Genomic DNA, 72089 nt, shown 5'->3' with positions numbered 1-72089 from the left:
GGTAGCTTCTCCCTCCCATTTACCAAATCCTAGTAGTTGTGTCCACTCTTGGGAAGGCCTAGAAGTGTTAGGCTTACCAAATCATCTTCTACAACGGTAACACCAACAATCCCAAGTTCATCACGACATTGTGTGAACCTACTGAGGTACTGTGGTATTATGTCACCCTTCTGCATCTTGATATTTTGAATTTTGTCCTTGAGTGACATCTTCCTTTGGTCACTTCTCTTTTGGAAATGATGTATCAATGCTTTCAGCATTGCATACAGAGTCTCTTTCCCATAGATATTAGAGATAATATGGTCCCATACTTCCTCCAATATGACCATCCTTGCCTTTTCTACACACTTCTTCCAATATGGTAAATTGTGAGCCTCAATGGTTGCCGGTTTTTAGATATCATTATTTTCGAGTTCCTTCAACCCATTATCTTTGAGCACTATCTCCAATTGGTCCTTCCAAGAAAATTAATTAGAGCTTTCCTCAAGGGCATACTTGAGTCTTAGCATATAGAAATCCATCCTTAAGAATCAATCTTGTAATTTCGATCCTCCTCTAATAGCAAGTTCAAAATATATTCTCTACTATGATTCCTTCTTTGATACCATGTATAATTTTAATGTATATTGAAAGTTGTTCATGTAATTTTCTAAAACATAATACTCAAATCTACTTTACTCAACTAGAGAAAACAATTCACGATTAAAATCACAAATAATTAGCAGGCATCAATATTCAACACACATACACAAAGATTTATCTAGTGGAAATCAAATCCTCAAAACCCCTTCCTATATGTATTGCATTAATTAAAGAATCTCGATGAATGCAATATGCTTGCTCAAGCTTGAGCACAACCTACAAATGTATCTTCTACCCTCACCTTCACTGATGCACACTAACCAATAATTATCCAATTTCTCATCCTCCCAAACTCCTATTTCCTTGTGTTGTTCCTTCAATAAATTTCCCCTACTAATTAGGAGATTCCTCAACGTAGATTGCACAATTCCTTTAGGCCAATCTCTTACTACATACACCACTTGTACAACTTCCCTTAAATTACCTCCGAGAGTACACTCCAATCTCATATGGGTAGCTCGAATTCAATGCATGCATAAGCTATTATGTGCTTATTTATTAGTTAGTTTTTTTTGGGTATTAAAATGTTATATATATATATATATATATATATATATATATATATATATATATATATATATAGATATAGATATATATTATTTAAGATTCACATTTTACACTTTAAAATTTCAATACTACCCCAATTATATTTAAAAGCAAAAAACAAATATCATAAAACTCTCCATATATATAAATAATTATTTTTGTTATATATAATTTATGTGATTAATATTTAAAATACATTATTTTTTTTTTTTTTTTTTCTAAGTAAGGCTAATTCTATTAAAAAGATACAAAAGTAAAATTACAATGAGGCCCCAGCCTCAGCCGTTATAAACATTGTTCATCAAGAGTATCTAAACTGCCCCATATTTGGGGAAACCAGTTTGCCATAGCAAAAGAAACCATACATCAGACCTTGACACAACACATAATAACACAAAAGAAGTTTTGATAGAACAACCCTTCGTCCAGACAAAAAAACTAACATAACAATTGACTTAACTAAACCAGTCAGCAGTTGAGACCTTAGCTGGCGTATGGGTGGTAGTGGATGCCACGTGAATTCATTTGAGCTCATCCGGGGCTGGAGTCTCCTCTTCTATACGACATGCATACTGATACCAATCTTCTTCCTCTTCCGCTATGCCACCTTGTGGCCCCCACGCAGGAAGAGTGCCACTCGTGCTGCTAGCCATAGCCATCAAACCAGACACTTCAAACAAGCTGCCACCTGGTGGCTGAGTGTCTTCAGAATGTCCACCCTCTGCCTGCTGACTGCCACCCCGAATTCCCCTTCCCTCTTCCTCTAGGGCTGGAGTCTCCTCTTCAATACGTCATGCATACTGATACTAGTCTTCTTCCTCTTCCGCCACGCCACCTTGTGGCCCCTGCGTAGGAAGGGTGCCACTCGTGCTTCCAGCCACAACCATCAAACCAGACGCTTCAACCGAGCTGCCACCTGGTGGCCGAGTGTCTTCAGAATGTCCACCCTCTGCATGTAGACCGCCACTCCGAATTTCCCTTCCCTCTTCCTCTAGGAGCGTCCTTGAGTCTTGGCCAATTCCTTGTTTGCTCTCCTCCTGGTGCTGCGCTTCAAAGCTTCTCAACGGACTGTCTTGGAGCTCACTTTCTTCAGAGAAGACAATGGTTATGTTGGCAGTGATGATAGGTCTGTTTAGGCTGCTACGAAACCTGAACTAGGTCGTGTGAGGAGCCGGAAGAGGGGGCAAAGGGAATGCAGCAGTATGAAGCCTGAAGTTGCTGTGACCAGCATTAGAAGCCTACACACAGCCCCGTCCACTGCAAGTGTTAGGATATCGCCTGTAAATCGAGCTATGAGGGGGAGGATTTTCATGGGGAAGAGAAGGGGAGGCAGGTTCGGGGCTCTGCGCTACCTGTGGGCGAGTGCTTCCACCGCGAGTACCACCCCTGCGACTCCTCATGCGATGGCGAACCATGTCAAAATGGTGGGACGAGAAATCAGCGGGAGAGAAGGCAGAGAAAAAAAGCAAAGGATGAACAGAGGACGTCTGGGCCGGATTCAGAGGGCAAAGCCTGGAATGGGAATAGTGATGCCCATTGCCAAGGTCGACACAACACAGCAGCTAGCAGCGACTCCCGGTAACAGTTCGACTGCAGGGATTTCTAGCTTGGGGCGGGCAGTGGGAAGGAGGGAAAACTGAGTGGTTGGGAGGCTCCATTTCTAGGCAAAAGATGTCCAGGTCTCGGCCTAAGCAACCATTAAATGCTGCTTGCAGGCGAGCCTGAATTCGTCTCAGATGGGCATGGGATGGTGCGCTGGCCACCATTTGGCCCGTCCGAACACCGCCTAACAGTCGAGTCCTCATTTATTACCTTGGTGGTCAACCGCATCCAAGTACATTATTTTTTATATTAATATTTGAATGTGAAATCAATTCCATATAAAAAAAATTAATAAATTACAGATTCCTAAAAAAATATCTTACTAATAAAATAAAAAATCTTACTTTATATAAAATTTATATTAAAAAATTTGAATTAATAATTTTATATATATGAAATTTAAATATTTTATTGATTATTTATATTCTACGAATTAAAATGTTAAGCATTTCTTAACAATATTTCGAAACAAAAAATATATATTTATAAGATATTTTTTGATATATAATTATTTATTATTAGAATTCTATATATTAAAATGTTAAAAAATGTTAATACATAACCCAATGAGTTAAAAAGTTCAAAACATATATCGATCAAACTCTATATAATTTTTTTTAGCTGGTTTTGGGCAGATTCGATGCCACATATATCCATCGAAATATTTTAGCTGGTTTTGGGTAGATTCGATGCCACATTTGCCTTATGGTCCAAAAGTTTGATTAACACGGAATGTTTATCATAACAACAGGTGTGATATTCTCAAAATTTTATATTTTCAATTGACTTCGTGAGTTTGACAAAAATATTTTGTAAATGTTTCAAATCGATTTTTTAATATGACATAAATTGAAAAAAAATGGTATTCTGTTTAAATTGATATTAAAAAAGAACTATTATATATTATATATGTTTAATTTTATATAGAGTTTGATTTAGAGTTGAGTTAAATTAGGATGATAAATATAATTTGGGAAATTTTTAATGAATTTATAAATTAGAAAATATAAAATTTAAAATGTTGAGATTTTTTGTTTTTTTGAGGTAGAGAAATTAAATCTAAAAGACAGATAGGAAAAGCGTTCTATTAGTATTTTAAGAGGCCATTTATTAATCATCAGCATCTATTTTATTTTACACCACATATAGATAGACTTTTTTTTTAGCTTATTCTATCTATTATTAAAACTATGAAATTGTACATATTTATTATAAATATATGTATCTGTCTCTAGTCATTTTTTTAGACTTTATACAACTATGAAATTGTACATATTTATTATGTATCTGTCTCTAGTCACTTCTAGTCTTTTTTTAGACTTTATATAGTACCTGGCATTAGTGGCCACTAGTTTTGAGATATTGTCCTATTGTAGCATCTACAACTAATTGTAACTTTCAATATTTTATATAATGAAAGTTACAAATTTTCCTTAGGGAAATATATATAACTTTTTCTATTAATATTTAAAATATTTTATGTCAACTCCTTTTTAAAAAATGATGAATTACAAATCTTCCTAAAAAGTTTCCAATTAAAATGCTTTTTACTTATTTATTTCTTTTATATATATATATATATATGATATTGAAATATTTTATTTATGATTCCTATTTTACACTTTAATATGTCAATACATAAAACAAATAGAAAACAAATATCCATAAAACTCTCCATATGTATATAAATAATTATTTTTGTTATATATAATTTTTGTGATTAATATTTAAAATATATTGTTTTTTATATCAATATTTAAATGTGAAATCAATTCCATATAAAATAATGAATGAATTACCAATTCCATATAATTTATATAAATTAGCAATGTAAATAGTATTAATTATACCAAAGTATAATGTAGAATTTGTTGGCAAATATAAAAAAGAGGTGTAAATAACATTGTGTAACAAGCCCCCTTACAATTATGAGCATGAGGCGGTGGTTAATAGATTACTTAACTCTGGTTGCATGGTTACAAGAATGGGGTAAGTGGGGTAAGTCTTTTATGTTTTTTTATGATTACAAGAATGGGCAAGTGTTTTCTATTTTTTTTTGTTTTCTCATGCAAAATTAAGTGCAAAGATTGGCATAGTCCTCTTTTGTTAAGTTGTATTATTATTATTATTATTATTATTATTATTATTATTATTATTATTATTATTATCAGTGTTCCACACTATAGCATCATTCCTTTTATGCATGGGCTCTTGTAAGGATTTATGTAATAACTTGAAATTGGGAAATTTTACCTCTGATTGCTAACACCTTACTCCTAAAAAGTTGGAGGTACAGTGATGTGATGAACTCTTAATTTTATAGTTTTATACATATGGAAATCACCACTCACTGAGCCAACTCTAAAGGTCTAAGTAATGAATTCAATTGGACACATACACAATACTTAGGTGTTGGTATAAACTCTTGGGAACTGCCATCTCGTTATTTGGTCTCCCTTTTATGCCTATATAAGACTGCAGGCTGTAATACAAGCTTAAACATATTCACATTCCATGTTAAATTAGGAAAATTACTCCATTTTTCTAGCCCAACCAATCCAATAAAAGCAATTTTCCCACTTGTAGACTTAGCTATTGGCTATCATATAAAGCAATATAGAATGAACGGAAATCTGTTTTGCCTTCAATACAACATATGCTACAAACCAGAATTATTGAGGGTGTTCAGCCGTATGGAGACACTTAAAGACAGGCATCTTCATGTTGAATGATGGAGGTGGAGGTGTGTGAGGCTTAGTTGGAGGTGGAGGTGTAGGTGTGTGGCAGACGTCGAGGTGGATCTGGAGTGGATGGATGTGGTATCCTTGCGTTACCGTGACTCAGTCTCTAGTGCACCTCCTCATGTCTTCAAAATACTGCTTTTGTAGACGCTATCAGACAATCCCAAAAACACACTATACTAAGCACTCGAATCTAGGTTCCTTCTAAACACTCTTCCATTGCGCGTAGTCCCAAAAATCAATTCAAAAGAATAACCCGCTTTTAACACAATAACTTTTTAATCAAGGTCTTCAAGCATTTCAAGTACTTACCTCTTGGCCCCTTGAAAAACCTATGCTCTGATTCACTATAAGTGGTGGACATATCGATTGCGAACTCGGTAATGAATCTTCCCATAATTTTATCGATCCAATAATTGATAGCCCACATGATTTTGTTTTTTGAAGCTTTTAAGCGCTTCACTAGTTCTCGGGTCCACACAATAGGGTCGTCAAGATTCCACTTACCGTCACTATCCACTAATTTAGACAACCACTCATGTAATTCGCATGGAAAAGAGAAGAAGAATATATCATGTTCATCTTTGAATAGATATCTATTCAACCACTCTTCCTTTGACATGCGCAAATTCCTATTTTCCTAGGCTAGAAACGCATGCAGTTTCTGATCTACCCACTTTTCAATCTTAGTGGGAAACCACTTATCACACATCACTCAAATAGATCATGGTCTGATAAACATAACTATTCGTTGGCTTAAGGGGTGCTCAACGAGCTTCGAAGTTAGTTGATCCAACCAACGAAACCCTAAACTGCTCGACTTTTCGGTAACAACCCGCGTAGCACAAGTTGCAATCTCACGCGAAGTAGTACTCAGGAATGACAGAACTAGGTTTCTGCATTGAGAGGTCAGTGTGATGGGATTTTGTGGTTCCTAGGGCTTATTTTGGTCTTGATGATCACTAACCCCTAAAATATAAATAATTGCAGTAACTCGGACAAACATAATCTAACCCTTCGCGAAGAGCTTTAAATGTTAATAACATCAACTAAATGAGATTATCTACTACTTTCGCGCATCAATTAAACATTCATTCATCTAAATTAAGATAAGAGAGAAAAAAGTATAGAGACTACATAACTAAATACACATGCACAAATACACAATTATAGCTTCAAAAACAATATTTATTGATATAATATTTCTCTTACACACTCTTCTTCCATGCGCATACACTCAAATGTAGGGGCCGACACAATCAGCGTGCAGACTTACCAAGGTCTCTGCACACTATGCAACTTGATCCTTCCTCTTTACCTAAGTATAGGAAAAAAACTTCCATGCCTTAGGTTACTTGCCCATGCAATGATCTTCTATTCAATTTTTATATCTAGGCTCACTATGACTCCTCTATATATAACCTTCTCTTTTCCAATACCATGCTCAGTGGACCAAGGATGGGTCACAAAACTCCCTATCTTCTAACAAACTAGGGCACTAAAACCTGTTTTGACTCCTATCACCTTCACGCTCTGCTCCCTCAAAACGTGGAGACTTTACAAGTATACAAAAATTAATTACAAAATTTTACCCCACGGGACCCTGTCCCAACACATAGGAAGGTATACACTCCTTAACAATTAAGAATATGAAAGGAATGATCCTAAAGATAGACCTCTCCAAAGCATATGATAGGATGAGTTGTTGTATTACCTTTGCTTTGTACAACATTCTCATCAATGCCTCTGCAACATTTTTTCCACTCAAAAGATGGCTTGAGGGAGGGATACACCTTATCGCCTCCGTTATTCCTGTTTGTTATGGATGGACTCAGTAGATTTATTTATGAAGAAAGGAATGTGGGGAGGTTCAAAGGTGTGAAAATTGTGGCAGATATCACCCTGACTCATTTACTCTTTATAGATGATGTCCTCATATTTATGAATGGGGCTATCAGTGATACCATTGTAGTCAACCTTAATCTCAAAATAGTCTGTAATGTTATAGGGATGGCGAGTAATCATGAAAAATCCACCTTATCTTCTACAGGATGCACATAGTATGAGCTAATCTACGCAAAATAGAGATTTCCATATATCCATTTGGTTTTTGAAGATGGTCTCAAGTATTTGGGATATCAATTGAAAGCTAGTAACTATACAATTTTGGATTGGATGTGGTTAGTAGCCAAGATTGAGAGCATAATTAATATATGGAATCGATGTTGGTTATCTAGGGTGGGTCAACTAGTTCTCATCAAATATGTGTTGGAGGAAATATACATATTTGTTGTATATTTCTTATGAGAAGGAGTAATGAAGGCATACTTTTTTCCTGGGTAAGTTGGGATCTCATTGACATTCCCAGAAAATGGGGAGGGTGGGGGATGATGAACCTTACCTATTTCCAAAGCACTTGGAGCCAAAATGGGATGGAAACTGATCAATTCAAATAATTTATGGTGAAAGGTGGTCACGAGGAAATCCATTAATCCACATCATATTGAGGACTCGATTAGAATTCCCAAATCTCTATGATTTGGCGAGCTATCTTAAATTCATTTGAATATATTAGAGCACATTTGGCATGGAGAGTAGGATATGGTTAGAAGGTTAATACTGGCGTGGATGCCTGATCGAGATGTGCTAATGTGCACATCCTTCCCTATGTATTATTCAATTCCTAGAGGTATTTGGTATAAGGACTTTAGATCAAATTGCAAACCCAAAAAAATCATCTATATTTGGTGAAAAATGGAAATATGCACAAGAACTTCAGATATGGGTCCAATGGCATCAAGATTGGGATATCTACACAAACACTCTCTTGGAGGCCAATGTATGAATACAAGAGCGGGAGGACAAATTAATTTGGGCTCTCTCTCCTCATGGAAGATATACTCCAAAAGATGGCTGCTCCTTCAATTTTGATGATCATGAACTTGTCGCTGGTGCTGTCGGCTTTGGAAATTAAAAGGCCTAACATAACAAAAAGTTTTATGTGGTGTTTGCTATGCAATAAATCTCTCACGGGAGACAATGTACAACTAAGATTTTTCTAGGGACCAACACGGTGCATATTATGCAAGAATAATGTAGAATCAATCAATCATTTTTTCCAACATAGTTCCCCAACAATCCAAATTTAAACTCACTTATATTAATTGGCGATCAATATTTGGTGGCTGCGTCTACCTCATTCTACCCAACACATAGAGGGACCTCTTTTTTTGCTTATTGTGTTGATTATTAAAATTATGAAGCTATATATATTTATTATATATGCATCTCCAGTCTCTTTTTTGACTTTATACATTGCTCGCATTAGTGGCCACCATTTTTTAAATATGCTCCTATTACACCATCTACAAATAGAAAACAAATATCAATAAAACTCTCCATATATATAAATAATTATTTTTGTTATATATAATTTGTGATTAATATTTAAAATATATTATTTTTTATATTAATATTTAAATGTGAAATCAATTCTATATAAATAAAAAATAAAAAAATGAATGAATTACTAATTCCTAAAAAAAACTTACTAATAACATAAGGATTCTTACCTCATATAAAATTTATATTAAATTTTTTAAATTAATAATTATATATATATATATATATATATATATATATATATATATATATATATATATATATATATATATATATATATATATATATATATATATCTATATATATATATATATATATATAATATTTAAATATTTTATTGTTTATTTATGTTCTACCAATAAAAATGTTAATATTCTTTTTAGTAATATTTGGAAATAAAAAGAAATGGACTTTAATATGCAATCCATAAACGGGATGACCTACGGGCGTTGCAACCAACCCTAGGGTTTCTGCGAAACCTGCAATCGGCAGGACTGTCGAACCTGGTACTTGCGGCAGAGTCTGGTGAACCAGTGACCAAGAAGAAGCGTCCATAAGGAACAGGACAAAATGATTCCCCCTCAGGGGGAGAGCCAGGGGCCTCCCCCGTATCCGGACAATCGATCACGGCATACGGCCGACAGGGAGAATGAAAATGAAACCAGCGGCGGCACCATGGATAACAGACAACAGAAAGGAAAGGACATTGACGCAGAGGAAAGGAATAAAGCAAGTTCCTCAACTTGCAAACCTGTAGCGACCCACAGACCACGGGTGGACTTCCCAAGTGAACGCATCAATGCTAGGATACAGTACATGAGAGATCACGCGCTGATCGGCAAATTCATAGGGATTTGGCCGACGGAGAGGGCACTGAGAAGTTGGATTAACACCAAATGGCATCCAAAGGGGCACATCTCTCTGCACTTAGGAGCCAAGGGCTTCTTCACCGCAGTTTTTAACTGCCTGGAAGACCGCAACAGGATATTGGATGGGGGTCCGTATTTTTTCAACTCCGCAGGTTTATATCTCAAAGGCTGGGTCGAAAGATTCAACCCAGACAAGGAGGATCTGAGCTATGCGCCAGTGTGGATAAGGCTTTATTCACTGCCGTGGGAATACTGGGAAGAAAAGTCTCTACAAGAAATCGGGAATGCTATTGGCGAGTTTGTAAAGATTGCAGAAGAAACAAAACTATGCAGATATACATCCTATGCTCGGATCTGTGTCTACATGGATCTCAAGCAAGCGTTGCCAGACACGGTAAGTTTCTTTCATGAAGACTCTGAATGGATTCAAGTTATAGACTATGAACATGTGCCCTTTAGATGCAGGAAATGCCATGATATAGGGCATCTCTATAGAGATTGTCCTCAAAATAAGAAACCCTCTTCCCAAGATAGTCCTGACAATCAAACATCAGATGGATTCACCAAGGTAATTAATAGAAGGAGAGGAAACAAGAAAGCAACAGGAAATCCCAAGATAAATCCTGCCAATAAGGAAATGCCCACAACAAGCAACAGTTTTGAAGCACTGAACAAGGACGATGAGCAAGATCCGGAAAAGGAAAGGGCGAAAGACAAAGAGGTCCATCAAGAACAACCAGGCGAGACATCAGGGCAAGCAGGACAGAAAACCCCAAGTCAAGCAAACTTGATTTCTCAAGCCAAAACCTTGCCATGGCAATCTCAAGGAATGGATGTTGAATACTCGCAGCCAAATGAAAAAGCCTCAAATGAGCCAGAGGATACCTCTCAAGCACCCCAAAACATGGAAGAAGATCCGGAACCCTTAGACATAGGGGAGCTGGACATTCTAGGTTTGGAACAAGCATGCAAGACAAGGAACTTTGAAAAAATACCAGAAACGCAAGTGGACAACCTAGTAGAAGTTCTGAACAGGGCACAGAAGAAATACTCTCTAGGAGTCCAAATAGGAAGTCCATGGGATGGAAAATTTATCACCAAGGACAATAAGAAGAGAGGCAGGAAAACAACTTTGGAGAGAACTATCAAGATAGGAGAGATACTAGTGGAGTCAGGGAGGTATGCCAAACTGACCAAGTACTTCAATGCAAACTCCCACCCTTCTCAATGAAGTTGATATCATGGAATATCAGAGGGCTCAACAGCCCAAGGAAAGGCAGAATATTAAAAAATATGCTGATGCAAGAAAAACCAAGTATTCTCTTTTTGCAGGAGACGAAATGCAGCTCAACAATTTTGGAAAAAATAGCAGCGAAAGCTTGGCCAGGAGGGCTAGTTACAGCTGTTGATGCTCAGGGAGCTTCGGGAGGACTAGCAATCCTTTGGGATGCCCGGATCATCCATCTCAATAATATACAAGCTAACAAAAGTTTCATCCAGGCCACATTCCATCTTTCAGGTACGAATACCCATGGACTGATAACCAATGTTTACTTCCCTCAGGATACCGCTCAAAAAAATCACATCCTGAATACACTGTCAGAACTCAATAAAGACAGGCCGTTCCCTCTGTGGATCTCTGGAGGCGACTACAACATGATAGCCAGCATGGAAGAAAAACAAGGAGGCAGAAGCAATACAAACAGTGATGGCAACCTTCTAAAAAACTTCATTAACAACAACTGGTTGATAGATATTCCTACAACCAACGGCCTCTTCACTTGGACAAACAAAAGAGAAGGTTCGCAGCAAATTGCATCGCGTCTTGACAGATTCCTTATCTCAGATAATGCAACTCACTTAGGAGGGGAATTCACAGCATCTATTCTCCCTATCTCTGGATCGGATCATTGGCCTATTGAGCTTCAATGGAACAGGCCAGGTAACAATCTCAAACGCCCCTTTCGTTTTGAAGAATTTTGGTTATCTCACCCAGACTTTGAAGAGCTAGTCAGATCAACCTGGCTCAACTTCAATCCGGCTGAAGGTACAAGAATGTCTAGATTCCAGCAAAAACTCAAGCATCTAAAAGGGGCTATCAAACAATGGAATCACAACACGTTTGGCAACATCTTTAAAGCCCAAGCCATGCTCAACGCAGAGATGAAGAAAATTCAGCAAACCATTATCACTGGTGGGCGTACGGAGGAACTTACCAAACAGGAACAAGCCATAGAATCAAAAATTTTAGAAAGAGACAAGCAGGAAGAAACATTATGGAGACAGAAATCAAGAATCCGATGGCTAAAAAGTGGAGAAAAGAATACAAATTTTTTTCATAAAACCACTGTGCAGCGCAGAATGATAAATTACATCACTCACATTAAAAATGAACAGGGGGAGAAGATTGAAACCCATGATGGCATTGAAGGGGAATTTCTCAATTACTTCAAGAAAGCCCACCAGGAGCCCAACATAAATCGAATGCCGGCTATCAACAAGCTTCTACAGAACATACCCAGAGTAATAACAGAGGAACATAATAGTCTTCTCATTAAGCCTATCAGTTTACAGGAAGTTGAAGAGGCAGTTCAACAAATGAAGGAGGGGAAAGCGCCAGGTCCGGATGGCTTTACATCAAATTTTTTTCATAAATTCTGGGACTTGATAAAAAATGAAGTCTGGCAAGTCGTGGAGGAATCCAGGGCTCTCAGATGGATGTATCCTGGCTTAAACGCTACCTTCATAGCCTTAGTTCCAAAGGGGGAAGATTCCAACACCCCTGACAAATACAGACCTATAGCTCTGTGTAATATGATCTACAAAATTACTTCAAAAGTCATAGCAACAAGACTAAAGCCGCTTCTCCCTCTCATTATCTCGCCTGAGCAGTCGGGCTATGTAGAAGGTCGTCAAATAACGGACGGGATCATTTTAACGCATGAGATAATCCACTCCCTAAAGCTAACCAAGAAGCCAGGTATGTTGCTTAAACTAGATCTATCTAAAGCCTTTGATAGTCTCAGTTGGATCTACATACAAAAAGTTCTAACTGCCTTTGGCTTTGCACACTCATGGGTAAGATGGATTTTTAATCTAATTTCTTCAGCTTTCTTCTCTGTGTTAATCAATGGTATTCCATCGGCCACTTACCGTCCCTCCAGAGGAATCAGGCAAGGAGACCCCTTATCTCCCTTTCTATTCGTAATAATGGCTGAGGGATTGGGTAGAAGTATTACTGCTGCTAGACACGATAGGCAACTAAAAGGGCTCTCTTTTAATAATTCCCCTGCCTACTCCCACCAGCAATTTGTAGATGATAACATGCTTTTTGGCCATCCTTCGGTGCAGGAAGCTCGCCTCCTCAAATCCATTCTATCTACTTTCTCTGATGCTTCTGGTGCCCTTATCAATCGAGTCAAATCCCAAATTTTTTTCTTTAATACTCCTGTTCCTACCCAGAGAGCCATAGGTCGAATTCTGGGTTTCACCTGTGCATCCCTTCCCTCCAAGTATCTCGGTGCCCCTCTAATGGCCTCAGCTCTTAAACATTCTTCCTGGAAGCAATTGTTGGAAAAACTAGAGTCTCGACTATTCCTCTGGACTAATCGGGCTCTGAATATGGCAAGCAGAATCGTTCTTATCAAGGCAGTCCTTCACTCCATGCCCCTCTATCTTTTCTCCATCCTGGCTGCCCCCAAATGGGTTCTCAAAGAAATCAAGAATCTCCAGCGCAACTTTCTGTGGGGAGGCTCTGGCCAAAATCGTAAATGGGCTTTAATTAAATGGGATAAAGTTTGTCTTCCTAAGAAAGCAGGAGGTATTGGTCTAAGAGACCCTGAGCACAGCAATAAAGCAATGGGTGCAAAAATCTGGTGGAGATGGCTTGCCCATCCTAATACTCCATGGGCCTCCCTTTGGACAGCTAAATATGCAAGCAACTGCCCCATGGAAGAAAGAATACGCATGACAGAGATAAGCACGGGATCGGCAATCTGGAATTCAGCCATACAACACAGAAATCTCATACAAGATCATAGTTTTTGGGAAATCAAAAATGGGAACACTGCTCGTTTCTGGGAGGACTCATGGCAGCAATTACCAAAAATCAGAGACATTCTCCAAGACCTTCCAACTGATGAGCGGGAGATAAATCAACTTGCCAAAGTTAATCAATTTTGGAATACAGCTACAGCTCAAGAACATCGGCAATGGAAAAGTGCAAATCAACTTCTCCCGAATAGTTCGGCTCAGACTCAACATCTTCTCAACACAGAATTACAAAAGAGGCAAATCATAGTCTCAGAAGAAACGGATATTTTAAGATGGGGCTATGAAGAGAAAGGAATTTTTACTACAAAGGAAGCATACAACATAATCATACAAGAGCAGATAAACAAAGACAACTTATGGGAAAAAGTTTGGCACAAGTCTAACTGGCCGAAAGTCTCCACATTCCTATGGCTTCTTTGTCATAACAGAATCCTTACGTGGGACAATCTAAGGAAAAGAAGCTTCTCGGGACCATCCATATGTCATATGTGCAGGCAAGAGGAGGAAACAACCCTTCATCTTATGCAAACTTGTCAAACTGGGAGGAAACTATGGGAGAAGGTTGCTTTCCGCTGTCAAAAAGAGGGAAGAGTGCAAGGAGACCTCAAAGCCACCATACGCAATTGGAGTCAAAAGCCATTTCAAAGCAATCTCCTCAACACATTGTGGCATCTTATACCTGGCTTACTGATGTGGAACATATGGAAAGAGCGTAACAGAAGAATATTCAAAGATCAAACTATGCCTCTAGAAAAAATCTGGAACAAATTCCATCAGAACATTATGGAGACTCTTTCAATCAAAGAATGGCATTCAGAAGATCTTCCCACACTTCCTCAGGAAAAAACAGTATGGGACAATTGGAAGCTTCAGATAAACCAAAAATCAATCAATAGCAAGAACCCCAACATACAAAGTCAGGAAGCAAGCACTTGGACTCCGCCGCCCTTAGACATGCTCCAGCTCAACTTTGATGGGGCATCTAAAGGAAATCCAGGGAAAGCAGGTTACGGAGGGGCTGTCAGAGACCATAAGGGTAATCCTCTATGCATCTTCATGGGCTCGATAGGTTGGGACACCAATAACTCAGCAGAATTGGAAGGATTATGGCGAGGTCTCAAACTAGCACATGAAAAGGAATTTTTTCCCCTCATCATAGAAGGAGACTCGCAGATCATAATCAGAATGATCACAAAGCTTCAACACGGTTCACCCATTCATAAGGTAAGCAACAGCTGGAGAATGGCCCAGAGGCTTGAGCTAATAAATCACTGGCTTTCTCAGCACCAAGCAATTACATTCAAACATACCAGAAGGGAAGGAAACAAGCTCGCTGATCTTCTAGCCAACTTCGGAGTGGACGCTAAGGAGAGCTACTTTGAGGGCACAATCGACAGCTTAGCTTCCAGGGATCAAATGGCTAAACTCCAGGAAATTGTCACTCAGGACAAGTCTCAGATAAAGAATACGCACCCGGATGCGGGTGTACACTCAAGCAATAAATGATGGAGCCTGCCATGCTACCACCAGGCCTGACGGATGGCAGGCAGACGATCTCCGGGGTTCGCGTCATTAGAGGTATGTTAAGGCTCAAAGCAGGTGGATTAAAACCTGTTCAGGCCCGCGGCAAGTTAGACTTCAAGGCGAGCATGGCAACTCTGTCCTCGACTCGGCCCATGATCATGGATCTGCGTAATTCCTCTGCGGCAGTTAATGACCCTGTCCTATATGACGCTCAGCCGTTTCAGTTTCCTGGCCAAATCTCTCCTGTCGATGTTTGTGTTCGGCTCTGGAATCCTCAGGCTTTCAGTTTCCTCTGGCTCAAGCGACTTCTCAGGTCTTTTGCTTCTGGTATAATGCCTCGCAGCAGGGGCATTCCGCGTCGAGGGGGTCGGTCTGGCATCAGAGCTTGCCCTACTCATTCTGACCTGCAGCAGGTTGCCCCAATTGCCTCTGTCCCTCCCTCATCCCCGCTCTCAGACCAGGAAAGGATTTTCCAGAATAGCTCCTACCAGTCCTCCCGCTTTATTTTCCAAAGCCGGCTCAACCGGCCGGTGGTGACTGTGAATTTTACAGTGTTTGTCTCAGAGGAGGAGCGCCACACGCCCAGCTCGACTCCTCCCGCTTCCTCAAGCGCTCAGGACGGCAGCATTCTACTTGGGGACATGAATGGCTTGGTGTATCATGCTGACTGTTTGTATGAGGAAGCCCCTGTCCAGGAAGGGCCTCTGCAGTCTAACCTCGCCAAGGATGATGACAAGATCTGCGAGCCTTCTCACAATGCACTGGGCTGCTTACACTTGGTCACTGATTCTCGTGGAGAGCCAATTCTGGATGATGATGGGTTTGTTACTTGGATAGCCTCTCCAAGCCAGGCGAAGGAAGATATGCAAGCGTCTCCCAGCCATGCGGACTAAACTCCACCGGGTGCACATGTTACGCTTTTTTGATCTTGTGTCTTGGATTTTGCAGCAATTTGCTCCTGTCTGTTTCAGTCTCATGTTCCAGGTTGTAATTTCAGTCAACACAGTTATCATACTCTGTCTTAGAGTCAGCTATGTTAAGTGCTTCTGTTTATTTGAGATTACTGATGTTGATGATAACTGTAGTCCGAGTCAATTTTGTCAGTATATCAGGGTAAATCAAAACTCTGAGGTCTGTTTTGTAAAACTGCTTGACAAGTTAAACAGTATAGTCCCTGAGTTTTTGTTTGAGGACTGGCCTCGGCCTCCTCTGAGGGTCTGACCTCACTGTACATACTTTTACACTTTTTAATAGAATTAGCTTTTACAGAGAAAAAAAAAATATTTGGAAATAAAAAATATATATTTATAAGATTTTTTTTATATATGATTATTTATTATGAATATTCTATATATTAAAATGTCAATACATAATCCAATAAGCTAGATAATAGAAAACATATATCCATCTAACTTTTTCCATAATTTTTTTATATAAATTTAAGAATATTACTATTATTTTAAGAATATGATTAGACTAATGCTACGAATACTTTATACTTTTAACTCCAGCAGCTAATTTTTTTTATATAAATTTAAGAATATGATTAGAGTAATGTTACTAACACTTTTTACTTTCAACTCCACCATATCCTGACGTATCTCTATTTATACTTTTGGGCTCCCCTGGTTCCTTCAGCTTCATTTCTGTTTTTCTGGAATCTCTCTTTCTGTTTTTCAATGGCTGCTTCCAAAGTCGTATTAGTGTTGGGAATTTGCATTTTTGCTCTCTTCCTGGGATCTCCTGTAACAGCCAATCGCTATGATCCCGCACGCAACAGCTACGCCATCAGGTAAAATCTATTTATTTCTATTATCATTTTTCCGTTTCAATTTTTTTTATCAACATTTGGATTGTGTAGATTTTTTTAAACTGATGCGTGTGTTAATTAGGGATGGACCTGTCTGCTAAAGATGGTTGCTACTGCTGCATACATCCCAGACTCCATGACTGTTTATGTTTCCAATAAGACGTCCAATAACTTTGAAGAGCTTTAATTATTACATGCATCGCTCATTTTGATGACTGATTTGTTAAATATTTTCATATTTATTTTTGTGTGTTTATAAGAAGCCTGGGCTACTTTGATGCCAAATTTGTTAAATATTTCAATGTTTGTTTTTGTGATCTGCATATTTCATTGTGATTATTATTTTAGAGGCATAAATTCTCATTATAGTCGTTATGGTTTTAGCTGAACAAATTCTCATTATAATTTATAATTTAAGGCACGTAGTCCATTTTTATGACCTTACTGCCCCGGGAGTATGTGATGTGCCCTGGGTGTTTACTATTTATCTTTCCATTAAAGCCACTTTGATGAATGATTTGTTAAATATTTCTATACTTATTTTTGTGTGTTTATAATAAGCCTCGGCCACTTTGATGCCTGGTTTGTTAAATGTTTAACAATGTTTGTTTGTGTGCTCTGCATATTTTATTGTCGTTAATGGTGTATTTATCATAGTTGGTGGTGAATCTCATGATGCTATTCAAATTTTACTTTTATTATTAATTTTTTGTTTGGGTTGGATATTTAAATTTTATTTTTATTATTAATTTTTTGTTTGGGTGTATGGGATTATAGGGAGACTCTAGTTAGTTATATCATTGTCGTTAATGGTGTATTTATCTTGGTGGTGAATCGCATGATGTTATTCAAATTTTATTTTTATTATTATTTTTTGTTTGGGTGTATGGGATTATAGGGAGACTTAGTTATTTTTATTAGTATGGGATTATAGGGAGACTTAGTTAGTTATATGAGAGGTTGTAGTTGTGGATAAAAATGTGTATAATTTTAAAAGTTTTTTGATACTGAATATTTAATAATTTTTTATTTTTATATTTTTTATATATTTTTTGAATTATATATATCAACTTTATATTAAAATTTAAATAAATTTTATATCAACAACATGTTAAGAATTGAAAAGTAATATCTTTCTATATATAGATATAAAATTGATATAAAATTATATTGTTTTACATAGACATTGAGATATTTTATGGTTGAAATATTTTATTGTTAACAATAAAAAAATTCTATTTTTACTTTCTCTTTTTATATCATGAGGTTGATATTCAAATATATTAAATAAGATAGTTATTAGAATATTGTATTGTTTTGTTCATATTGAAATGTTTTTAAACAATCAAGATATTATATATTTCTCATAAGTAAAAATATAAGAAATTTTTTATTTTATGTTAGTGTTGACATTGAAATATTTTATGTATGTCTAACAATTTCTTGTTATTAATATTTATATTTTAAATATTACATTTCAACTCTATGTTTAGCATGGAATGAATTACACATTTCCTTGGTACTTGGGTTTAACATTGCACATGTCAAATCCATATTGAGTAGTAGAGGAATCACACATCTTCCTCATACTCAAAAAGAGAAGGAAATTACAGAGGAAATTAGATATTTTCCAAAATAAATTACTTTATCTCTATATATAAATACCATGTAAAGTTAAGGTTGAAAATGAAATTCCCTAGATGGAGTGCTTTCAGTGATGGGGGGTTGGGGTGGGGGGTGGTGTGCATAATGCTACAACCCCAACATGCACTAATGACTAGACATGGCATTATGCCCCACACTTATTATTTATCAAGAACTACCCTTACTATAAACAGGTGTTTGAGATAGCAAGCCAGATAGCAAGAAACAATTTCATTTCAAGGTATTGGGTTAAATGCTTGTTTAAGGTGGAGTTTACACTCAACATTTGCTTGTAATATTGAGGATCCATAACCACTTAATGTCCATACTCTTATAACAGAGAGAATTATAGAATGTCACCTCAAATGGCACATAGGAGAAATTTGGTTTCAGTGTCTTAGACGACACGAGAGAGGTCATATCCTATCAATCAATACCTCTAATTTCTCTTATCATTCTTTACAGTGTAATATTTCCCCTCAACAACGACTATGAGTAGGTGTTTTCAATCATGGTCTATTTAGTGTGAGTTCTCTTCTTTTTTTTTAGTCACCTAGTGTTTGGCTTAGCCTCAAGGCTCTCTCTAAGTCAATTTCTCTTTGTTTGTCCTCCTTAAAACATTTTATGGCTCCTATATGTTTCTTCTTATGTTCCATTTTCTTTTTATTACTAATTGAAATATTATAAATGTGCATGTAGGTTCCTTCATTTTCTTAATTTTCACACACTTAACCCTAAGTATTGTTCACCATCATTCATTGTTTTCCCATCATTTTCCCACCATTTGGTCACGTTGCCTCTTATTTGGTATCGAGTTTACCTCTTATACATAACGTCCATCATCAATATAACCCATGGTTGTTGATCATGGCCTTCCTTCACCACCTTAGCCATACCATCCACCCAAAAAGGTTGCATCCATACACCATTCCAAAGCCCCATTGTTCCATCTCAAGTGGTTTCTATAGATATCCCCCATGTAGTCCCACTACCATCAACCCACAATGGGAGTTCAATGGATGCAACAATACATGTTTCCTTTGAGCATGTTTTGTACCCGACTACTACACCTATTCATGAACCTCCATCATTGGGTGAGACATTCACCATGAGATCATTCATTGATTATTTTTTTTATATGATGAATTGAAGTGACCATAGAAATTTATTTGTTTAAATTCTATGCTTAACTCTTGTAACTATTGAAAAGTTGTATAATAGATAGATTAAAGGCATAGAGGAGGACAACACCCTCATGAAGGATTACATCATATTTGGTGAGTTTTGTAGGTATGAATTATAAATTATTATTAGTTTGGAAGTGTGTAATTTATTGCAGAAACGTCTAATGAGAATGTAGTCTTTTTGTGCACTCCAAAGAGAGAAGCACTCCATAAAAGAAAAAAAATTGAGCTCCTTTCGCCAGTAAGAGGAAAAAGTTTGACTTCAAGGATGCAAATGATTGTAGTGATGGCCAAAGTGGCCAAGAGAAACATTTTGTATACACACCATCATATGAGAAATGATCATGTTGGCACATGAGATGTTGTACACATATTAGAGTGATTTTCGTATAGGTCATCACATGCCATACTTCCTTGTTTATGCATGCATTTTCATTTTGTATATTGAACATGTTGTGTAATTTTGTTAAATACATTAATTTGAGACAATTTGAAGCATGTTTGTATGTATATGTATATGTATGTATGTATGTATGTATGAATTGAGGGGTTTTCTACTTGATGTTGAAGTGTTATATTGTTCACATGAATTTGCATTTATGTCGTCCCCATGTAATGTGACCTGTTATTAGGTGAACAATTTGACATGTTGTATTGTTGATGGTGTTTGGACTAGATTTGTAAAGACATGTCAACTTTTCATATTCCTAGAGATATAGTAATTGATGATCCCAAACAAATTGGAACAAGCTTTATCCGTTAGGCCACACTTCTCCATGTGCATACCAAATATGAAAATCACTTTATCACAATAATTTATGGAATATCTATATATATATATATATATATATATAGTTACCTTGAAATTATATATTAAGCCAATCAAGAATTTTAAACCTATGTTGTACCATATAAAAATAAATGAAAAAGCTTGAAAATTACTTAATCATGAAGATATTGCAAGAAGAAAATCCAAATTTGCAATCACACAATTTTTCATTTTAATATATTGTATACATATATTGAAGAAATGAAATACATGTGAACAAATTTATCACAAAATTGGTACAATATATAGCTCTACAAATTATAGCAATGTAAAATCAAGAAAACCCTAGCCACAATGAAAGATCCACAACACTTTAACATCAACAGAAATAGGTCCTCTATTGGATTCAACAAGATTTTATCACATATGTTGTTCACACTAGCATTATTTTCTTATGTCCTCTACTTCACTAACTCACTTTCACCAATTCTTAGTCAATTTGTCAGTCTCCCAAGCTCCTATTTCCTTGCGTTGTTCCTCGAGGGATTAGCCCCTATTAATTGGGAAATTTCTCAATCTCGATTGTGTAATTCCTTTATGTCAATCTCTGAGTGCATGCAACATGCATACAACTTGGATTAGTTTACCATTGATACTACACTATCCATGAAATCCCATATCGACTAGGTAAATCAATGTCTCTTCCTGCATTAGTTATTGTGGGCTAATTTATTAGGTAATTTTTTGATCACTACAGTGAGTTGAAGTTACACTTCCACTCTTGGATCTTCCACTAGTTCATCTTGGAGTTAGAACTAGTTTAACCCACAATAACTCAATTTAGCTGAAATAGATTTCTAAAAATTAGTAATAAATCATGTTGAACTGAACTCAAGTGTATCTGACTTGAATTAACTAATTTAACTAAGTGACAAGTGCTATGTCACCTTATTTAACTACCTCCAAGTATTCTGTTGAAATTTAAATTCAAATTTTAATCTAGTTTGACCAAGGCAAATTCAAAACTATATTTCTTGCTGCATTTTCAACACTCCCTCTCAATAAGTAGGGGCTTATCGCATGTCCCAATCTTGCCTGTATTGAACTTGATTTTTCCTCTTGACAAAGGCTTTATCAAAATATCTGCATATTGTTCCTCTATAGCAATGTATTCCAACAACATGATCTTCCTCTGCACACGATCCCATAGATGGTGGTACCGATGTCGATATTCTTGGATCAATCATGAAATACTGGATTCTAAGAGAGTTTGATACAACTTTGATTGTCATAGTAGATCACAGTAATATCCATCATCTGACCAAATAACCCAACAAGAGTCTTTCTCATTTATATTGCCTCACATAATGCTTGATTTGCAGCCATGTATTCTTATTCTGTTGAGATGCGTGTCATAGATCTCGCATTTTTGTTGTAGCAAGAAATCATTTTAGACCCAACACTGAAAATTCCTCCTAATGCCCTCTTCTTTCCTCATGGTATCCTTGCCCAATATGCATCTATGAATCCTTGTAGCATCACTCCCTTTGTCTATTTGTACCAAAGACCAAACTGAATAGTGCATGTGAGGTATCTCAACATAATGTTTTTTTCTTCCAATATAGTTTGGTTGGCTTAACCATTTCTTGACTAAATTGGTTAACTACATAACAAATGTCTATCCGTGTGTTCACAAAATACATAAGCGAACCCACAAGCTTCTTGTAAAGTGTAGCCTCAACTACTTCACCAGAAGGAGCATCCTATTTCCTCCAACTACATGCTAGAGGAGTTTCCATGGGTTTTCTACTTTCCATGTGAAACTTCTTTAGTATATCATTGGAATAATTTCCTTGAGAGAAAAATAGTTCCCCGTCTCCATGCCATACTTCCAAACTGAGGAAATAATGCATGAGTCCCATGTTCTTCATCTTAGATTTTCTTGCAATATACTCTTTGCAAGAACTCATCAACTTCTCATCACCAGTTAAAATTAAATCATTGGCATATAATACTATAATCAACAATTTACCTTCAACAACAATATGATAAAGGTTTGTATCTGCTTCACTTCTAGTTAAGCTCAACCCGGTGAGATAGTTGTCGATCCTGGTTTACCAAGCATGACGTGCTTGCTTCAATCCATAAAACAACATGTGACTCTCTATTGAACTATCAAATCCTTCTCGCTCTTCAATGTACAACTCCTCCTCAATCACTCCATTGAAGAATGTTGTCTTCACATCCATCTGATGGATCATCCATCCCATCTACGTTGCAAGTGCTAGAATTGATCTGATTGAAGATTACCTTGCTACTAGAGAAAATTTCTCCTCATAATAAAGTCCCTCCATGTGAGAGAACCTCTTGGCCACAAATATGGCCTTGTGTTCCTTAATGCTTTTTATGCTGCTTGCCTCACCTTGTATATCCATCTTGAACCCACCAGTGATTTGTCCTTTGTTGTTGGGACCACTTCCCAAACAATATTTATGATAATGGAATCATATTCCTCTACCATAGTATAAACCCATGCTCATTTCCATACAACTTCCTCGAATGAGGATTGCTCAGTCTCAACAATCTCACTCATTAGAGCTATGTAGCCAGTGCACCACTATGGTGACCTCCTCTTCCTACTTTATGATGTGTGTGCTCCCACATTCTCTCTATCATCATGCACTAATATTTCAGCTTCCCTCGTTTTCTTCCTTCATTCTCTAGATGGCTCTACTCGAGTTGGTGTCTCCACTCTCTACTCCACTACTTGTGGTTGTTCCACAACTTCGTGAGGTTCTTCGTTTGGAGCTAAAATCTCCTGATCTGAATGCAACTAAAGCTCCCTCTCAAGATAACACTTCATTTCCTTCTCCTCATTAAAATTCACATCTCTCCTAACAACTATCATCCTGCGAGATAAAAAGTACACACAATAGTTGTGTGGTGTTTCTATGTACCCCACAAATATGCCCAACTCAGTTGTAGGATCTATATTTTTCCTTGCATCCTTGGAAACATGTCAATAAACAAATGGTCCAAATATCCTAAAGTGTGACACATTTGGTTTCTTCCTTAAAAAGGCTTCGTTAGGTGTACTCATGGCAAGAATCTGATGTGGACTCCTGTTATGAAAGTTGACCGTTGTATTGCATGCTTCAACCCACAAGTGTAGTGGTAGGATTTCATCATGCAACATCGCCCATGCAACTCCCACAATACTTATGTTCTTCCTCTCAGCCACCCCATTCCATTATGGGTTGTGGGGTCTTGTCAACTCCCCTCGAATGCCTTCCTTTGCACAGAAAGTTTTAAACTAATTTGACTCATATTCCCCTTCATTATTGCTCTAGAGAGCCTTAACTTTCTTTTGAGTTGCTTTCTCAAAAAGTGCTTTAAATTTAACAAACTTCGAGAATGTCTTGCCTTTCTTTAGCATGAAGAAAATCCAACACTCCATGTGAAATCATCTACAAATATTACATAATACATATGCTTGGAAGTGGAGGTTGTCAAGAAATATCCACACACATAAGAGTGAATCATTTCAAGGACTTCTTGCGCTTTACTATCCTGATCATTGAAGGTGGATTTTGTGTCCCTCCATAATGTACACCCTTTTCATGTATATTGTTTCTCTAGTGCTCCTTTTGGGATGCCTATAGAAATTGTTGCATGATCTTCAAAGTGCCATGATGCAAATGGCTATGTATTTTATGCCATAATTCACTCATGTCTTGGCTATGCACCTTCTCTTATTTTGTGGTCAATGCTGCACAATCTTCCACATCTAAATTGTATAGTTCCTTCAATCGAACCTTAATATTCTTCACTTGTCACATGGCATAATGTACAAGGAATTCCTTTAGTTTACTAAATATCATATCATAGCCACAATCTTCCAACATAGCTATAGAAACTAGATTTGTCTTCAAACTTGGTACAAACATCACATTTTTTAGCTTGAGATAGGAGTCAAACTCCCTCTGAAAATTAATTGTACCAATACTAGTTACACTATACCTTCCATCATCTCCCATCTAGATGTGCATCTGGAGATCTTTCTCCTCCAAGTCACTAAAAAATTCTTTGTTCCTCATAATTTGGAATGAGGCGACATTATCTATATACCACGCACTACCCATCATCGAGCTTGCCACACATGCAATGAGGGTGAATTCCAACTCAAATTTTGAAGCCAAATATTCACTTACCACTCCTCCTAAGGGCTTCTTTCCCACCTTCTTTTGTGGAAACTTCATGGCATAGTGTCTAAGTTCATGAGAGTGAAAGCACTTGATTTTGGACAAGTCTTTCTTCTTTCACCCTTGACCTGATTCTGCTTTGGATTGTGATTTCATACTTTTCCCTTTCTTTTCCTTTCTAGACAAGGACCAATTCTCCTCATCATCACACTTGAATAAGGTTTTGGCTTTGGTGTTCCACCTTATTTCTCCTTGCACCAAATCGAACCATCGTTCCTAATTTGGTAGATTCTCCTTCCCATTTACCAAATCCTAGTAGTTGTGTCGGCTCTTAGGAAGGCCTACAATTGTTAGGCTTACCAAATCATCTTCTACAACCGTAACACCAACACTCCTAAGTTCATCACGATATTGTGTGAACCTACTCAAGTATTGTGGTATTATGTTGCCCTTTTGCATCTTGATATTTCGAATTTTGTCCTTGAGTGACATCTTCATGTCGTCACTACTCTTCTGGAAAAGATCTGTCATTGCTTGCCACATTGCATATGGAGTCTCTTTCTCATGGATATTAGAGACAATATGGTCTCATACTTCCTCTAATATGATCCTCCTCGCCTTTGCTACACACTTCTTGAAATCTGCTAAATTATGAGCATGAGTTGTTGCTAGTTTCTAGATATCATTATCTATGAGTTCCTTCAACCCATTATCTTCCAACACTGCCTCCATGTGTTCCTTCCAAGAAAAATAATTTGAGCTTCCCTCAAGGGCAAACTCGATTCTTAGTCCATAGAAATCCATGTTGCTATCTCTGAAGAATTGATCTTGCAAATTCAATCCTCCTATTATAGCAAGTTAAAAATATATTCTCTATTATGATTCCTTCTTTGACACCATGTAGAATTTTAATGTATATTCAAAATTTCTCATGTAAATTTCTAAAACATAATACTCAAACCTACTCTACTCATTTGTGGAAAATAATTTACGACTGAAACCACAAATAATAAACATGCAACAATATTCGACACACATATACAAATATTTATCTAGGGGAAATCAAATCCTTAAAATCCCTTCCTATATGTATTGCATTAGTTAAAGAATATGGATGAATATAATATGCTTGTTCAAGCTTGAGCACAGCATGTAACCATATCTTCTACCCTCTGCTTCACTCTCTCACGCTAACCAATACTTAGCCAATTTCTCATCCTCCCAAGCTCTTATTTCCTTGCATTGTTTGTTGAGGTAATTTACCCTACTAATTAGGAGATTCCTCAATATATATTGCACAGTTACTTTAGGCCAATCTCTGACTGCATGAAGCACATGTATAACCTCGATTCATTTACCACTGATAGTACACTTCCCTTGAACTTCAATCTCAACTAGGTAACTCGAATTCGCTACATGCATAATTTATTATGGGCTTATTTATTAGTTAATTGGTTGCTCATTATAGTGAGTTTAATTAACACTTCCACTCTTTGATCATCCACTAGGCCATCTTACAGTTAGAACTAGTTTAACTCACAATAAATTAATTTAACTGAGTGACAAGTGGAGTGTCACCTCATTTAACTACCTCCAAGTATTATGTGGAAATTGAAATTGAAATTTTAATCTAGCTTGACCAAGGAAAACTGAGAATTGGATTTTATTGTTGCATTTTCAACAAGGTTTTATGAAACCTAGCCATGTTGCATCACACAATTGCATGGAAACATAGCTATAGTCCTAGTCTCCATATATACCCTTCCATCCTACAAATTTTGTACTATATTCCCTGGCCTTCATCTCTTACATCAACATAATCAACAACACCTACCTGGACCATCCTAAATGATATAGTGACCAACATCTCTTCTAATAAATCCATCACACCATGCTTGAGACTCATCAATTTCATCTCACGATGTCCTTTCCTTAGCTTCACACCCATCAATAACAGGGTTTTATATTCAATCTAGATGTTAGCACCATTGTCCATGTCTTCTACTAGGTTAGAAAATATAGAAATACAAAAGGATTTGTCATAGTCATCATCATGGATCACACCAACTCCATGATATTTTCTAGCATCTACATGCATAGAAAAAATGATATTGTGACATGAGAAAGCCTCAAAATTCATAAAAAGGAAATATCTCTCTGAAACATAAAAGACATATCTCTCTCATGTTTTCTTATTGTAGGGTTTTCGCATGCACCTTAATGTCATGCGACTAGAATTTCATCATGAACCTACACTCTTTCTGCCTATCAGATGTAAGAGAATACAATGAATAAAGTATAATGATTAAAAAATATACAAGAGATATATTTTCCCTTATATATAAATAGGTGATAGAGGTTAGTATAATAAGTGCATAATTCCGTACAAGTAAAAATCCCTCCAAGCATGATCCTCCTTGGGACCAACAACCCTCCTCTAAGATGGTGCACTCTTTAACAAGTTGTTATTCCAAGGCTTGTCCTTATATGGTTTACTAGAAAAGTGTACTCATGCATGATCATTCTCCTCTAACGATGTGCCACATGTGCCAAAAATTATCTTGATTTCATTAATAGATTTAGAACCACACTTGGGAACATTAGGAAGGCCCTTGTTGTATTAAATAGCTAAATTGTCTTACTAAATTCTTATCCTTTCACATTGATTTCCCATTCACATCATAAAATTCCATTTTCATGCACTAACTATATTTGTCAACAACTACCCAGATACATGTAAGATAAATCCTTGGGGTTATTAATGGAGAGTGTTACACTTGTTATCCTACCCCTCTAATAGTGGATTCCATTTTATTCATTCTCAAATTTGATCATTAATCTACCACCATAAACCATGTAATAAGAAGTTACACAGGTGAGCACATGGAGCTGCGTTACACATTTTGGTGAGGGGGGCACGTTTTGGGTGAAAAAAAAAACTTGATCGAGCAACATTAAGTGCTCAATCGAGCAATATTCAAGCACTTGATAGAGTTGTTTGAGGGATTAAAAAATTTAACTCGAGGTTATATGGGAGCTTAATCGAGCCTTGTTTTTTGAAAATTCCCACCAATAAAACCTAGGGATGGAATTAAGAAAATTGGATTAGTCAAGCCCTAAAGTGCTATCAAGACTTAAAGCTAGATCTAGCCTTAAAGTTGGATCTAACTATAGGCTAGATCTAACATTAAAGTTAGATTGATCCTTAAAGCTAGATCGATCTTTAAATATAGATCAAACCTTTATTTAACCAGGTTAAGTGCTCAATCGATGGCTTCTTAAACCCTCGATTGAGCTATTTGAATTCAAAAGTAAATCACTCAATCTAGTGTTTAAGTGCTCAATCAAACTCTCCAGATCCTAAAAATCATAACTTTAGCACCCCTTCTGTAGATTTATCTGCAACCCCATTTCGTACACTAGTATATTTAGGGAAAACAATTTCCTTAAGTGGCAGAGTTTATCATGTTTGATTCATGAAATAGTACTCTATCCAATGGCATATGATACAATTTCAAATTCATATGATATTTTTCATCTACTTTATTTTAAACATAATGATTGAATTTTTTTTGCATAGTTTCAAAGTGGCTAAATAAAAAATCAATAACATAAAATATACGCAACAAAAAATCTTCAAAAAATACCACTATCTTTGTTTACGAGTCATATTGAAAAGTGTATTCTTGGTTTTTCAAGTTATTTAAGGATTTGAACAAAATATTACATGAACACATGTCTCCAAAATACAATTGAAATATTACTTTGCCAACTTCGAAAAATAAGACACCGAGGTTCGGAGATAGCTACTCCCACCAACAAAACCCTAAAATTCTCGCCTTTTCGGTAACAACCCGCTTAGAGCAGGCTATAGTCTCACCCAAAGTAGTATTGGGGGATGATAGAACTAGGTTTCTCCATCGAGAGGTTAGTGTGATGGGATTTTTTGGTTCCTAGGGCTTATTCTCGTCTTAGTGAGCCCTAACCCTTAAAATATAAATAATCGCAGCAACTCGCAGAAACATAACCTAACCATTCGCAAAGACCTTTAAACATTAATAACATCAATTAAATGAGATGATCTACCACTTTCATGGATCAATTAAACGTTCATTCATCTAAGTTAAGATAAGAGAGAGAAAATATAGAAACTACCTAAGTAAATACACATGCACAAATACATAATTATAGCTTCAAAAACAGTCTTTATTGATATAATATTTCTCTTACAGACTCTTCTTCCATGTGCACTCAGAGGCAGGGCCCTGCACCCTCAGCATGCAAACTTACCAAGGTCTCTGCGCACTCAGCAACATGAGCCTTCCTCTTCGCCTAAGTGCAGGAAACAAAATTCCATGCCTTAGCTTACTTTCCCATACAATGATCTTCTATTCAAGTTTTATTTCTAGGCTCACTGTGACTCCTCTATATATAACCTTCTCTTTTCCAATACCATGGTCCATGGACCATAGGCGGGTCACAAAACCCCCTATATTCTAACAAACTAACGGAATAAAACCCCTTTTATCTCCTATGACCTTCACGCTCTGCTCCCTCAAAACATGGAGACTTTACAGGTATACAAAAATTAATTACAAAATTTTACCCCACGGGACCGTTTCCCACCACATAGGAAGCTATACATTCCTTAAAAGTTAAGAATATGAAAGGAATGATCCTAGAGATAGACCTCTCCAAAGCATATGATAGGACAAGTTGTTGTATTACCTTTGTTTCGTACAACATTCTCATCAATGCCTCTGCAACATTTTTTCCACTCAAAACGTGGCCTGAGGGAGGGATACCCATTATCGCCTCTGTTATTCCTCTTTGTCATGGAGGGACTCAGTCGATTGATATATGAAGAAAGGAATGAGGGGAGGTTCAAAGGTGTGAAAATTGTTGCAAATATCTCCTTGACTCATTTACTCTTTGTATATGATGTCCTCATATTTCTGAATGGGGTTATCAGTGATACCATTGTAGTCAACCTTAATCTCAAAATAGTCTATAACCTTACAAGGATGGTGAGTAATCATGAAAAATCCACCTTATCTGCTACACGATGCACATAGTATGAACTAATCTATGCAAAATAGAGATTTCCATATATCCATTTGGTTTTTGAAGATGGTCTCAAGTATTTGGGATATTGACTCAAAGCTAATAATTATAAAATTGTGGATTGGATGTGGTTAGTAGCCAAGATTGAGAGCATAATTAATATATGGAATTGATGTTGGTTATCTAGGGTGGATCAACTAGTTCTCACCAAATATGTGTTGGAGGCCATCCCTTTATAATCGATGTCTTTTTCATGGACCCCAAAGGGAATTGTTCATAGAATACAACATATCTGATGTATATTTCTTATGTGAAGGAGTAATGAAGTCATACTTTTTTCTTGGGTAACTTGGGATCTCATTCCCATTCCCAAAAAATGGGGAGGGTGGGGGATGATGAACCTTACCTGTTTCCAAAGCACTTGGAGCCAAAATGGGATGGAAACTGATCAATTCAAACAATTTATGGTCAGAGGTGATAGAGAGGAAATCCATTAATCCACATCATATTGAGGACTCAACCAGAATTCCCAAATTTCTATGATTTGGTGAGCTATCTTAAATTCATTTGAATATATTAGAGCACATTTGGCATGGAGGGTAGGATATGGTTAGAAGGTTAATATTGGCATGGATTCATGGTTGATATGTGCTAATGTGCACATCCTTCCCCGATGTATTATTCAATTCCTAGAGTGTTTCTGGGAAAACTAGTGTCTTTTCGAATGACTAGCCCTCTAGGTTTGGCAGCTACCCTAGAAACAATAGTTTAAACCAATTCACGATTTCTTCTCTGTGTAACAGATAAGAGAAATACAAAGGGACCAACCTAGAACTTCTGCTTAGTCCCTTTCTTGATCTCTCTCCCCCTTGACAGAGCTTGCAACTCCTCCCCATACTTATCTCGCTTGGAGAGTATCTGTAGAAACACAGTAACAAAGAACCGTCAAAGAATCTTGATCTATTATAACATAAGCATTACAGAATCAGATATATAATGAACATACAATAGCATTCACAAATGATAACATTCATAAGTGCACAATTATATGTAAGAAAACTTGGAGAACCTTATTAAATAGAAGGGACAATTACAACCCAGTTGTTTGATCCAGCATCATCCTCCCAGCATCAATCCCTCTTCACCTCATGAAATAGAAAGATCACACCAACAATACAATGCTCTTTCCTCAAATACAAACTATCAACTCTTCCTTGGAATTCACAAAATTACAACCTCTAGATCTCTTAGATGAGGGATCCATTTATAGATGTGTGCAAGGGTGTGAGTCATTTCTGGGGTTACACTTGGTTCCACTTGGAGATTTCTTGGATCTCTTACTCATCCCTGGGCGAATTCAGAGAGGCAAGTGTCATAGGAGAAGTTTCTGGAAGATTCCATGATCAACCACCTAGCAAACTGTCTCGGACATTTGTCCATCCTCGCCCTTCACACCCTATAGAAGGCCTAATTAGTATGCATTGCACCTGAGTAGTGTATTGCTCAGTATGCATCACACCTAGCCAGTGTAGCAGTCAGTATGGTTCATTTTGGGTCATTTCTAGATGGTTTTTCAGGTGGGACTTTTGGGGAATGATGTAATAAGATGACCATGTTCTTTTAGAGTATGAAACAACACTTTTAGGGGTTGAAAAACCCTAGTTTATCAACATATAAGATTGGGGTTGAGGTGCCAAAATATGTATATAACAGTTCCCCCTAAAGCTTGAAGTCGTAAATCTTGATATCAAGTGAAATTCTTTATCATGATGATACAGCACAATACATCATCATAATATATTTTTTCATGATCTAACTGAGGCGGGCATTCCCATGCTCAACTTTATAAATTCATTTCATGTACATAGATCAAATAGTCATCTGATGATTCTTCAGATGTAGAGTCATCATCCTTGGTTCGGATGACCATCTGTGTAGCTTCTTTGTACACTTGATGTCTTTATATCCTTGAATATATCTTAGCCTGGATGGATGAAGCTAGATTCAGGGTCTTCAAATTCATTCAATCTTCGCCCAATGTACAAGTCAATCCATGTGAAAAGATGTTTTGAAGTCGAACATGGAAATACATCGCCTGATTACCAGCCAGTAATGTGAGCCGTTAACAAGCGCAAGAGGAATCATCGATAGTGATAATGACCCTCAAGGTACTATAGTAAAATTCACGTGGTGTGTATATATGATCCGATGTCGAACACCACGCAAAATCTTTTGGTCGAAGGCCATTGATGTCAAGCTATTGCCGGAAGTGAGAAACTTTCCATTGAGGTATGCAAGCTTCAAAGTACTGAAAGGGGTGTTCCTAAGTCAACTTCTTGGATAATGAGATGATGTTGACAAGAAATGCCTTGTCGTAGGAGGGTCTTAATGTATCCCACATCTACGACACGAAACGAAGCAAATGATTTTCTAGAGGTGAAAACGATCTTACGACACAAGGTTCAAGAATGGAGGTCAATAAAAATGAAGGTTGAAGGTATTGCAGTGGATGAGGCATTAACTGTATTGTGGTTTCTAAATTGAATGACTTCTCTTAAACATGTCAGCGACACTGAGATGGATTGGTAGCATTAACCCCAAAATATGGATGGTTTGGAAGACCAATGGTGAGATAACTGGTGAATGGAATAACCCAACCCGACTCAATAATGGTGATGGAGTGAAAGTGTCATGTTCAAGAGTGACCTGCTACCATAAATTTCTTCAAGTTTTATTCCCTTTTCCCCAGTCATTGCTGACCAATACCTATTTATTTTTGACAAGATTGAGGAGGATAACATATGCTTGTTCTATAATTTTCCCTTCAGGCAAACCCGTCGCGATGTTTTAACGAGTCTAGTGATAATGAAACTCGTTCTTGTCTAGAATGGACAAGTTTGTCGCTATTGTTTTAATGAGTTTAACGACAAGGATAAATCTGTCCTTTTCATGTTTAGAGAGTTTGAAAAGGGACAAAAATCGAACTCCAGAAGTTCTTTTTCATATATTAATCCCTTAAGTCCAAAAAAGGATAAAATAATACAAAAAGGATGACTTTTCCAATCACTTTAACGAGCCTAAAAAGACAAGCGCTCAAACATTTTCGTGAGATAATCCCTCAGGTTCAAACAATATTAAAATATACAGGAGGGATGGCACTTCCAATCACTTTAACTAGGTGGAAAGGCCAATTGCTCGACAATATTTTCATATTAAACGAGTCTGAAAACAGTTTAAAGGACACTCGATTTTGAGGAACGAGTGGTGTCTAGGGTAGCAACTGGTTCCAGGTAAGCTTCGAACTTCTCAAAACATGGTAGTTTCTATGAAGAGGTTGCCTAACAAGACCACTCATCGCAATTGTTCCTCAAAAAGGGTAAACAACTAGGTGGAAGTGTATGATCGGCCAAAAGAATGGAGGTGATGGGAGGTACACAACCAAGGCTAAAAAGGCTGATAGCATGGCAATCACAAAGGTTAATTACTCTAGGTGGGTTCATTTTTTAACGAGCTTGAACCATGGGGGAACTATGCTCAGTTTTTGTTTTCATGTTTTTATGTAAGCTAGAAACGACAAAACTAAAAAGCTAGAAATGACAAAAACTAAAAATTGAAAATGATTTGCATGCCCTGAGCATGATGAAAAGGAGAGTCTCCAGTAGCCATATGGAAATTACTGTGGTTAGGTAGGATTGTTTCGTCTGCAGAATAGACAAAACACTTCCTTGGCTTCGTCTGTAGAATAGAGAAAGGTGAATGGTGTGTCAGACCAATCACATAACCTACAGGGAAACTTATTTTTTCAGCTGGGTTTGTCTGAAGAATAGACAAGGGTGCATGCCCCGTAAGCTTCGTTATATTCACCAAACTATTCACAGCAATCAGGTGGATGGAATGAAGGCTCAAGAGATATAGCTGATGTAAAAGGACCATTTAGGAATGATGATTGTCTTGGAGCTATGCTTGGGCTTGGAAATGAAAGCTGGTCAATGGTGACAATTTTGCCTTCATGTGGGAAACACATCACTCGGAAGAGTGTTGAAATAATAGCCTCCATGTTATAAACATAGTCACATCCACGGAGTAGATTGTAATCTAACGGTCCTGGTGTTGAGGGAAATGTTCCCCTAGAGCTTTTGGGTTGAAACCCTAGCAGACTGAAAGTTGTCTATACAGAGAAACACACATTCACACAGCCATTATGCTATTATAAGCAAATTCTATGATAAGGGGGCGTACCTTAGGTCCTACGTTTGAGAAGGTCCTTTAGGGTCCAAACCCTTCTTCAAGTTCCTTTTGCTCCTTTGTCTTGCAAAACAACCAATTCCAAAGAACACAACAATATATGGACAAAACCTTACAAAGAAACCATCTTCATGTTATAAAGAAAAGGTAGTTAGTTATGAACTTTAAACAACCATTCACATATGAATTCTAACATGAATATCATAAACATAAAGAAGATTTATATTAGGAACCAAGACATGTGTTTCTTTTATTATAGACAAATAAAGTACAGAAAAGGAATAATTTCACCTGAGTCACCTTTCGCAGGCTCCAAGCAAAGCTTCCTTCCGGATTCGTCCAGCCTCAAGCCTTTAACAAACTCCTTCCATGACTTACTCCATGATGTCACAAGTAGTGGATGAACATCAACACACAAGGAAACAAGGGTTTCCTGTACAAATGGGGGAAGTGCAGAAGGCACAAGGGTCTTCAGACCTGGTCAGGGGAAAAATCTCAGCATAATAACCTTTCTCTCTCTTCTCTCCTCCCTTAGGCCTTCCCATTGAGGTCTTTTTATACCTCTCCCAAAGTAGTTTTTTAGTTGGGAGTTGGTTGGGAACAGTTGGGCCACGGGCACTAACAGGTGATCAGCAGGTAAAACCTGCGATCTCCGCCCGAAATTAAGGAGTTTTATATTTTTTAAAGTGTTTTAATACATATACGCGGGTTGGGTATATGCCTACCCGCGTATACACGCGTTTAACTCAGGGCAAGGTCGCGTATAAGGGATAGGGTAAAAGCATGTTAATGTGTATCACTTTTTCCCTTTTTATGGCAAAGAAGTTTTATAAAAAAAAATGGAGTTGGAATGTTTACTCTTAAATTTACAAAATTATCAAGAATTAGGTGGTGGTAAAAGAAGACAAAACATGTCAATTTAAATTCAATTTCATGTCATATTTTTTCTAAAATTTAATATATATTTTTTATCTAATTTATTCATTTTCTTTAAAAGATATTCATTAATATTTTACATAATTTTTTAAGTAGTGACAAAACTGCGAGCCCCCATTTCTCTATTGATTTATGTTTTTTAATTCCAATTTCTTTAAGAGATGTGTTGTAAACATTCTAAAGATTTCTAAACAAATTTAAAAATAAAAAATAAGCATATTTTTTAATTATTATTAAAATACTAGTAAAAACGATAATCTTTTTGTATATATAAAACCGCGACCCAAGAAACTACCCTTTCAAATATATAAAATCAATTTTTTTTATTACAAATTTGAAAATAACGTATAACAAAATGTTAAAATTATTTTTTGAAATTTTTTAAAATATATTTGAAATTTTTTATAATAAAATTTTTAAATATGATTATAATAACATATATTATATTATTCAAAATATAATATATAAAATTATTTGTTTAGAAATTCTAATTCTATTTTTATATATATTTTTAAAGAGTTTTAACATTTCATTTAACTTTACATATTTAAACTTGCATATTTAAAAAAGTTATTTATATTTTGTGAGTTTTACGAGTGTTTACTATTAGTTGACTTATTTACAAATTTAGTATTTACTTTTTATAACATTATTTATATTTTTTGAACCCATTAAATAGATTCACTATAGCTTTTACCAAAATTTATTGTCAGTTAGCTTTCTTACAAATTTAGCATTTATTTTTTATAATTAACAAGTATGAAACTCAACTCATTTAATTGATATTTTTATATTCATTTTTAATTTTTTTTTTTATTTCAATACTTTTTTGCTTTTTCCATATCATGAGACACATTATCATGCTTTGACCCAATAAAACACTGTTTTTTAAATTTTTGGACCAGGTCTGGAAGGAGGGGTTGCCCTAGGCCATGAGTGCAGCATCACAAACCATAAGAGTGAGATTTGGAGCTATAATAGATGCCCCCTAATATATGAGGTCAGAAGGGGTACATGATGGCCAAAATGTGTTAAGCAAGTACATGGAAAGGAAATCTGTCAAAAACCGAGGAGGACTTCACCAGAATTTAGCCTGCCAAGCCACAAAAGGAGATCAAAAACAAACACTGTCTGAGGCGGGCATACCCATGCTCAGAAAAAGTAAAGCATGTACGCATATCAAATACAAGCGGATCCACTAAGTATACAAGTATAAATGACTGGAAAATACATAATGGATCATCTGATCATGATCGAAAAAGTACATGTCTGAATATCACATATAAGACTGTCAATGATGCTGAAGGATGTAACGAATCACTGATATCAAAGACTGATCCCAAAAGGTACCAACTGAACATGATGGAATAGGATGGTACTACACTGCAAACTCAGGTGCCAGCATATAGAATGTCGCCATGACTGACTGCAACATATAAGGTGGAGTGGTATCAACTAGCAGCAACAAGAGCAACTATCAAGTGAACCAATGAATGCTGACACAACCTGAGGTCTTCACCGACCGCCATGGTACATTTCTACACCATGGGAATAAATGACCTGAAGTCGACCATGTGAGAAATCGTTTGATTACCGGTCATTGATGTATACCGTTAACAAACGTGAGACTACTCACCGATAATGATAATGAGCGTCAAGGTACCCAGTACAATCTAACAAGTGTGAATAGATGAAGTGGAGTTGAACACCTGTAAGAATCTATCGATTAGGAGACAATGATGGTTTCCCACTGTCGATAGCGAAGGATCTGCCACTAATGACTGCAAACCCCAAGGTACTGCCAAATGGACTCTAGATCTTTGCCCCAGAGCAATGAGTGGGAGTCGATAGGGAAAGATCCGCTAGAAGGAAGGAATTAAGGCATCCTTCATCAATCTAGTGCGAGTGTAACCCATAGGCCAATAATGTGGAAGGAATCGGACGAAAGAGATGTAGTAACCCAACCGAAGTACGTTTTCGGCGTACACAAGATGTGGCTAGTGCACGACAGAAACCCTCTAACCAACCAATAATGGAAGCTGACACAGAGGCGAGGTATCCACCAATAGGGTCAAATGGAAACAAAGGTATTGCACGAATCCCAATGTGTGATAATGTAAGCTGATGTCGAACACAAGGGAAACCGCTCAATCAAAGACCCATGATATTGATCGATGTTGTGCATAAGGTGACCCATCAATAATGAAAATAGGGCCAGGGTGCAACTCTAGGCCTATCCTCAGAGCAAGGTGTCGTCATCGATAAGGACAAGACCCGCCAGCAAGAAGTCAATGGAGACCTTCTCAAACCGGCACGAGTAAAGGACCAATATAGATGATGTGATGATAGACATGATACTGACAACCAGGGATGGCTGACTGAAAAATGAGTCAAGAGACACCGCAGAGAGGCCGACTCAGGCTAACTTCCCTTGAACAAAAGCACGACTCAATGTGACTATGTGGCAGCATATGATGACTCTGTATAAGTTCGTCATGCAGGAGGCACGAACGAACCCTCCATATGATTGGAAGAGATAACCAATTGGGGGAGAACTGACTCAATAACAAGGTTAAGGTGTACCTAAGTCAAACTAAATCCTGCCCAAACAGAGGAGACTTTGCTTTGAGTGCTTTGTTCAAGGGTGACATGACTGACTCTAGCTGCCAACAATAAATGGAAATACTGTCTCGTTCCCGCTATTTTTGGAATATTTAATTTTTTTGTCTTTTTCTGTTAAGCTTGAAAAAGAATAAAAGAATGCTATGGTATAGTGGAAAGAACGAGTGTCGGTGGAATAGATGATCTAGTTCCTTGGAATGGAACATTCCTATGCTCAATGTAGGGAGGTGAAAACTGGTCAGTGACACTCAAAGGTGCGTTCCTTCCACGGGTCAAGGTTTGTCAAGCTACAGAAGTCAAAGGTATACAAGGTTGATTTTGCAGTCGTCATGGTCAAAAGTTGGCTTAAACACGAGTCCAAGTGAAGCCGGCTCTATGCCAAAAGGTGCAAGTGGTCAACATGCAATGCAGTAGTACAACTCAACACAAAGGAGCCTCTAGGGTATAAGGCCAAAAGAAAGCAAAGAAGCTAAGAGGAATGAGTCTTCAACGCATAAGTCATGGCGAGACTATAGAGGACTCCCGAGCCTACTCAAATCGGAGCAGCATGGGCAACAAATGTTAGTGAGGTGCTAACTACGATGCCCATGTAAAGGATGGCTCTACCATCGTGTCATGATTTAAAGAATTAGCGAGTGAAGATGGCTTACGAACCATAACACGATGGGGTCGACCCTATGGCAGATGTATCGGCAAATGGAGGCTAGTATGCATAATGCAACGGAAAAATGGTGTCCCTAACCTATATGCCAGTGAGAAAACGATACCTGCCATGACGGGTCAGCAGTCATGGAACCATCTCGAAACTGTCGAAAAAACGTCCAAAATGTCCTGAAAAACAAACCATTCTCGACATTCCAAGCTCCCAAGTTAAAAGTCACATGAGGCCAAACAAAATAAAATTTTGAAAAAATTTTGCATTTTCAAAACCTATAAAAGGGATTTTGGACTCACCATTTTTACCATTTGAGTTTGAGAGCAAAGAGTTGGAGCAAAAGGAGCAAACTTCCCATACGCCAAATTCAACCGTTCAAATTCTTCAAAAACCTCCAGGTAACTCTTATACTTAGCTTGCAATTGATTGTGACTGGTTTTAAGATTTTTAATTGATGTTTCACCGTTGAATTTTTTGCCAAAAATTTCACCGCGGCGTATACGCGGGTTGGTAATATGAAACCCGCGTACACGCGGGCCCTATACGCGACTGTGTGCACAGGGACCCGCGTATATGCCGCGAACATTTTTAACCAAAAAACTAACGGTTGAAAATCATTTTTTGCTCAGAATGTTGGTCACGTGGCGAGAAAGAGAGCATGCAGTGGTGGATAATGAAGTCATGAATGATCCTGATGCTTTGGAAGCCCTACGGGGATGTGGTTTGCTTAAATTCTTCAAATTGCCAAATATGAAAGCAAACACACGTCTGCTTGAGATGCTCATTGATTATTGGGATGTCGAGGAGGATGCCTTTATGATTGACCAGATGCCACTCAGGGTAGAAGTGGAGGATATCTATTTCATCACGGGCCTTTCCCGAAGGGGAGAGGTAGTACATTCCCGGGGCAGGACACGGAGCAGTCTCACGATAGAGGACTATGTACAGATATATTGCCCGAGACATCCCAAAAAGGTTGGGAGCCAGATTTCCATCACACATGTGGCGAGTTTATCACTGAGGATAATCTTGTTCACCATAGCTCGAGTGAACGGATCGGCCTCTCTGCATCAGGCATCACGGCTAACCATGAGTGTTGTAGTTGACTGTCTCACCACTGTATTTGACTGGTGTACTCCTCTTCTGGCCAACATGAAGAGCCAGCTCACTTCTATCAAGAGGGGACAGACCAAAAACTTTGGATATGGGACTATCCTGTGTTCTTTCTTTTTCGAGAAGGTTCTCGCACTCCGCCCCAGGGTAGCAGTTTCCATCAGCACCCCACGAGATCCACGCATGGGCCGGTGGGCTGACCTGATGAAACGTCTGGGGGGTGGGGAGGTCCCAAGGACTGCCTTTGACGATGACTTCTTCACCTGGTGGGATCAGAAGATCATCGCCGTAGATGACTACCCCTATGTTGGGCTGGATTTCCGAGGAGATCCTGATCTAGCATTACCACCGAACGCAGCATGGGGCGAGATTGGTAAGAATTTTTTGATTTTATGAATTTTTTTTTTTGGATTTTTCAAATATAATGATGCATTTTGAAAAATATTTTTGATGGGATTCAAATGACTAATATGATGATCATGTTCCAGATATTGGGTTGGTACGACCAGATGGGTTCCCGCGGCATGGACGGTGCGGCCGAGGAGCTGAAGAGACGATTATTGATATAGAACGAACTCTAAATAACATCCAGCGACACTTGGTGAGACTGAGCTGCCCAGTACTGATGGCTACCATAGAGGACCTTCCTGAGGATATGCAGCGTCATGTGGTTGGCATGCCACGTGACTGGGTTCGCACTTTTTGGCATGTGGCCAATGCGATAGTTACCTACTTGGCCGCTCATCCTGAGCCAGGGCATTAGATATGCCGGACATGATTATGGGCATTTGAGTCCCAATTTTGTATATTTTTGGACAAACATATGTACACTCGAGATGCTTTATGATATATATATATATATATATATATATATATATATATATATATATATATATATATATATATATATATATATTTCGACTTTTTGATGCTTGATTTTATTGTGATGAATGATTGATGTGCCAGTCTAATGCTTGATTAGCGATAGAATCAGCTAACCAATTATGAGATCTTGGAATGTGCAAATAATTAATATAAGTAAATGATCTTTGCAACAACCTCACCCTTAAATACTGGCGATATAAACATGGATCCCTTACCCGATAAATGTTGTTTAATTGTGACACTATCAATTGAGAATCAAGATAAACTACCAACGAGTCAATCCCATGAGAGATTGCCTCGGATAATAAATTAATAATGGCAGTATACTCAGCCATATTGTTTGAAGCAGGACCGATGCATACGCCTCTTGATATGATCAATTGACCAGTTGGATAATAGAGTACCCAAGTTGCGAAAGCAAGATTCCGAGTGTGCCGACTAGCACCATCGGCGAACCCAAAATAGACCAAGTCATCCATCAACACCTGCCACAGCAGACCAAAAAGTGTTGATATCAAAAAACTCTCGATGATATATGTACAAATATACATAAAGTACAAAGAAGCCATTGCCTAATTCCTACTTAAGCAAAGTACTTCTTTAGGTAGAGCCCGTTTCAGGGCTCCGCCAGCTTGTTTCCCTCAAAATCGATTAACTCATACGACCCTTTTTCTAAAACTCATTTAATAATGAAAGGACCGTACCACATAGGCTTAAACTTTCCTGCCCCCAAGGTGTCTTTATCTTGGTCATAGACCAAGACAAGGTCACCTTTATAAAAGACTCGAGGGCGGACAGATTTATCATACTGCGTTTTAACCCTTTTCTTATGAGCCTCATTCACCGTGGCAGCATCTCGACGCTGCTCATCGAGATGTTCCAAGTGAAGGAGGCGCTCTTCGAGACTCGAAGTCTCTGGAAGGAGCTCAACAGCTAACTTAAGAGATGGAATTTCACATTCAATCGGAAAGATAGATTCCATCCCATAAACCAACTGAAAAGGTGTAAAACCAGTAGCAGTCTTTACGGAGGTTCGGTATGCCCAAAGAGCTGAATACAACATAACGTGCCAATTGGACCGATTTTTGTCGATTGTCCGTTGGAGGATCGTCTTAAGAGTTTTATTGACTGCCTCGACCTGTCCATTGGCCTGAGGATAATAAGGAGACGAATGCTCCTGCCGGAAACCCAATTTGAGGGCCAATTCAGACATCAGTTGATTTTGGAAATGACTGCCATGATCAGTGACAATCTCTCTCGGGATACCAAATCTTGAGATAACCTGATTAAAAAGGAACAACGCTGCTGTGTCACTATCATTTTTATAAGTGGGCATGGCCTCGGCCCACTTCGTAAAGTAGTCTACGGCCACGATAATGTACCTGTGATTCGCCGCTGAAGGCGGATTACAAGTCGTAAAATCAATACCCCACTTAGTAAAGGGACCGACGGTGACAACGGGAAAAAGAGGAGCTGGATGCACGCGCATCTTCCGAGTAAAAATTTGACAGGGGTGACAGCGTTTGACCGCTTCCACACAGTCTTTAAAGAGTGAAGGCCAAAAATAGCCGGCACGTAAGATGCACTGGGCTGTAGCAAGCCCTGATAGATGACCACCACAAGCTCCACTGTGGCAGTCATTTAGCACTGACTCTGCTTCCTCTAAGGTTAAACAGCGTCGAAGGATTGAATCAACGACGGTATAATGTGTCACCAATGATAAAATAATTTTTAGCTAGGTGACGTAATTTTCGACGTTCATCCTTGGAGAAAGTAGAGGGAAACTTTGAAGTCTGGAGATAGACAATGATATCTCCATACCAAGGGTTGAGTGAAGAGATGAGGAATAAATGTTCGTCGGGAAAACTTTCCTCATAAACAGTATCCTCTCCACAAGGCAGCTCAGAAATTAGCTCAGCGAAAACCATGGATTTCTTAGACTTGGCAGACAAGAACTTGAGATCAAATTCTTGTAAAATGACTATCCATCAATTATATTTGCGCCCAATCACTCGCCTACTGAGGACAAACTGAAATGGATTGACCGCTTCTAAGACAAAAGTTTTGCATAGCAGGATATAATGACGGAGCCATTGGACAACATGGAGAGCTGCCAAGGCCAACTTCTCAACTGGAGAATAGTGAAGTTCAGGACCTATTAAGCATCGGCTCAAATAATAAATCACATGCTCGGTGAGAGCATCGTCCTCCTGAACGAGAACCATACCAATGGTTGATTTTGCTACAACGAGATATAAAAGGAAGTCTCTAGCATAATCCGGTGGACTCAAAAGCGGGGCAGAGACTAATGCCTTTTTCAAAGCATCGAACGACCACTGCACAAAGTCGTCCCACACAAATGGAACTCCTTTCTGTAGCAAACACATGAACCCTTTAGTGATCTCGGCATAGTTTGCTATAAACCGTCTTAAGAAATTAGCCTTCCCTTGAAGACTTTGAAGTTGTCGAATTGAGGACGGTGGAGGCAACTGAACTATCGCCTCAACCTTGAAGGGATCAACCCGAATCCCTTTATTGACACAATGAACCCTAACAACTGACCAGATGTAACTGCAAAAATGCACTTGTTGGGATTCAACTGGATTTTATAAAAACGACATCGCTCGAAAACCATTCGAAGATGACTAGGGTGATCCGCTCTCTTTCGAGAACGAGCAGCGAGATCATCCAAGTATGCTTCGATGACATGTTTGATGTCGTGGAAAGCATATGACATGGCCCACTGAAAAGTGGCTCCAGCATTTTTAAGACCAAAAGGCATCTTTCTATATGCAAAGGTACCCCAGGGACATATAAAGGTTGTCTTATGTTGATCTTCAGGATGGATAGAAATTTGATTATAACTAGAAAAACCATCCATGAAGGAAAAAATCTCATTACCCGCACACTCGTCGATAATCTGATCAATGAATGGCGTGGGGTAATTATCTTTCGGGCAAGCCTTATTTAGGTCCCTAAAATCGATGCATACTCGGATTGTTCCTTTCTTTTTATCCACAGGGACTGGATTAGAAACCCAATCAGTAAGAGGAACAGGGTATATGAAACCCGCCTTTAGTAGCTTCTCAACTTCAGCTTTGATAGCTGCTGCTTTCCTAGGGTTAACCGGCCGAAGCCTTTGACAAACTGGTTTGGCATTTTCGTACGTCTTGATCTCATGTTGAACTATAGATGGGTCAATGCCAGGCATTTCTTCATAAGACCAAGCAAATACATCTCGAAATTCCTTGAACAGGTCGGTGTAAACTTGAATTTCTTCAGGGGAACATTCAATTCCAATGAAGAGATTCTCGATCACGTTAGGGTCCCTAGAGATGTTTATAGGTATCATTTTTGAAATCACCGACATGTTACCTTCGGAATGAATGTGTGCTGGAGCCAAAGGATTTGACACCGTACAAACATCACTAGTAAAGAGCTCGGAGAATCTAGATTCTACTTCCTGCAATGGAGGAAGAAAGTATGAACGATGGTGTAAGTCTTCCCAAGGTCGATCTATACCCATCATTGCTTCAAGGATTGCTTCTTCAGAAGGTAAAACTGAATCTAAGCAGTCCAAGGCAGAGGTAGAATCAAGGCTCCAGGCCGGGGCCACATCACCATCTAACTCCTCTTCGGAAAAAGGAGTAGAGTGGTCGTCTGCAGAGTTGACGATAGACTGATATCTAAGCTCAGCTGTAGATATAGGGAATGCCATTCCATTTACTTGTCCTTCAACTAATGTGGTCATAGGTGAAGGCAAGGTCCAAGGGTTTGAAAAATAACAAGTTCGGAAGAACTCTTCTCGAGGAGACTCCTTAGATGATGAAATGACATGGATTTTAGTGAAAGGAGAGGGAAGATCAAAGGTACCCATCAATGAGGAATACATCCCCACTCCTAAATTCTCAGTAGGCGGACGAGGGTTATCCACTAAAGGAACAGTAGAGTTAGAGCTTGCTTGAGGATCGACTGGACAATAATCCAATTGATCAACCTTAATGATTTCCCCTCATGAGGAAAGCAAATGACACGAAACAGGGTCGAAACAACGACGTCCATTTCGTATACCCAGTTCCTTCCTAAGAGGAGATTATAGTCTAGGTTAGCATCTATGACTTCTACTTCAATATTGATGACCTTCCCCCCAACACATATAGGAAAGGCCGGGATAATCCCATGCGGCTTATGAGAATGACCATCAAATGCAGTCAAGACGGTAGGTGAAGGAACAGCCGAAGGCGATCCAATAGCCTTCCAACATGACATTGACATGACACACGTGGAAGCTCCTTCATCGATAACGGTACGAAAAATGTTAATTTTCTGGTATGTAGACTTTATTTGGAAAGCCATATGATGAGGGAGTCGCTTTTTGACATTTAACATGTCAAAAGTGAGCACTAAAGAGTTAGTTGGATCGACTGCCCCAATCGCGGAAAGTAAAGCACTTCGTTGAGCCGGACATGACTGGAGGACCTCTAAAGTAGACATGGCGCACGGACTCTGAGCCAGATCCTCAACGATGGAGTAATTCTTGGCGGCCCTGGCATTAGGATTAATAGTTCGCGTGTTTAGCGGAACCTTTCGGTATCCGTGGTATAGTCTCGACAGGGGGTCGCTCAATATGAAGGTCGGTATTTTCGGGAACAGTCTTGTCCTTGGAAGTTTCGGCTTCACCATAATCACGTGACCGAGTAGCCACATGGACGTTAGAACCCATCATGAAAACATTTGATGATTTTTCCCCTTCCTGGTTGCCCCATGTGGAGGTTCCAGGGTTTGAACTCGCGCCAGCAAGAAGTTGTTGCCCTTGGGGAAAAGGGTTAGTTAACACAGCCTGAGAACTAGAAGTCCCTTGCTGCCCTAACAAGCGCTGAGCGTCTTCAATCTTGGGGCAGAGGTGAGTTAAATGGTCTCCACTGCACAACTTGCATGGAAACTTGACTTTCTTTCTAGACTCATTTCTACCACCACCAGCATTATTGCCAGATTTATTTGCGTCAGCCTTCCCATCCTGGTTCTTTTTCTTACCTCGTCCTTTCTTTTTCCCATTGGAATTTTGATTTCCTTTGGGGTTATCAGATTGGACGACATTAATCGAAGAGGATTGGAAGCCGGAGGGTTAGACGATGTGACTTGGTTGTTAGAAGCAGTTTGTAAAGACAACTGTTGCAATTGGTTCAACAAGTTCACTGCATTCGTGTCTACCGACCCAACGATACCATCCGCATGGGGACCTGGCTTCGACTTAGCTATGTCAACCTTAGACCCAGGAGCATCTGGCAAGTATTTTTGTAGGATCCCAGACTGAGAGTAGATCAATTCTAATTGTTGGGCCCTAAAAATGGCTTGCTCCTCAGAATAGACTCCAGACATGGAGACATCCTTAGAGATCTCGGGTTGTAAAGATTTCAAAAACCATTCGAGACGGTACTCCAGAGAGATTTCGGCTTTAATGAGCCTCTTTCTCCATCTCCATTCCTAAATATGGTCAGAAATGTGAGTTGCCTTATCCTGACGAAAAGTGGCCAGAAGTTTAGTTCCGGCATCATAACGGACAGGCAACTGAAATGATTTAAGAAAATATTAGCTAAGTCAGCGAAAGATGTAAAGCTGCCCCCTGGCAACTCTATATACCATTTGGCCACATTACCAGTCAAGGTGCATTGAAAAAGTCTCAACCTAATCGAGTCATCGATAAGGGAGTTGATGAGCACCACAAATGGAATGTGGTTACATGGTCGCCTGGGTCTTCACCGCTCTTCCCTTCGAATTTTGGAATGTCCGAAGGGAGTTTGGTTTGGACCGAAGGCCAGGCCGGATTGTACTTGATTGGATCGTTTGTTAACTTAGTGAGATCTGGCAAGTTCAAAGTTACCAGAAATGGAAGCCTAGGAGGACCTTGGGGATTCCACCCAGACTGGGCGGAGCTCCCAAAGTTCTGAAAAGATTGGCCTGGATTTTGGAAGGCACCAGGCTGCCCAAAGTAACCAGCAGAACCGGCTGAACCAAAAGGCAAGCCTTGTGATCCAGCAAAATTCGGAGTTTGACCAACTCCGACTGCAAAGCCTCCATAACCAGCAAAGTTTCCTCCTAAAGGATTATAAGGAGTTGATAACCCCTGATACGGATTCCAAGCCGAAGCTAAGGGAGGAATACTTTGAAATGAACTAACTGTGGAGTACGGCCTATTCCCTTGTTGGCCGAAAAACGGATTCCCAGTTCCTGCACCACTAACCCCAGGGTTAGTCCAACCTTGGAAAGGATTGCTGCTTTGTCCTATAGAAGAAAAAGGCATGGATCCTATCGTCGGGTTGGAATGTGGTATATGACCACTTCCGAAAGGAAAACCCTGGAATGAAGCCGATCCGCCCATCATGGACGTGGCAGCACTAAACGGAACTGATGGAATACCCTGTGAATGGGTGCCAAATGGGAAGAATCCAGAACCAAAAGCATTGGTTTGGGAATTTCCACTCATGGACGGAATGGAGGTAGACCCAACTAAAGATGTGCTAGCAAAAGATCCAAACAAAGAAGTAGAGGAGATGGAAATTGTTCCTCCCCCTTGTACCGATGTTGGAGTGTGCATAGTTGTAGCACTTGTAGTAGAAGCCATGCTTCCAGTAGTGGTCATCGATGGTAAGCGCATAGCATAACCTGGACTTGACGGTCTATGCGTCGGAGTCCCAACGTATTGTAATACGTCTGGATGGCTAGATGGCAGGGGAGAATTCGGAGCCGCTAACGACTCTGAGAGTTCTTCTACCTCTATGTTATTCTCCGCTTGAAAGAGAACTCGAGAAAGAACTGGAGTGTTCCTCTCTTGTTCTGCGGAAGTGCCAGGCCTTGCTTGAACACTAATGCCCCCGAGAGGAGGATCAATCCCCGATGCGTCAACTGCCGTGGGACGAAACCCACCAGCAGTATTACCTCTGCGCCTTCTAGGAGAAGGCTCTAAACTTGGTGGTGAAAGACCACGAAGTCTTCGAGACCGTCTAGGTGATCGGTCAGCCACTTTGAATTTTTGTTATGATCTAACTAAAGACTCAAAAAATTGAAAGCTAGGCCAACTAAGAGCATAGAGCACACACTATAAAGTCCCTAAATATATCAACCAGTCAAACAACTTCCAAGTATTTCCGCTCCGGGTGATTAGGACCGGACACCAAAATACAAGAAAGTGAATTAAGGGGCCTTCCGAAGATAGTCTGGGATGATGAGGGCCCAGTCCTATCAGCGAAGGTAACAGAGGAAGTTACGCTGACCTCCTAACAACAGCCTGCACTGGTGCAAGCCCTCAAGCTTCTCAAGGGTGCCCTCCAGTAGTACTGTTGAGAGTGATGCAACGTCGACCTCAGGTGCCACGGGATTCCCCTCCGCAACCACCTGTGTAGATCCCTAGGAGTAGCAACTATGGGTACCAACTCGTCACAGAAGCCAGGTGGAACAGTCGTGAGGTAACTTCAGACAAGTAGGAGAGGGGGTATCTCTCTTCCCTGTCTTCACAGACCCTCGTGCTTAACTCCCAGATCCGGAGCTTTCCTCGTCTTCCTAAAGCTATTGGATTTTCACTCACTATTCAGACTCCTATGTTTGACGGTTTAAATGGCCTTGGAGAGTTAACTCTCCACTCGCCTAATCCAAGGCCCTAAAATCCTAAAACTTGTTGGTGTATCTAACTTAAAAAAAAAAGTTTTAGTGAATTTTAATTAGCGCTTGATTTTAAAATAGGCTTTTCTTTAAGTCACGGGATAACGGAAGTGAAACTAGTGGTGTTTTTGACGCAAAAGAAATTAATAAAAACCTAACTACATGCACATGCATTTGTTTTCGTTTTTCGATGAAAAGCAATTTCTACAGGGTTCAAAGGAACTTCTAATAAAAGAAATTTTCTTTTCCTTTCTTTAATTCACGCCTCACACCCACAAAAGTTAACAAAGCTATGGATGCCTAAAAAGATATGCAAATCTATCCTAATGCAACAAATATATGCTGATGCAAGATTCAAAACTACTCTAAAAACAAGAAATGAAAGTTGCTTGATTATCAATTTTTATTTTGCCACTTAAAATGTCTAGATGGAATATGAGATGCTACCATTCATTTCGTCTAAACACTAAAAACAAGTTTCAAGACAAACATAAAGCACTTTCATTCACTAAAAGGAAAGTTCAAGAAAGTAAAACTAAGTTTTTCAAAAAGTTTTCTTCAAAAGTAACAACAAAAACGTCTTTTCAAAAATGCTCTCAACAAGACTGAAACCTTGTGATTGAGAAATAGGCAACAAACACCTTTGCAAGTTGACACCACACAATGGATGAAAACTCAACAAAAAGAAATGTGTTTAAAGACGCTCTTAACAATCAAAAGCAGCAATGAAAGCTTTGGCAACAAAGACCAAAAAGATCAAAAAGACAAATTTCAAGAAAGTATCAATCAACAACTTTCATGAAACAAAGAAGTGGATGGTCACAAAAAGCGGTTTTGTCAAGCAAACAAAAAGTCACCAAAAGCAAGATTTAACACAAATATTGAGATCAATCTTCCTGCCCTGATGAATCAGAGCAGCCAAGATTCCCAGCAAGAAATCTTGCGTGCTTAAGCAAAAAACGATGACGCTTGCAACAACAAAAACAAGACCAATACCCCTTACAATCAGAGAGAATTTGGAACAAGATGCTTGCTGTAAAACTAACAACTGATACTAGAAAGTGACTGTTTCAGACTGAATCAAACCACCAGACAGACCTTCAGAGACAAAAAGATTTAAAAATCTTGAAAATTGCAAGATATACGCGACTGTACTTATGTACAGATTGCGTGTATATGTGACTGTGCCTAAGGAAACCTGCGTATACATGGGTTCACTTAAGGAAACATGCGTATATATGCTTCTGTAACTAAGAAAAACAACGTATATAAAATATTTCAAGAAAAATAAAAAACAAACTGAAGAAACTGGCAAAACTTAGAATTCAAGAACAGACCACACAGCAACAGCAAGCAAACAGGTAGCTGAGCCCTGATTGGCTTGAAAACACCCAAACTAGGAACAACAAGAGTGTTGTCCCCAGTGGAGTCGCCAATTCCGTTGAGGGAAATGTTCCCCTAGGGCTTTTGGGTTGAAACCCTAGCGGACTGAAAGTTGTTTATACAGAGAAACACACATTCACACAGCCATTATGCTATTATAAGCAAATTCTATGATAAGGGGGCGTACCTTAGGTCCTACGTTTGAGAAGGTCCTTTAGGGTCCAAACCCTTCTTCAAGTTCCTTTTGCTCCTTTGTCCTGCAAAACAACCAATTCCAAAGAACACAACAGTATATGGACAAAACCTTACAAAGAAACCATCTTCATGTTATAAAGAAAAGGTAGTTAGTTATGAAATTTAAACAACCATTCACATATGAATTCTAACATGAATATCATAAACATAAAGAAGATTTATATCAGGAACCAAGACATGTGTTTCTTTTATTATAGACAAATAAAGTACAGAAAAGGAATAATTTCACCTGAGTCACCTTTCGCAGGCTCCAAGCAAAGCTTCCTTCTGGATTCGTCCAGCCTCAAGCCTTTAACAAACTCCTTCCATGACTTACTCCATGATGTCACAAGTAGTGGATGAACATCAACACACAAGGAAACAAGGGTTTCCTGTACAAATGGGGGAAGTGCAGAAAGCACAAGGGTCTTCAGACCTAGTCAGGGGAAAAATCTCAGCATAATAACCTTTATCTCTCTTCTCTCCTCCCTTAGGCCTTCCCATTGAGGTCTTTTTATAACTCTCCCAAAGTAGTTTTTTAGTTGGGAGTTGGTTGGGAACAGTTGGGCCACGGGCACTAACAGGTGATCAGCAAGTAAAACCCGCGATCTACGCTCGAAATTAAGGAGTTTTATATTTTTTTAAGTGTTTTAATACATATACGTGGGTTGGGTATATGCCTACCCGTGTATACACGCGTTTAACTCAGGGAAATGTCGTGTATAAGGGATAAAACACTATTTTTTAAATTTTTGGACTAGGTCTGGAAGGAGGGGTTGCCCTAGGCCATGAGTGTAGCATCACAAACCATAAGAGTGAGATTTGGAGCTATAACACCTGGGACTACCATCACGTTCAGATGAACGATTTTCCTTCCCAAAGTGATCAGTAACTTAGGAAGGTTCCCTAACGGTCGACTCGTTCCTTTGTTAAAGCCTAACATATTTTGTGTAACAGGCATAAGCGATGGCAAACCAAGTGCTTTCCAAGAAATTAAGGAAAGGATACTCACTAGTGCCCCTTCATCTATAATAGTGCCAGATACAATCATTTTACGAACTTGTACTATGATCCAGAAAGGTACATTGGAAGGAAGGCGGGATCTTGCTAATCGATTCCAATCAAAGGAAGTGACTAGACTACTTGGAGGGGGTACCGAGTAAACAGGAGAAATAACCCCTTGATTTACGAGAGCTGGGGGATTTTCTTCCTATTGTGAAGGAACGAGCGGATTGCCCCCAAGTTCATTGGAATCTGAAGTAACAAAAAGAATTTGAATGGTATCGTTCTCATTCTCTTCAGGGATGGTATGATTTTTTGAAGGTAAAACTGGGTCAACTGTCACCTCGACCTGTTGACTTTGGTCGGGTATAGACTCATAAGACTCACTTTCAGAGAGAGTGGTTTCAACCAATGGTTGATTTAAGTCAGTCAGTTTTTCAACCAGTAAAGGACTTGGGGAGAGTTTCCTGTAGCCAGATGGAAGTCGCTGCAGTGAAGCAGGACGGTTTTCCAATACTCTTTTGGCTTCATCCAAAAGGGGACAAAGGCGAAGGTGATGGTTCCCTTCACATAACTTACATGGAAATCTAACCTTTCTTGTATGTTCATGAACTTTACTATCATTGTTATCTTGAAGGTGGGAACGATGGTCGTAATATTCCTATGGCGTCTCTCCTATCATCATTGATTGGATGATTCCTCCGTTTGTAGAATGTATACGAGACCAACGATCGGAAGAGGTACCATACTCTAAATATCTATCTATCCAAAAACTTGTTGAGTGTTGATTTGGGTTTGTCGCCTAGGCCCAGAAGATTGATTGCTACAAAGATTCTATGGGGCTTGGTGGCAATACCTCGCGGTGATCTGCACTATCAAAATGGTTGGAGTTCTTCTTAAACTTAGATGATGTAGAAGATATCATATGACAGGTTTCCACTGTGGCCACTTCCACAAGACCAGTTGGAGGTGGGAGGGCAAAAGTACCCATTAAGAAAGGGTCTTTTAGGAGACCTACTCTGACATTTTGAAGCGATTGAGAACTTCCATGGATCAATGGAATGCTTCCAGTAGCTTGTGAATTGTTGGGAAAAATGATTAGTTGGTCAATGATTATGATTCCACCTTGGAAGGGAAATGTAATCATTCTAAAATATGTAGACACAACGTCAGCCATAGCATAAATCCAAGGCTTTCCTAGTAAGATATTGTAATTAAGGTTTCCATCGATAACCTCGACTTCAATTTCTACTATCTTACCCCCCAGTTCAACTTGCAAGTTACTTAAAATCCCATACAGAGTGTATGTTCTTCCATCGAATGCTTTTAATGTCATTGATGATTGTGACAAGGGTGGTGAACCAAAAGTTTTCCAGCAACTCATTGACATAATACAAGTAGATGCCCCCTAATCAATGATTGTTCGATGAACAGTTTTATTGAGGGCTTTTACCTGTATAAGGAAAGCGAGTTGGGCTGGTAACTGAGGTGTATATCCTTTATGATTAAAGGCCACAAGATTGGAATCTGCTGGATCAATCCCACCTATTGCTGATAACAAAGCCTGCTTTTGGGAGGGGCAATTCTACAGTACTTCAAGTGTCGACATAGCGGATGGCGACTGAGCCAGATCCTCCACTATATTATAATTATGTGCAGCTCGAGCACAAGGATTAAATGTCGATTTATGTATGACTCCCTTTGGTAGATTTATAGTTAATCTAGGAATAATGGGTGAAACATCTTCTCACGAAGTCATTGTTGAACTACTGGGTTGATCTATAGCCTGGCTGTTTGACGACGATGGATTCCCATAATCCTTATTCCTTATTCCTTGTCAATATCAAAGCCTCATTTTTTTTTTTGAGATGGATAGCATAAGCACTTGGGATGTGGATGCATGATCGATAGCAACCAGATTAGTTTCTAGGTTAGGAAACGAATCAGTCAACACAACTGAGGTACTTGAAGCCTTTAGAAATTTTGCAACCTCAGCTCAATGTGGACAATCTATTATATAATTCTCCTCATTACATATCAAACATGGAAAATGAGGAGGAGGTTTCTTTTGCCCAATAGGGTTCTCAGAATATTTTCCAGGAGTTGAATTCTCCTATTTCTTCTTATTATTTTTCCCCCTCTTCTTGCCCCTTGGTTGTTTTGGATTCTTGCCCTTGTTAGATGACACGACATTAATCTCCGAGGCAAGAGGTTTGTCATTCACATTCTGACTAGAAACAACAAGAGCTTTACCAGATGGAGCCTCTGCGGCTTTCTTGCTTGAGGTACCGATCATGCTATCACCGGCATGAGAGTCCCTATTCGATTTAGGAGGGGCTGGAACAGAAAATTATGGTCTAGGAGCATCAAGAATTTTGTCGTAGAGTGTGCCAGACTGAGTATAGATCAAGTCTAAATATTGGGCACGAGCAATGACTTTCTCTTCAGTGACAACTCCTTCCTTTCACCATGTCCTCAGTGATATATGGCAGTAACATATGTCTTTACCATTCGACAACGATGTTGCCACTCATGAATATGATCAGATATGTGAGTGGTTGTGGTCTGTTTAAAGTTGGTAAGGAGTTCTATCCCCATTTCATACCTTATGGGTAACTGAAAGTGGGTTAGAAAAGTAGTGGCGAGGGTGCTGAAGTTATCAAATGAAGCTCTAGGCAATTCAATATAACATTTCATTATTGGACTAGTGAGCGTTCTCTGAAAAAGGTGAAGCCTAATTGAATCATCATTCAGGGTGTTAGATGAGCACCACAAATGAAAAGTCATTATGTGATTCGACGGATCTTCTCCTGGATTTCCATTGAATTTAGGAATATCGAAGGGAATTTTATGAGGAATCACTGGCCACCAAGGGGTGTATACAATTGGATCATTCGTCCATTGGTTCAAATCTGGTAATTCTAGAGTTGCTACAAAAGACAACTGTTGATTCAGGTTAGGTGAAGCATATCCAGGATAAGATGGAATTGCTTGAGCAGTAGGTCTTTACATACCAGCATAATGTATCTGATGTTAGTAACTTTGATAAGGTTGTTGGGCATAACCAGTATAGTGTGGTTGTTGATAACCATTTTGAAAATGCAGCTTTCCATTACCTACAAACCTTGTTGCTCAGGTCCTCGGTAGTTTTGATATTGACCAAGCCCAAACTGAGGTTGGGTTTGCTGGAATTGCAGTTGTTGGTATTGTACCAGCCATGGTTGTTGGAACATTTGTTGTTTCTCAATACTAGAAGATTGACCAAGATGCGGAGTGATAATACACGTTTGAGCCTGAGTCATTCTAGGTAAGGAAGCACTAACCTGAGGTTGCGATTGAGCCATAGAGACAAGAGGCTGTTGTATTGCAACTTGAGAGACCTGAGGTTGAGACATAATAGGCAGTGCTTGTACTTGCGACATAGTCACAATAGCAAGTGTAGTGGGAATATTCAACACAGGTTGGATCGGTTGCATTGAATATACAACCCTTGGTTATTGTGGTAGTATTGGTACCCAACAACTGGATGTAATTCCAGTTTGACCTGAATTTTGTTGTAAACTCTCATATGGTTGCTCCCTAGGAGGGAACAATGAAAAAGCATATTGCCCTCCATATGGTGGTAGTCTAGTGTTCAAAGGATATATCGGTCTTTGAAGACTGGTCTGCCCAAATTGATACTGGCATGCAGGATCAATTCACTGAGTTTCAACATATGAAATACCAGATGGGGCTTTGGATGAATAAATAAGAGTAGACCATGTTGCCGAAGTAGCCTCTAAGTGGACTCCCGCTAGTGATTGATAACTAGCTGGAACAGATGGTATACCAACAAACATTGTAGGAATGGCAACAGGAAGTTTTGCCGTAGCTGTATCAGATGACACAGTCCTAGATGTTGATGGTTGCTCAGACATGTTTAGTCTATCCAAAATATTTCCTAGCGATTCGACATGAACTTGCGATGAAGGATGATTAAAAGAACCAAACTCAAGAGTAGAAGGATACAAATGAATCCCAGTTCCAAAATGTAATAGGGTACTGGATGGAGGATCCTCTACTATCTCCTCTATAGCAATTAGACCAGGTGGAAGAGGTAGACCGTCAGGTTCGTAAAATATTTCTAGAGCCAAAGAAGGTATAGCTTCTATAGTGACACCATCTGAATTCTGAAACTCAACTTCCAGATGTTCAGGTAAGTGAACTTCAGTCTTTGGATGAACTCCATATAGAGATATTTTAGGTATAGAAGTGTCTACCGTTACACTAGGATCAGTTCTAATGTCCTCTTGTAACTGCATAACTTCTTCTCTAAAGGCAGATGTACTAAAATGATTGGAGTAACTGTAGTCTATGACGATGTTGAAACAGAAGTTTCAAATAAACCAGATGAATTGGACTCAGTTAAACGAGACCGTTTTTCTTGGAATGTCTTCGCTTCCAGAGTCAAAGATAGTTGACTCGCTAGTCTCTGCGAACGATGCGGTTTTGATTGACTTTCTTCCACGATTGCGGATTCTTGATCAACTCAAAATTAAGGGGGAAAATGATGTTATTCCGAATTCAATTAATTTTAATGACACTTTGACACAACTTTTCTTTTTCAATTTTTTAAAGTCGAGATGAAGCTGAAGATGACTCTAGTCCCCTTCGATTTTTAATGAGCCTGAAGTCACAAGTGCTCAAATGGACCATTTCTTTAAAGAGTCGAAAACAAATGAAAATGACTACTCTGGAGAATCTAGACAGAGGGATTACCAAACCAATCGTAAAACTGCAATATACACCTTGGTGATAAATTAAAGAGAAATTAGAAAGGACTTATGTATGGTAGTCAATCTTTTTGAATGCTATGTTCAGTGCATTGTGATCAATAAGGCGGTGGACTCAGCTTCCTATGAATAAAGGATATAAGCCTATTGTGGTCTCCTAATATATACGCCACGATACAGGGAGCACAAGTTCATGCTGGCACTTTTCATATCAAGGAGGAGGAATCACCCAACCTTCGATGAAAATGATAGTTACTAGTTTTTACGACGCCTGAACATGTCTCTAGCCTAGACCTCTAGATTTGTTGCGTTAAGTTCCAAAGCGTTGTTAGGTTCATTGATATTTATTTTAGAGTTGATCTTGTTTAAAGTTTGCCTTTCAATGGTTCAACGTGTGATGTTGATTTGAAATTCCTCAAAATGCAATCTACAATGATAAACAATCATTGTTTATTTTGATCAATGAAAATCCTAGCTACTAGGGAAAGAGGATTACAATTCTTTCAAACAAAGAGCAAAGAGCACACACTAGTGCATTTTCCTAAATCATATTTCGCACACAAACTAAATGCAAATGCAAATGCATGTATTTGTTTTTCATTCTCCTTAATGTAAAAATGCCAAAAAGGAAAACCAAATGTAGCAAAGATCTGAAATATTTCTTTCAAAATGACATTTCAACAATTTCTTCTTCAAAAGAGAAAGGAAGACTAAACAACACTTTTCAATTTTGAATAAAAAAATGCTTTCTACACTTCAAATATCAACAAATCAAACCAAATTCATGATGAAAAGTTCAATCGACTATTCAAGGAAGGAAGAATCAATGACACTTCTCTTTTTCACACAAAATGATAGTTACGACACTTTTTGTACCATAGCGACAGATCAATTTAAGCAACTTTTCGACAAAGTATTGTAAATGATGCACAAATGCATAAAAACATTTACTAATCCTAATCAATGGAGGCTGATCTATGTGATGCAAGCAGGCTTCCATAAGGAAGCACTATTCATAAGTAGCAAAACAACTAAATGAAACTGAAAACAATGACAAAAACCCCCAATTTCTAGAATGGAAATAGGTTCAGTCAGTCATCGCACTTGGGCTTCACAGAAACAGGAATGCATCGGAATTTATACACTTGGAAGGTGCGATGCATACCAGTTTACAGTGAGAGACAGTGCGATGGGCTAGGGAGTGCAACTGAAGTGGGTTTTGGCTCAAATGTGCAGTTGCTTTGAGTGAGTTAAGCTAAGCTATGATGGAAAGTAAAGAGAAAAGTAAAGAGGAATGGCTTGAAAGGTTACTGAGCTACCAAAAGGGCATCTATAATGCTTCTAAGTCAAATGTTAAATTCATAAACTAAACCAAAGATTGACTGATGCAACATTCATCTACTATGCAATTGCAGAGCCAAAGCAGTTCGAAGGCTACCTGGCTGACTTCAGGCTCTGTCTATAGTTTATAAAACAAACAATAACAACTAGCAAACATCTATTCGATCCCCAATGGAGTCACCATTTTGTTTCTGGGAAAAATAATGTCTTTTCGAACGACTAGCCCTCTAGGTTTGGCAGCTACCCTAGAAACAACAGTTTAAACCAATTCACAATTTCTTCTATGTATAACAGATAAGAGAAAGACAAAAGGACCAACCTGAAACTTCCGCTTAGTCCCTTGCTTGATCTCTCTCCCCCTTGACAAAGTTTGCAACTCCTCTTGTACTTATCCCGCTTGGAGAGTACCTGTAGAGACACAGTAATAAGGAACCATCAAAGCATATTGATCTATTATAACATAAGCATTACATAATCAGATATATAATGAACATACAATAGCATTCACAAATGATAACATTCACAAGTGCACAATTATATAGAAGAAAACTTGAAAAACTTTATTAAATAGAAGGGAGAATTACAACTCAGTTGTTTGATCTAGCATCATCCTCCCAGCATCAATCCCTCTTCACCTCATGAAATAGCAAGATCACACCAACAATACAATGCTCTTTCCTCAAATACAAACTATCAACACTTCCTTGCAATTCACAAAATTCTAGCCTCCAAATCTCTTAGATGAGGGATCCATTTATAGATGTGTGCAAGGGTGTGAGTCATTTCTGTGGTTTTGATTAGTGTCATTCCACTTGTCACATTTTGTTCCACTTGGAGATTTCTTGGATCTCTTACTCATCCCTGGGTGAATTCAGAGAGGCAAGTGTCATAGGAGAAGTTTCTAGAAGATTCCATGATCAACCACCTAGCAAACTGTCTCAGACATTTGTCCACCCTCGCCCATCACACCCTATAGAAGACCTAATTAGTATGCATCGCACCTGAGCAGTGTACCACTCAGTATGCATCGCACCTGGCCAGTGTAGCAGTCAGTATGGTTCAGTTTGGGCCATTTCTGGATGGTTTTTCAGGTGGGACTTTTAGGAAATGATGTAATCAAATGACCATGTTCTTTTAAGGTATGAAACAACTCTTTTAATGGTTGAAAAGCCCTAGTTTTTCGACATATAAGATTGGGGTTGAAGTGCCCAAATATGTCTATAACATAGAGGTATTTGGTATAAGGACTTTAGATCAGATTGCACAGCCAAAAAAATCATCTATATTTGGTGAAAAATGGAAATATGTATAATAACTTCAGATAGGGGTCCAATGGCATCAAGATTGGGACATCTACACAAACACTATCTCGGAGGCCATGTAAGAATACAAGAGTGGGAAGACAAATTAATTTGGGCTCTCTCTCCTCATGGAAGATACACTCCAAAAGATGACTACTCCTTTAATTTTTTTGATCATGAACTTGTCGTTGGTGTCATCCGCTTTGAAAATTAAAAGGCCCGACAAAAGAAAAGCTTTTATGTGGTGTTTGCTACGTAGTAAATCTCTCATGGGAGACAATCTACAACCAAGATCTTTTTAGGGACCAACATGGTGCATATTATGAAAGAATAATGTAGATTCAATCAATCATTTGTTCCTACATAGTTCCCCAACAATCCAAATTTAAACTCATGTATATTCATTGGCGATCAATATTAGGTGGTTGCATCTACCTCATTCTACACAACACATAGAGGGACCTCTTTTTCTGCTTATTCTGTGGATTATTAGAATTATGAAGTTGTATATATTTGTTATGTATCTTTCTCCAATCACTTTTTGGATTAGAATTATGAAGTTGTATACATTTATTATGTATGCGTCTCCAGTCACTTTTTGGGCTTTATAAAATATTGGCATTAGTGGTCACCAATTTTAAGATATGCTCCTATTGCACCATCTACAAGTAGAAAACAAATATCAATAAAACTCTCCATATATATAAATAATTATTTTTGTTATATATAATTTGTAATTAATATTTAAAATATATATTTTTTATATTAATATTTGAATGTGAAATCAATTTTATATAAAAAATGAATGAATTATCAATTCCTAAAAAAGGCTTACTAATAAAATAAGAATTCTTACTTCATACAAAATTTATATTAAATTTTTTTAATTAATAATTTTATATATATGAAATTTAATTTTTTTTATAGATTATTTATATTCTACCAATTAAAATGCTAATATTTTTCTTAATAATATTTGGAAATAAAAAATATATATTTATAAAATATATATATATATATATATATATATATATATATATATATATATATATATAAATTAAAATATATATTTATATTATATATATATATATAATATATATAAAGTATATATATATATATATATATATATATATATATATATATAATTATATATATATTTATATATATATAAATTTAATTATTTATCAATACATAATTAATGAATTAAAAAATAGAAAACATATATCCATCAAACTCTTCCTATAATTTTCTAATATAAATTAAGAATATTACTATTATTTTAAGAATATGATAATTAATATTTAAAATATATTATTTCTTATATGAATAATTGAATGTGAAATCAATTCTATACAAAAAAAAAAAAAAAATAATAATAAATAAATTACCAATTCCTAAAAAAAAATACTAATAAAATAAGAATTCTTACCTTATAAGAAATTTATATTAAATAATTTTATGAGAAATTTATATTAAATAATTTTAATTAATAATTTTATGTATATGAAATTTAAATATTTTATTGATTATTTATATTCTATTCATTAAAATGTTAATATTTTTCTTTAAAATATTTAGAAATAAAAATATATACATTTATAAGATTTTTCCTATATATAATTATTTATTCTTAATATTCTATATATTAAAATGTTCCAATGAGTTAGAAAAATAGAAAACATATATCAAAAAAATTCTTTCTATAAATTTTTTTTAACGTAAGTTTAAGAATATTACCGTTATTTTAAAAATATGATTAGACTAATGTTACGAATACTTTAACTCCAGCAGCTCCTGCCCTATCGCTATTTATACTTTTGGGTTCCGCTGGTTCCTTCAGCTTCATTTCTGCTTTTCTGGAATTTGTCTTTCTGTTTTTCAATGGCTGCCTCCAAAGTCGTATTAGTGTTGGGAATTTACATTTTTGCTCTCTTCCTGCGATCTCCTGTAACAGCCATACGCGATGATCCACCCGCCTCTGGGAACAAGGTGATAGAAAACCCTCACGCAACAGCTACGCCTTCAGGTAAAATAGTTGAGTCTTCTAGTTAAGCAGAGTTGAAAAGCTTGGGGAGTTGTATAGTCACTATTTTATTTCTATTATCATTTTCCGTTTAAATTTTTTTATCAACATGTGGATTGTGTAGATTTTAGACGAATCCAATTTGAAGAAAATCGAGTTTGATGTCGTGTGTTAATTAGGGCCTGCGCCCCTACTGATGGACCTGTCTGCTAAAGATTATTGCTACTGCTGCGCAGATGCCATAGATTCGCCGGTTTGCTTCCACTACTCCTGCCATTAAAGCCATACTCCAATAACTTTGAAGAGCTTTAATTATTACATGCATGGCTCATTTTGATGAGTGATTTGTTAAATATTTTCATATTTATTTCTGTGTGTTTATAATAATCCTGCGCTATTTTGATGCCAGGTTTGTTAAATATTTCAATGTTTATTTTGGGCTTTAAGCCTGGGCTATGCATAAATTCTCATTATAGTCGTTATGGTTTTAGCTGCATAAATTCTCATTATAATTTATAATTTAACGCACGTAGTGCATTGTTATGACCGTACTGCCTCCGGACCATGTGATGTGCCCCGGGTGTTTACTATTTATGTTTCTATTAAAGCCACTTTGATTCCACCCCATTATCATTCTTTATGGTGTAATATTTCCGGGTCAACAACCACAATGAGTAGGTGTTTTTAATCATGGTCTATTTAGTCTGAATTTTCTTTTTTTTTCAGCCACCTAGTGTTTGGCTTAGAGTCAAGGCTTTCTCTATATCAATTTCAATTTCTCTTTAATATTTGTCTTCCCTAAAAGGTTTTATGGGTCTTATAATTTTCTTCTTATGTTTCATTTTTTTATTATTAATTGAAATATTATAAATGTATATATAGGTTCTTTCATTTTATTAATCTTCCACTCTTAACTCTAAGTATTGTTCACCATCATTCATTGTTAGCCCATTATTTTCCCATCATTTGGTCACATTGCACTCTTATTTGGTATCCAGGTTACCTCTTATACATAACTTCCATCATCAATATAACCCATGGTTATTGATCATGGCTTTCCTTCACCACCTTAGTCATCCCATCCACCCAAAAAGGTTGCATCCATACACCATTATAAAGCCTCATTGTTCCATCTCAAGTGGTTTCTGTAGATAGCCCCCATGAAGTCCCACTACCATTAGCTCATGATGGGTTTTCAATGGATGCAACAATACATGTTTCCTTTGAGCATGTTTTGTACCCTACTACTACACCCATTTGTGAACCTCCATCATTGGGTGAGACATTCACCATGAGATCATTCATTGATTATTTTTTTTATATGATGAATTGAAGTGACAATAGAAATTTATTTGTTTAAATTCTATGCTTAACTCTTGTAACTATTGAAAAGTTTTATAATAGATAGGTTAAAGGGATGGAGGAGGACAACACCCTCATGAAGGATTACATCATAGTTGGTGAGTTTTCTAGGTATGAATTATAAATTATTGTTAGTTTGGACATGTGTAAATTATTTCAAAAAAGTCTAATGAGAATGTTGTCTTTTTCTGCACTCCCAATAGAGAAGAAGCACTCCCTAAAAGAAAAAAAGTTGAGATCCTTTAGCTAGTAAGAGGAAAAAGTTCGACTTCAAGTATGCAAATGATTATGGTGATGACCAAAGTGGCCAAGATACACATTTTATATGTACATCATCATATGCCAAATGATCATGTTTGGGCATGATATGTTGTACACATATTAGAGTGATTTTCTGTATAGGTCACCACATGCCGTACTTCCTTGTTTAGGCATGAGTTGTCATTTTGTATATTGAACATGTTGTGTAATTTTGTTAAATAGGTATATTTGAGACAATTTAAAGATCGTTTGTATCTATATGTATATGTATGTACTTATGCATCTATGAATTGAGGGTTTTTTTACTTGATGTTGAAGTGCTATATTGTTCACTTGAATTTGCATCTATGTGGTGCTTATGCAATGTCACCTATTATTATGTGAACAATTTTACATGTTGTATTTTTGATGGTGTTTGGACTAGCTTTATCAAGACATGTCAAATTTTCATATTCCTAGTGATATAGTAGTTGATGATTCCAAACAAATTGGAACAAGCTTTATCCCTTAGGCCACACTTCTCTATGTGCATACCAAATATGAAAATCACTTTATCACAATAATTTATGTATATATATATATATATATATATATATATTATCTTCAAGTTATATATTAAGCCAATTAAGAATTTAAACCCCATGTTATATCATATAAACATGAATGAAAAATCTTGAAAATTAGTTAATCATGAAGATATTGCAAGATGAAAATCCAAATTTGCATTCACACAATTTTTCATTTTAATATATTGTATACGTATATTGAAGAAATGAAATACATGTGAACTAATTTATCACAAAATTGGTACAATATATAGCTCTACAAATTATAGAAATGTAAAATCGAGAAAACCCTAGCCATAATCAAAAGATCCACAACATGTTAACATCAACAAAAACATGTCCTCTATTGGCTTCAACAAGATTTTATCACATATTTTGTTCATACTAGCATTATTTTCTTATGTCCTTTACTTTACTAACTCACTGTCACCAATTCTTAGTCAATTTATGTGTCTTCTAAGCTCCTATTTCCTTGTGTTGTTCCTCGAGGAATTAGCCCTTATTAATTAGGAAATTCCTCAATCTCAATTGTGTAATTCCTTTACGTCAATCTCTTAGTGCATACAACATGCATACAACTTGGATTAGTTTACCATTGATATTAGACTTCCCATGAAATCCCATCTCAGCTAGGTAAATCAAATTCTCAAATTCTCTTCCTGCATTAGTTATTGAGGGCTAATTTATTAGTTAATTTGTTGATCACTACAGTGAGTTGAAGTTACACTTACACTCTTGGATCTTCCACTAGTTCATCTTGCAGTTAGAACTAGTTTAACCCATAATAACTCAATTTAACTGAAATAGATTTCTAGAAATTAGTAATCTATCATGTTGAAATGAAATCAAGTGTCTCTGACTTGAATTAACTGATTCAACTAAGTGACAAGTGCTATGCCATATTATTTAACTACCTTCAAGTATTCTGTTGAAATTCAAATTCAAATTTTAATCGAGTTTGGCCAAGAAAAATTCAAAACTATATTTTCTTGCTGCATTTTCAACACTCCCTCTGAGTAAGTAGGGGCTTATCACATACCCCAATCTCGCCTTTGTTGAACTTGATTTTTCCTCTTAACAAAGGCTTTATCAAAATATCCACATATTTCTCCTCTATAGAAATGTATTTCAACAACATGATCTGCCTCTGCACACAATCCCGTAGATGGTGTTACCAAAGGTCGATATGCTTGGATTGATCATGAAATACTGGATTCTCAGAGAGTTTGATACAACCTTTATTGTCATAGTAAATCAGAGAGTTTGTTATTTCAGCATGAATAAAATCAAACACTCCATGTGAAATCATCTACAAATATTGCATAATACATATGCTTGGAAGTGGAGGTTGTTGAGAAAGGCCCACACACATTAGAGTGAATCATTTCAAGTACTTCTTGCGCTTTACTATCCCGATCATTAAAGGTGGGTTTTGTGTACTTCCATAATGTACACCCTTTGCATGTATATTGTTTCTCTAGTGCTCCTTTTGGGAGGCATATAGAAATTGTTGCATGATCTTTGAAGCGCCATGATGCAAATGGCTAAGTATTCTATGCCATAATTCACTCATGTCTTGGATATTCACCTTCTCTTATTTTGTGCTCAATGTTGCACAATATTCCACATCTAATTTGTATAGGTCCTTCACTTGAACCCTAATATTCTTCACTTGTCCCATGGCGATATGTATAAGGAATTCCTTTCATTTACTAAATATCACATCATAGCCACGATCTTCCAACATAGCTATAGAAACTAGATTCTTCTTTTGACTCGGTACAAAGATCACATTTTTAAGCTTGAGAGGGGAGTCAAACTCCCTCTAAAAATTAATTCTACCAATACTAGTTGCACTATACCTTCCATTATCTCCCATCTAGATGTGCATTTGGGGATCTTTCTCCTCCAGGTCACTAAACAATTCTTTGTTCCTCATCATGTGGAATGAGGCACCATTATCCATGTACCATGCACTACCCATCACTGGGTTTGCCATGCATGTAATGAGGGAAAATTCCAACTCAAAGTTTGAAGCCAAATATTCACATACCACTCCCCATAAGGGCTTGTTTCCCGCGTTCTTGTGTGGACACTTCATGGCATAGTGTATAAGCTCATGAGAGTGAAATCACTTGATTTTTGACAAGTCTTTCTTCTTTCACCCTTGACCTGATTCTGCTTTGAATTGTTATTTCGTCCCTTTCCCTTTCTTTTCCTTTCCAACCAAGGACCAATTATCATCATCAGCACACTTGAATAAGATTTTGTGTCTAATGTTCTGCGTTATTTATTCTTGCACCAAATCGAACAATTATTCTTAATTTGATAGATTCTCCCTCCCATTTACCAAATCCTAGTAGTTGTGATGGTTCTTGGAAGTCCTACAATTGTTAGGCTTACGATATCATCGTCTATAATCATAACACCAACACTCCTAAGTTCATCACTACATTGTGTGAACCTGCTCAGGTATTACGGTGTTATGTTGCGCTTTTGCATCTTGATATTTTGAATTTTGTCCTTGATTGACATCTTCATGTGGTCACTACTGTTCTGGAAAATATCTATCAATGCTTTCCACTTTGCATACAGAGTCTCTTTCTCATGGATATTAGAGACAATATGGTCTCATACTTCCTCTAATATGATCCTCCTCGCCTTTGCTACACACTTATTGAAATCTTCTAAATTATGAGCATCAGTTGTTGCCGGTTTCTAGATATCATTACTTACAAGTTCCTTCAACCCATTATCTTCCAGCACTACCTCCATGTGGTCCTTCAAAGAAAAATAATTTGAACTTCCCTCAAGGCCAAATTCGAGTCTTAGTCTATAGAAATATGTCTTGCTATCTCTGAAGAATTGATCTTGAAAATTCGATCCTCCTATTATAGAAAGTTAAAAATATCTTCTCTACTATGATTCCTTCTTTGACACCATGTAGAATTTTAATGTACATTCAAAATTTCTCCTGTAATTTTATAAAACATAATACTCAAATCTACTCTACTCATCTACGGAAAATAATTCACGATTGAAATCACAAATAATAAACATGCATCAATATTCGACATACATACACAAATATTTGTCTAGGGGAAATCAACTGCTCAATACCCCTTCCTATATGTATTGCATTAATTAAATAATATGGATGAATACAATACGCTTGCTCAAGCTTGAGCACAACATGTAACTGTATCTTCTACCATGTGCTTCACTCAATGTTGCTATCCAATAATTAGCCAATTTCTCATCCTCCCAAGCTCCTATTTCCTTGCGTTGTTCCTTGATGAAATTTAACCTACTAATTAGGAGATTCGTCAATGTAGATTGCATAATTCCTTTAGGCCAATCTCTTACCACATGAAGCACATGTGCAACCTCGATTAATTTACCACTAATAGTACACTCTCCTTGAACTCCAATCTCAACTCGGTAACTTGAATTTGCTGCATGCATAAGTTATTATGGGCTTATTTATTAGTTAACTGGTTGATCACTATAGTGAGTTGAAGTTACACTTCCACTCTTTGATCTTCCACTAGGTCATCTTGCAGTTTGAACTAGTTTAACTCACAATAACTTAATTTAACTGAAATAGATTTCTAGAAATTAGCAATCAATCATACTCAAATAAACTCAAGTGTCTCTAACTCGAACTAATTGAGTTAACTGAGTGACAAGTGTAGTGTCACCTCATTTAACTACCTCCAAGTATTCTGCGAAAAATGAAATTCAAATTTTAATCTAGTTTGACCAAGGAAAAGTCAAAACTAGATTTATTGTTGCATTTTCAACAAGTTTTTATGATCCCTAGCCATGTTGCATCACATAAGTGCATGGAAATATAGATATAGTCCTAATCTTGATATATCTTTCCATCCTACAAACTGTGTACTATATTCCCTAGCCTTCACACCTTACATCAACATAATCAACAACACCTACATGGACCATCCTAAATGATATAGTGACCAACAAGTCTTTTAAGAAAGCCATCACAACATGCTCAAGACTCATCAATTTCATCTCACGATGTCCTTTCCTTAACTTCACACCCATTAATAACAAGGTTTTATATTCAATCTAGATGTTAGCACCATTGTCCATGTCTTCTACTATGTTAGAAAATATAGAAATACAGCAGGATCTGTCATAGTCATCATCGTGGATCATACCAACTCCGTGATCTTTTCTAGGGTCTACATGCATAGCATAAATGATAGTCACATGAGAAAACCTTAAAATTCATAAAAAGGAAATATCTCCTTGAATCATAAAATACATATCTCTCTCATGTTTTCTTATCGTAGGGTTTTCTTGTGCACCTTATTGTCATGCCACTAGAATTTCCTCATGAGCCTACGCTATTTCTACCTATAATCTCTAAGACAACATAATGAATAAAAAAATATACAATAGATGTATTTTCCCTTATATATAAGTAGGTTGTAGAGGCTAGTATAATAAGTGCATAATTTTCTACAAGTAAAAATCCCTCCAAGCATGATCCTCCTTGGGATCAGAAACCCCACTCTAAGATGGTGCACTCTTTAACAAGCTATTATTCCAAGGCTTGTACTACTACGGTTTATTAGAAAAGTGTCCTCATGCATGATCATTCTCCTTTAACTATGTGCCACATGTCCCAAAAATTATCTTTATTTCATTAATAGATTTATAACCACACTTGAGAACATTAAGAAGGCCCCCATGGTATTATATAGCTAAAATGTCTTACTAGATGCTTATCATTTCACATTGATTTTCCATTCACATTGTAAAATTCCATTTTCATGCACTAGATATATTTCTCAACAACTACCCAAATACATGTAAGATAAATCATTGGGGTTATTGATGGAGAGTGTTACACTTGTTATCTCACCCCACTAATAGTGGATTCCTTATTATTCATTCTCAAATTTGATCATTAATGTACCACCATAAACCATATAATAATAAGTTACCTGGGTGAGCATGTGGAGCTGTGTTACACGTTCAGGGCGAGGGGGCACATTTTGGGTGAAAAAAAAACTTGACCGAGAAATTTTAAATGCTCGATAAAGCAATATTTGAGCACGTGATAGAGTTGTTTGAGGGATTAAACAATTTAACTCGAGGTTATGTAGGAGCTTGATCGAGCAATGTTTTTTGAAAATTCCCCTGAATACAACCTAGGGATGGAATTAAGAAAATTGGATTGATCAAGCCGTAAAGCTCTATCAAGACTTAAAGCTAGATCTTCTCTTAAAGTTGGTTCTAGCTATAGGCTAGATCTAACGTTAAACTTTAGATCGATCCTTAAAGCTAGATCAATCTTTAAATCTAGATCGAACCTTTATTTAAATAGGTTAAGTGATCGATTGGGGGTTTCTTAAACCCTTGATTGAGTTATTTGAATTTAAAAGTAATTCACTCAATCTAGTGTTTAAGTGCTCAATCAAACTCTTGAGGTCCTAAAAATCATAACTTTAGCACCCCTTCTGTCGATTTTATCTGCAACCCCGTTTTGTGCCCTAGTGTATTTAGGGAAAAAAATCTCCTTAAGTGGCAGAGTTTATCATGTTTGATTCATGAAATAATCCTCTATCCAATGGCATATGATACACTTTCAAATTCCTATGATATTTTTCATCTACTTTATTTTAAAGATAATGCTTGAATTTTTTTTGCACAATTTCAAAGGGGCTAAATAAAAAATCAATAACATAAAATATACACAACAAAAAAAAATTCAAAAATACTACTATCTTCATTTACGAGTCATATTGAAAAGTATTCTTGGTTTTTCAAGTTATTTAAAGATTTGAGCAAAATATTACGTGAACACACATGTCTCCAAAATACAATTGAAATATTACTTCGCCAACTTGGAAAAATAATAAAAAATATAATTTTGCATAAAAAAATAAATTTAATATAAAAAATTTATCTCTCCTTGTAGACCATGCTTTTATATATATATATATATATATATATATATATATATATATATATATATATATATATATATATATATATATATATATCTATATCTATATCTATATCTATATCTATATATATCTATATCTATATCTATATCTATATATATATATATATATATATATATATATATATATATATATATATATATATATATATATATATATATATATAGTAAAAAATTACAAATTTTAGACTAAGTTATGCTAAATGAACACACGCATAACTCTTAAGATGTGTGAAATTTTGCAAGGACAAGTGTTGCATTTAATGGAAAATTGAGACATTATATGACACTATTTTTTTTTGCAAAATCTATCATGAGGACAAAAGCATAATTCCTCAGATATTCTTTTTTTACTCCAAATAAAAATTCACAATTCGTATATGAATTTTGAGTGAATCAATCTGATAAAAGATGAAAATCTTGAAATTTGATCACCACATTGGCCCAACAATTCAACCCATATTCATGCATTCACCCACGCCCTTTTTCTTAATGGTATTTATACTATATAATATTTTCACTTGGAAACTCATATATGCCTACTTATGCAATGTGTCTTATTCAATTGACACCTATGCCATGTTAATGCATGGTCCATCTAATGATGCTACACTATCAATCAAATAATATAGTAATGTCATGGAGCATATCCATGAGGCCACTTTCACCTTAACCTAGATATGGTACCTCACTTGGATGTCTATTACCTCATTGGGTTTCTTAGGAACCCTCTCCCATTTGTCTCTAGTCCTTCACACCTTCTGTTCATGGATATAAAAATGAAATTTGGAAATGTATTTAAGTTATTATATTTAAATTGTTTTTCTAAATACAAAACCTTGTGAAAAAAATGAATTAGCCTCTACTAATCAAAATCCTCAGTCCAAACATCCTCAATAAATATTTTTTACCTACAAAATCCTATGACGAGGGTGCCCCTAGATGTAAGTAGGTGCTAGGATTCCAATGTAATTGATAGTTGCAAATGAAAGTGTTGGTTTATATTTTATGGTTGGTTTCATCTCACTTTCTTGATCCATTTAAACACATAATGTGAATTTCATCTATGGCTGTAAAAACCAAAGCAAGTAGCATAATTGAGCTCCTTATGCTATGGAAAGTGTGATTCTCCAAGGTCCATCCATGAACACTACTCACAATTGCTTGAGTGAGTGCTTTGCAAAATTCAACCCTTTGTGTAAAATTTTCATTAGCCTTTATTGAACAAAAACCTAACTTCAATGACCCTCAATAGATCATTTTCTGGCCTATGAAATCCTGGGAGAGGTGGAGAGCTGTCACTACTACAACACTCTCTAAATTTATTTCCTACATCTAAATTTCAAAGCCTACTTTGACCTTGCAAGCTATAATTTCTAGTGTCAGAGCCATTCCATGTACATTCTCTAAGTTTTCTAATCCCTTGGTGAAGCAAACTCAACTCTCATCTTTTGGCATGGGAAGTGACAAATATTGTAAAAGGTTGAGTTATGGTTCATTTCAAGGGGAAATTTTGGTGTCAACAAGTCATATTTACGATATAGACATGTATTATACTCATTCCCAAAGTTTCATGCACCGTCACATAGGTGTTATCATTGTCGTTGCAAAGTGTACCCTAAGTGTTGCATGTGGTGGAGTATGTTGTTTTTTCATCGCATTAAACACTGCCATGTTGTTTCTAAGTGCTAAGTGTTTAATGTTGTGCCATAGAATGTTCTATGTGTGTGATCATGTCCAAGTCCAATCTTGGTTTCATTTTTTCCTTGTTGATCCCACACTTAGCTAAATTCTAGAGGATTTTCTCTCTAACCAACTTTATCTCACTCTTCCCTTCTGAACCATGTATTGTGAAGTTGAAGCCTCAAGCATGCACCCTTGCCTCCTGGAATTGTGAAATGTGAATTCCCTGCCTCCAATGACTATGCATTCCACAATCATAGTGCTCACTCCTAGCCTCTTGACACCCAATACTATGTAATCAATCCTCCCTATTAGTCTAGGAATTATGAAATACTAATATGTAGTTTGCCTTCCTCACTCCTTCAACTATGTAACTACACAATTCTTTAGCTCTCTTTCTCTCCTAAATTGCGCATTGTGTAGTTAGAGTAGGAAATCCTACCTCACTGTGACCCTCGGCTCTATATTCTTCCTACCAAGGCCTCTCGTGTTGCACATTGCATAAACACAACCCTCAATACCTCACTCCTATCCTTTGGAATTGCACACTGTGTAATCCCTAAACATTCCTCTTAGTCCAATACCTAGTTTCAGTTCAATCAGTGATTTCATGAAGGAAGATAAACTAGGAGTTTTTTGAATTGATGTCATATTCTCATGAATGATTTCCAATTGTAGGTACTATATCTTTCCATGAAACGATGATCTGATATTGAGATCTACGACAGTTAACAAGGTATTATAGACTCATGTACATGGATGTGCCTATGTTATTTTATGCAATGGATTGTTCAGATTGTGAAATAAATAGACTTTGAAGCAGTAAAAGACTGTAATAGAAAAACACATAAAAGAACACAGTAGATTTAATAAGGAGTTCACCCAATACTTGCGGGCTACATCTCTTGGTCCAGTCTTCAGTGGTGGCCTCTCTATTAAGTCTTCAAACAAAGTTTTTACAACAGTGAGCTCAATTTGAGCCTCACACACAGCAAAATACAATAATAAGAGCTTTACTTGAACCTCTCAAGTTTCTCTATGAGTACACATACTCCCTCAATGTTCTCTATCACTGTGCAAACTTTGTCTCAGCATTTTCCTACAATACTGCCCCGCTTGTTGTGCTCTCTGTCTATGGCTTTAAAGCCAACGTTGTTTGTTCATTTCATGTTCCCACCTCTTGGTATCCCTAGCCTCTTCACACCTTGAATCCCTCTACCGACATTATACAATCACTCCTTAATCCATGGAGAGGAGATGGCCACCCATTCTATAATGCCAGAGTTCCCGGGTCCCTTGAAATCCTTCGGATTCCCAAAAGCAATCGTTTTCTATCATATACAGGGAAATATGTTCAAAACAAAGAAAATTCACCAAAACATGATATATCAGACTTCAAAATTTCTTAAGTGTGATTCATTCCCCTAGCGGGTCTACCGACAAGTCGCTATCACATATTAGAAAGGCCCATTCCTTTGTATTTTTTAAAAATATGTTAAACTACGGAAATGCACTAAAACATTGTAAAATCCCACATTCCAGACTTGAAATATGGTTCAAAATTGTTAATAAACCCTTTCAGGTCTGTGACATTACTACTATCATTGTTATTGGCCCTGCTTCATTGCATAGTTCCGATGGGATGCAACGATGCGATATATCACAATCGCTCATCACAATAACCCTTTCACCATTTGTAAGTGCCTCTACAATCCCCAATAGCGATCTGGTGATGTAATATGGGCCATCAATCTGTGTGCTTGATCGACAATCCAAATTAGCTCCGCCAATCACCGTCGCATGCCTTATGTGGATCCCGTCGATTCTGCTGATCACTGTCGCAAGTCTGATGTGGATCCCGCCAATCTGTGTCGAAGGTGACTACTGATTGTGATTATCGATCTGATCTCGACCATTGATCGGCTACATCAGATGGCTACTGTCTATTATTGGTTCCACCTCCATTCACTCTATTGTTTTCATTAATTTCACAAGTTTT

This window comes from Pinus tabuliformis, chromosome J (genome assembly GCF_031772625.1).
Source record: "Pinus tabuliformis cultivar Carrire ecotype Pingquan chromosome J, CPIR1, whole genome shotgun sequence".
Lineage (NCBI taxonomy): Eukaryota > Viridiplantae > Streptophyta > Pinopsida > Pinales > Pinaceae > Pinus > Pinus tabuliformis.
The sequence above is the reverse complement of the archived record's forward strand: the minus strand, read 5'-3'. Positions refer to the sequence as shown.